Source organism: Lissotriton helveticus, assembly GCF_964261635.1.
Source record: "Lissotriton helveticus chromosome 1_1 unlocalized genomic scaffold, aLisHel1.1 SUPER_1_unloc_80, whole genome shotgun sequence".
Taxonomy (NCBI): Eukaryota; Metazoa; Chordata; class Amphibia; order Caudata; family Salamandridae; genus Lissotriton; species Lissotriton helveticus.
Window position 1 is genome coordinate 458,552 of NW_027611726.1, and position 72,089 is coordinate 530,640.

The window sequence follows — 72,089 nt, forward strand, 5'->3', positions numbered from 1 at the left end:
GCGTCCAAGGTAAAAGTGTTCACCTGGGGGGCAAAGAAAGAGGTAACCAATTTGGGAAAATTCACAGAGGAACTGAGGTCTGAGGACAAAGTAAAGAAAGAGGACATTCATGTTCTGAAAGGCGATGCCCCTGGACCATGCCTGATGAGCAACAGCACCGCTAAAACGATGGGCCTTATAACGATGACATATGAAAAAGAGAAAGGACATGCCGATAGCAAGCGAAGAGAAGAGGTAGGGACCAAAAAAGGAGGAAGAGAAGAAAAAAGAATGAGCGAAAGGAAAAACACAACAAAGGGCGGCCGTAGAAAGAGAGGAGCAAGAAGCAAAGTGGAGGGCGGAGAACAACGATCAACACGAGGAGAGGCTGAGAGAAAGAGAGCAGACGGAGGACAACTGAAAGGCAGAAGAAAGGATGATGGCAGGAAACGACGACCAAGGAAGGGGTGCAAGGGGACAAGGAGAATACGTAGGAAAAAGTAGGAAACAGAGACTGGGGAGAAGGGTCGACGAGACTGACTCTCTCTCTCTCTCTCTCTCTCTCTCTCTCTCTCTCACTATCTTTCTTTTTCTCTTCTCACCATGCAACAAGGGGGGAGATGTAGTGACCTGACGAATAGGGACCGAGGACACAAGGACCCTGTGGGTCATGAGGGAGGTGACCAGTTCACCGGACACCACATCCGGTCAGGGGACAGGAAGAGGGCAGACCAGACTAGAATGAGCAGGGGGACGGACGTGTGTAACCAGCAGCATGAAAATGAACAATAAAGAGTTGTAACTGCACCCACCTGTGTCCGGCGTGTGATTGTCCTCCAAGGTGCCTGCAGCAAGGACGTGACAATCTCCAGTGTGGAACCTACACAATGTTCTTACTAGGCTCATGGGTCCCCCGTTTGAGCCTTTACACAAATGCGAATTACAATTCCTTACATGGAAAGTAGCTTTCCTTGTCGCAATCACCTCTCTCAGGAGAGTAAGTGAGATTCAGGCTTTAACCGTGCAAGAACCATTTTTACAAATATATCGCAACAAAGTGGTTCTTAAAACAAACCCAACATTTCTTCCAAAGGTGATTTCTCCATTCCATCTTAATCAATCAGTAGAGTTACCAGTATTTTTCCAAAACCCTGATTCTATAGCGAAAAGAGGTCTTTACACGCTTGATGTCAAAAGAGCTTTACTTTATTACATAGACAGGATTAAAGCCTTTGGGAAAATAAAACAACTTTTTGTGGCTTTCTCACCACCTCACAAAGGCAACCAAATTTTCAATACTGGAATTGCCAGGTGGATAGTAAAATGTATTCAAATATGCTATCAGAAAGCAAAATGCATGTTAACAATTCCCCCTAGAGTGCACTCAACACGCCAACTAGGGGCTTCCATGGCATTCTAAGGTAACATTCCCCAAGAAGATATTTGTACAGCAGCAACATGTTCTACTACATACACCTTCACCAAACACTATTGTGTAGATGTGCAGGCAAACACTTTTTCAAACCACTGCAACAGATACAGGCAACCACCGCTAGGGGAGACACGGCTGCACAGTCTATGCACAGAGTGTGAATTCTGCGACTCCTATGCCTCGAACAGAAAATGCTACTTACCAGTATTCATCTGTTCTTGGCATGTATAGCTGCAGTGATTCAAGCGCCCCCCCCACCTCCCCGGAACCTGTATCTGTTCCAGTGTTATCTTACATACATTCTCATGGACCTCTCTGTTTCTTACAAACTCCATCATTTCCCTTCATGGCGAAAAACAATCTGAGGATGGAGTCGATGCCCACGTGCACTATCGTCCAAGGGAGAAGTCACCTATCTTGTGACTACAAAAGACTTCTTCAAGACAACAACAAGGTGCAAGCATCCGAGCCCCACACCAGATGGCGATCTATGAACAGAGTGTAAATCTCTGCAGCTCTACATGCCAAGAACAGATGCGTGGCTGGACGGTGCTGAGGGTCTGTCCTGGGCAATAGGTGCCGTTGTATCTCCTACCATGTGACTAGGCTTCTTCGTGATAGACAATGCTCTGTCTCCTGCTCCTGTGCCATTACTACTGGGACTGGAAATGGTGGTCGAGATCATAGGCCTTGTAGGAGGGATACTTGTGGAGACAAGGACACGGTCCCTTTGCAAGTGGCTATCGGTGCAGACAGTTTGCTTTCCAGTGTAGAAAGTCGGAGTAGGATGGGGTCCAATTTAGTTCCAAGTGCTGACAGCAAGACTGTTTTGAGCATGTCTAACGAAATAGCATCCAGGTTAGGCACTTCTGGGTGGACTGCTGAAGATGACTGTGATCCAATGTTCTTTTTGCGTTTAAAAGGGCCCCCAACTGATGGGCGCTTCCTCTTAGCACCTCCTGGGCCCCACCCATTGCCAGGGGTCATGTCAGGGGCTGACCTAAAATTTGACGACTGGGCACCGACCCGTGTGACAACAACTGGTGTAAGGGGGGGGGCAATACCCCTAGCCTGGTTTTGAGGCATATCTTGAGGTATGTCCACCAAGCCTACTTGAGGGGACTGAGGCTGAGGAAGAGTGGAAAGGTGAGCGAGATAATTGTCTAATAGCCAATTCAATCTCCTTGTCCAGAACCCCAGCAGCATGCTGCAAAAAAGCATCCTATCTATGACTTTTATGTTTTTTTTCCATTTATAAAACCGAATAAAGTTTTGTTGAATCCCCTTGTGTTTAGAAGAAACAAAGATTAGACAGTACTGGACCTTAAAGTAAGCCTTTTCTGCCTGCTATTGCTGCATTTGGTGATCCAAGTCTACACAGGAAGTAACTTGATTGCTATCAAATAAAATCTTAGGCATCGATATCTCCTTATTATACCTTTAGGGCCCGATGTAGGTAATCTCAATTTACCGATTCTTATATACCGAATTTTACCGGTTCGGTATTTAAGAATCGGTAAATATGATGTAGGTAAAAAATAGGTAAAATTTACCGATTCGGTAATATTCCTTATTACCGAATCAGTAATACCAATTTGGTAATGGGGAATACCTTCCCATTTATTCCTATCGCCCTGGAATGAATAGGAAGCCATTCACTATTACTGATTCGGTGAATACCGAATCGGTAATAGCGGGAGCATATTCAAGGGTGGCAGGGTGTCACATTGACACCCTGTTACACCCCTGAATCGTGCATGTGTGCACATGTGGCGCACATACATGCCCTAAGGTCATGTATGTCTGCCACATGGCACTTTGAAAAAAGCAAATAATTGCTTTTTAAAGGTATTCGGTATTTACCACCAACTTGTAGTTGGTGGTAAATAGAGAATCCTTAAAGCAAAAATGCACTCACTTAAGTGCTTCCTACATAGGTTTTAAGGATTCGCCAATTTACTGATTCCTTAAAATAAGGAATCAGTATTTTGCCGATTCCTTAAAATAACAAATCGGTAAATTACCGAATCCTTATTTACAGCCTCCTACATTGGAAAGGGCTAAATACCGGTCTGTAACGGAAAATTAACAGATTTTTTGCCATTATCGACCGGTATTTAGCTACCTACATCTGGCCCTTAGTCTCTTATCGGTAAACACTTTGAGCGCTTGGTAACTGGCTCTGTTAAAGTAGCGAGTGCTTTAAAAAAATCCTTGTGAATCTCCCCCCCCAACAAGGTGTTCACTGATTTGGGCAGCCACAAACCTCACTCATTTATTTGTGGCTTCACCTCTTTGCCAAAATATTGTGGTTCAGAACTCTCTATTCAAGGTCTGGGCAGTTTGCACCCAGTGGCATTTCCATGATAAGAACAGTCCCGGTCTCACCATCACAGACAGTGACATCCACTAAAAATAAAGATGGCATCTAATAAAACCAGGAGATTTGTAGTTCTTCTTAATTCTCAGCCTACCCTTGTGACAGATTGTGTTCTCAAGATCAATCTCTTTGTTTTGAACAGTTACAGGAATAACTTAAATCAAACAAAACATTTGAAGTAAGCTTGTGATAGAAAAACAAGACTGTAACCTTGGGTAGTCTTAGATGCATACTTCGAATAGTCACACTTGTACCATACAGCAAACGGCAGCTAAACCGCCACTCAACAGATCGGCCATCTTACACGAGGCCTTTGACAACTGCATGTACACGCTGCGATGCCAGCTGCTTCCCATTTATGTTCTCTGCCGTGTTTTGTTAACCAGAAGCGCGGAGAGAAGCCACAATAATTTATTTGTTCTTCAGAAATCGAACGTGGAGCATTTAAATTTCAAATGAATATATGAATCTTTTACTTATACTTTAAGTTCTTTGACTCTAAGTTCCCTGACTGATTGTAACAAAATGTAAATTTGAGCTAGGACAAGTGGATACTGTCCTTATAGAATCCCTTTCTGCAAATTAGTTTTTCTACTGCCCTGCACTGAAAAACTAGGAAAGAGTACATCAAAGATGGCATTATGAACTTTGGCACTGTATCTTATATAGCAATCCTAATTTAACTAATGTTCTTATTTATGTCACTTTCCCCAGTGGACAAAACATTGATCCACAGTTTTCATCTCATCCCGGCTGGTAAGTGAGTCTTAACATGCTTTCTAGTGTTGCGAGTGTTGAGATTAATGCAATCTAAGGTAGTTGGGTTCTTTCCTGGCATGAGGGTTGGCGGGCCGGATGCTGGTGAAGCTGCAGTTCCGGCAGGAGAAGGGTCCTTGGGTGCGTTTCGGGGCAGCAAGGCAGCAGGTGCATGATTGTCTGGCGTTGAGTGTGTGGAGGGAGCTGAAGTAGTAGCGGAGACGGGCGTCATGGCGTTCACGGGGGCCAGGTGTTCTGGCTCTGGGTACGGTCCAGGCGCGGACGCCATAAGAAGGGGAGGTGGAAGGGAGGAGCAGTTGGGTGGTGGGGGCAGACGAATGGGTGAGCGGGGGTGCGGGGGCGCAGCGGCGGGAAAACGGGGGAGAAACGGCGAGGGTACAGAAAGCAGAAAGGGCACAGAAATGGCACAAGAGGAAAAGGAGGAATGGAAAGGAAAACAACTAACAATCCAACAAAATGCAATACAAAATACACTAAGGCAAAGTGTAGCAAGTGGAGGGGCGGTACCGGAGGGGACGAAGCGGCGGAGAAACCATGGGAAGAACGGCGAGAAGGCAGAAGGGCACTGGGCACAGAAGTAGCGCAAGAGGCAACAGGGGGAATGAAACAAACAAAATAAACCATACAGCAAGGAATACAATTACACAAAGCAACCTACCACTGGCCCCCAGGGATGAGGCACAGGTGGTAGCCTGCGGGTGGAGGAGGGCCTTGAACTCGTGCCCGAGGCAACAGCAGCGAGCTGGGAGACACGGGCAGACAGGTGGTGCTGTTGCAGTGTGGGGAGCGACCTCCCTGTGACAGGAAACCTATTGTACTACCTTCTCCTGCTCGGCCATGGCCCAGCAGCAGGTGGGCAGAATTGTGTCTGGCATCGACAGCAGACCTAGGTTGCTGTTAGGCTCTGTAACGTCGGTCTCGGAAGCACGGAGGGTTCCCCGGATGAGCTCTCCTGTGATTGGAATCATACCTTCAACACCGGATATGGAGTTGGGGTATGATTCCAACAGGTTTGATACCAAACATGCCCAGGTTCGTTCCAGTCAGTTTCGAGATGGTCATCGCGTGATGACTCTTGGCCTCTCTATTTCAGGATGGCCGTTCCACTTACAAAGCCTGGAGAATGGACTCCAGGGTGTGTAGGGTTGTCCTGCTCATGCGGGGGCACCCTCACACTTAAAACCGAGCTCCCTGCCTCTGGGGCTGAAAAGGCCTGCCAGAGGGGTGACTTATAGGGTCTAAGTGCAGTGGAGAGAGATATAAGGAGCTTATATCTCTCCTGAAAGGTGCAAGCACCAACTCACACAGTCTCCAATGGCAGGCCTGTAGTCAGGATTTAGAGTGACACTCATGGGTGGCATAATACATGCTTCAGCCCAGGGAGGAGCCCTGGTGCACCTATGCCCCAGGTACTTCAGTACCATATACTAGGGGCTTACAAGGGTGCACCAGTAGCCAAACAGGAATGTACCAAGGTACTTGCCATAGCCAATTTAGGGAAGAAAGAACAGAGGCTAGGGTACTGGTTAGCAGGATCCCAGCCAGACTAATCAGAAACATTATAACACCGGGCAAAAAGGGAAGGGAGCCTTAGAAGCAGATCCTACTTTGCTACACCGCTGCAGACAGCCTTTTTTCGAGCGTCACCTTCCAAAATTTATGGTGTTTGTTGGAGCAGAGGCTGTGCCTCTCACTCTCTGAGGAGGACTCCCATGAACTTTGGAAAGGCCATGGCAGTTCCCGACAAGAGGTCAGGTTGAATGATACGCACTTGTATAGCGCATGGCTACCCAAGGGCATCCCAGCGCTTCTTGTGACACCTTATCATTCACCACTGCTCAAGGAAAGAGAAACGTCTTCAACTTCTTCCTGAACCTAAGATAGTTATGTTTAAGATGAATATGGTCCGGAAGCTGGTTCCAAAACTTGGCCGCGTTGTAGGGGAACCGTCGACCTCCCGCCCGTGACTGTTTAATCCTAGGGACTGCAAGAAGTTGTTTATTGTTAGATCCAAGAGTCAGATTGGTGCGATATAATTACACCAAGGACTTAATCAAAAAGGTTGAAATTCAGTTATTTCAAGGTCCTACACCACTGGCACTGGGCGCCGGAGTGGGTCTATAAAGCACATAGAGGATTCCAAGTGCTGGAGGTGCTGAAGGTGTGGTTCACTGGCCTGTGACATTTTGCATTTCTGTGGGACTGTATAGTACTTTTGTGCCACTAGGGCTCAGTTTGGGATACCTTGATGACCAACCTAGGGGTGACACCACAATTAACGACCCGCTGACCTTGCTTCACAAAAAAAAACCACCATGGTAAGAGTTGGCTGGCTACGGCCTTCGTAGAGGCAAAGGTGGAATGTTATGCCATTGGTCATCCACCACACTACCGTCTCATAGTACATGGCTCTTTGACATGAACAGCATGGCCACTTACAAAAGACCTATGTGTAAGCCGAAAGACCAACTGCAGTAGTTTGGGGACCCTTCCTACATCGGTAGCAGTATACGCTGACACCAATCGGCCTGGTTCCGTCCTTAGTGCCTGCCCTTTGATTACTTTGGGGGTGGAAGTTGACTTCTTGAGGGGATGCCAGGTGGCCTGACTCCCTGACTTATCACTCCTGTTCCCATGTCCCTTCCCCTCGTGTTCCCCCTCGTCCTCCTTCCCTAATCATCTGCGGGATCTTCTGGGCCGTATCACCTCTATCTCGAAGGGTTATGCTATTTGTTTTTCCTGTTCTCAATGCATTCTCACAAGTTCCAATTTACACAGTATCTTGGACTCTGCTTAATAGATGATCTTTCATGCCTGTTGATTGTATATGGAAAATCAATTAAGAATTGAGATATTTAAAAAAGGCCTCTCGAGTTTTTGAAAACTAATTGGCATACTGATGACTTTACAGGGAGTGATGTCACTTAACATTTGACTTTGACTATGTAAAAGGAAGAGACATTACTGAATTTACAGATATGATGAGAACACGTGTAAAGTGGTACAAGTAACAACCAAGTCTCACTAAAATAGACATTCACATCAGCATTCTATTGAACTGTAACATGTGCAGTGCTCAAGGTGAAATATGAGAAAGGTTTTGCCACCAAAATGTGGACGGGGAGTCTGCTCTGTACAGAAAGTTAGGGCGATGCTACTCAGCACACAGCAGATGTCATGTGTGAAGTTCTAGTTCATCTCCATAGTTTTGAAGAATGAGGCAGGTTTGAGTCAGACTTCAGCACAACCTCTAAATGTGTGAGTGTCACTCGTGATGAGTGAGGCTTGAGGGCTCTGATGTATGCACGTCTGAACTAATGTCATTGTTGTGTCACCAAAGACTGCTTGCATGACAATGCTGCAAAGAGTTGACGTACCCACTAATAAACGGTGTATTGATGATGAGTGTACTGTGATATAGGGGCCTATGTGAAGGAGAACAATATTTTCGAGTAGTGAAATGCCCCTCCCCTGTTCTTCAGACCAGAAACACCCACACATTTTTATGATTCAATGCACGCTGTGAGAAATCTTTGGATCATTATTGATTGCTCTATGATCTTAGGAGTTAATTGTTTCAAAGACATATTGCTTTATTTTTTTGTGATTGAATCTCTGTTGAAAGATGGAGGTAGTTACTGTAAAAACAACAAAGCCTAGAAGAGGCCGCTATCTTAATATTTTAGGAGACAGTTGTGCTCTTAAATCAGAAACTCAAAACCTAATTAGAACCTACATTTCAGTCTTGTTCGAGGCTATAAAACAGTATCAAATATCAGCAATATGCCACAGACCGAGGAAAATGAGAAATAAGCTGTTCCTTTAATTGTTGCTTTGACACATGACCTATGCCGCATTGTCACTGATCTGGTGTTTAAAACTCCATGGTATTTTCCTCTGTTTACTTTCCTATGTACCACACTGGAATTTGAAAAATCTGCAGATAAATTATTTAAATAAATAAATAAGCTGTCCAGTTCAATTGTAAAACTGACCGATATACTCATATATTCATTGAAATACAGATATATTCATTGAAATACAGACTGTCACTTCCAGTTGTCACCTTTCTGTAAATACTCTTCAGTCATTTACATAAGTGTTTGGAAGATGTTCATCTGAAGAGAAGCTATAAATACTTTTACACAGCAGTAGCCAAGTGTGAGGCCCTGCACTTTAACTGTATGACCCTTAAAAACATTCACGTCTGTGACATCTCAAATCCCAGGTCTTTACAGGTATAAGTGCTTGTTTGTGTGAAATGTATTAACTCCTGGAGGCGGCGGTTCCGTCAGCAGCCACCAGAGGGCGCTCCTCGCCTGCTGATGAAACCCACTGAGCTGCACATTGTATGAAACGGAGATCGGTTTCCTCTTCCGGGTCAGCGGCGGCAGAGACAGCACGAGCAGCGGATGTTGACATAACTTCTGCTGCAGAGGAGGAAGGAGCCCTGTCTGGTGGGCAGTTACCTTCATCTTCAGAACCTCCCAGACTCCAGATCTGACCCACCCTCAGACCCCAGATCTGCCCCCTCAGACCCAAAATCTGCACCTATTTCCTCCTCACCACCCTCCAGATCTGAATATCAGATATGATATGAATTTGGGTTTTAATTCAAGTAATCAAACAGTGTAAATGCATCAACTGGAGGGATCCATGTATTTTCTTGCGGGTTATCAATTTCAACTCTAGTGAGATAGCTAAGGGGTCCCAGGTTCCAACCGCTGTCCTGTACAAGAGAGTTAATGCTACAGCGCTGGGATGCTTCCGGGCAAACATGCGCTTTACAAATGACAAATACAATACAAATACGATACAATACTGCACAGATCTGTTACCTTTGCATCACAAGTACCAATACTAATAAATTCCTAATAAAAATTAAATTAAAAAGTACCCCACTAGTTTTGCACCCAAGCCCCCCTCAAGCTGTCCTAACTCTAGACATGTATTTACTATTAAAAAATAGCTATACATGTTTCTTATGGTCCAGCTAATATTTAGGTAGTAAGTTGGACAAGTGGATTTCTTTAAAGGGCAAGCTGCTTCCTGTATCAATCTGCCCTCAAAACAAGCAGATTTAAAAAATAATTCCACACCCCTGTAAGGGGTATTTACAGACCTGTAAAGTGCACTGAATATCACTCACAGTAAGAGGGTGTTTGGCCCCCCTCCCTGCCCTGCCCCCAACCGGGGCCCCCTCATGTCCAGCCAGAGTCTACATCACCCATCTACGATCTCACCCGCCTTCCCAGCAGTCACTCGTGGTAACTTCAGGCCGTAACAGCCTGCAGCGCCGCCGCCCTCTCTTTCTCCGTTTGTGTCTCTGTCGGCCTCTGGGCTGCTGGCTGACGTCTTTGATTACACCTCATTCTACGAGGACGAGGTCCTTCCATCCCATCTCTCATGCCGCTTCCTGGTCCTCCGATACCCGCTTTGTCCAACTCTATCCAGTCCCAGGCTCCCTCCGGGCTGTCATGAAAGGACATCTTGCCATCCACCATGCTCTTCAAGAGTGCTGGGTACATCAGAGAGTATTGAATGCCTTCATCACATAACGCTCTCCTAACTGCCACAAACGACACCCTTTAGAGCTGAACTTTGAGCGTGTAGCCCGGGAACAGTGTCACCTTGCCATTGTCCACTTTGTAGGGGCCTGCCATCCTTGCTCTGTTCAGTAGGAGATCCCTGTCTTTATAATGGAGCAGTCTGGCCACCACCGGCCTCGGCAGTCTCCCGGGGTTCAAGGCTTGGCCGTCACTATATGAGCCCTCTCCAGTATAAAGAAAGATGAAAGACCCTCTGGCGCAACTGTTCCCTTTAGCCACTCCTCCAGGAAGTCTACCATGTTGGTTCCCTTCTCCCTCAGGCAGCCCCACCACATGGATATTATTTCTCTGGTTCCGTCCTACCGCATCCTCTGCCCGCCTCTCCAGCGCCTGCAGCCGGGTTTGAATGTCCGACATCTTCGCCTCCATTGACTTCTGAGCTGGACCCAGGTTTTCAATGGCTGTTTCCGTTTGATTTACACCATCTGCCAGTTTGGCATGGTCCGCCCGAAGCAGCCCCAATCCCTGTGTCACATGCGCAATGTCCAACTGTAAAACCTCCCTGGTATCCGCTATGGCCTTTAGTATTTGATCGACCTGCTGCTGGAGCATCCCCTCTGGCTGCACCTGCATTCCCTTGGATGCCTCCCCAGAGACTGTCTCCTCTTCCTGCTCCGTTGGCGCTCCCATCTGCTTCTCTCTCGGCTTACCCATGTTCTCACAGGCTGTTAGTCCTGCACGTCCCTGGGGGAGTTGGGGGGGGTCCACTCCAAGTTGCGATCTTTCAGCGGGTCCCTGCTCCTCAGCCAAGTCAAGCGTGGCAGCCCGCCTGACCCTTGACGCTCAACGCCCCCTTCCAGGGGCACACCCCAATCGCAGTCACACTCTCTGCTCTCTGCCGGTCTCCGTCACTGCCCCCGATCCAGCTCTCAGCTCAGGCCGGTGTTCAGCCGGGCCTCCGAGGCCCCCGCCCAGAAGAGCAGCTCACTCATGGCTTACCGTCCATAGCCACAGCGTCCCCCTCGTTGTATGGTCCCGCAAGGTTACACCTCATATATCGACGGTGGTCCAACAAAATGCAATACAAAATACACTAAGGCGAAGTGTAGCGAGCGGGGGGCAGGGCCGTAGGGGACGCAGCGGCGGGGAAACCACAGGAGGAACGGCGAGAAGGCAGAAGGACACGAGGCACAGAAATAGCGCAAGAGGCAACAGGGGGAATGAAGCAAAAAAAATAAACAATACAACAAACAATACAATTACACAAAGCAACCTACTACTGGCCACCATGGATGAGGCACAGGTGGTAGCCTGCGGGTGGAGGAGGGCCTTGAACTCGTGTCCGAGGCAACAGCAGCAAGCTGGGAGACACGGGCAGACAGGTGGTGCTGTTGCAGTGTGGGGAGCGACCTCCCTGTGACAGGAAACCTATTGTCTTACCTTCCCCTGTCGGCCATTGCCCAGCAGCAGGAGGGCAGAATTGTGTCTGGCATCGACAGCAGACCTAGGTTGCTGTTAGGCTCTGTAACGTCGGTCCCGGGAGCAGGGAGGGTTCCCCGGAAGAGCTCTCCTGTGATTGGAATCATACCTTCAACACCGGATATGGAGTTGGGGTATGATTCCAACAGGTTTGATACCAAACATGCCCAGGTTCGTTACAGTCAGTTTCGAGATGGTCATCGCGTGATGACTCTTGGCCTCTCTATTTCAGGATGGCTGTTCCACTTACAAAGCCTGGAGAATGGACTCCTGGGTTTGTAGGGTTGTCCTGCTCATGCGGGGGCACCCTCACACTTAAAACCGAGCTCCCTGCCTCTGGGGCTGAAAAGGCCTGCCAGAGGGGTGACTTATAGGGTCTAAGTGCAGTGGAGAGAGATATAAGGAACTTACATCTCTCCTGAAAGGTGCAGGCATCAACTCACACAGTCTGCAATGGCAGGCCTGTAGTCAGGATTTAGAGGGACCCTCATGGGTGGCATAATACATGCTTCAGCCCAGGGAGGAACCCTGGTGCACCTATGCCCAAGGTACTTCAGTACCATATACAAGGGGCTTACAAGAGTGCACCAGTAGCCAAACAGGAGTGTACCAAGGTACTTGCCATAGCCAATTTAGGGAAGAAAGAACAGAGGCTAAGGTCCTGGTTAGCAGGATCCCAGCCAGACTAGTCAGAAACAGTATAACAGCGGGCAAAAAGGGAAGGGAGCCATAGAAGCAGATCCTACTTTGCTACACCACTGCAGACAGCCTTTTTTCGAGCGTCACCACCCACAATTTATGGTGTTTGTTGGAGCAGAGGCTGTGCCTCTCACTCTCTGAGGAGGACTCCCATGAACTTTGGAAAGACCATGGCAGTTCCCTCCAAGAGGCCAGATTGAATGAATGAATGAATACGCACTTGTATTGCGCATGGCTACCCAAGGGCATCCCAGCGCTTCTTGTGACACCTTATCATTCACCACTGCTCAAGGAAAGAGAAACGTCTTCAACTGCTTCCTGAACTTAAGATAGTTATGTTCAAGATGAATATGGTCCAGAAGCTGGTTCCAAAACTTGGCATCGTTGTAGGGGAACCGTCGACCTCCCGTCCGTGACTGTTTAATCCTAGGGACTGCAAGAAGTTGTTTATTGTTAGATCTAAGAGTCCGATTGGTGCGATATAATTGCACCAAGGACTGAATCAAAAAGGTTGAAATTCAGTTATTTCAAGTTCCTACACCACTGGCACTGGACGCCGGAGTGGGTCTATAAAGCACATATGGCAGAGGATTCCAAGTCCTGGAGGTGCTGAAGGTGTGCTGCACCGGCCTGTGACATTTTGCATTTCCTGTGGGACTGTATAGTACTTTTGTGCTACTGGGGCTCAGTTTGGGATACCTTGATGACCAACCTAGGGGTGACACCACAATTAACGACCCGTCTGACCTTGCTTCACAAAATGTCAATATTCCCAGATTAACCCACCATGGTAAGAGATGGCTGGTTACGGCCTTCGTAGAGGCAAAGGTGGAATTTTACACCATTGGTCACCCACCACGCTACCGTCTCATAGTACATGGCTCTTTGACATGCACAGCATGGCCACTTACAAAAGACCTATGTGTAAGCCGAAAGACCAACTGCAGAAGTTTGGGGACCCTTCCTACATCGGTAGCAGTATACGCTGACACCAATCGGCCTGGTTCCGTCCTTAGTGCCTGCCCTTTGATTACTTTGGGGGTGGGAGTTGGCTTCTTGAGGGGCTGCCAGGTGGCCTGGCTCCCTGACTTTTCACTCCTGTTCCCATGTCCCTTCCCCTCGTGTTCCCCCTCGTCCTCCTTCCCTAATCATCTGCGGGATCTTCTGGGCCGTTCACCTCTATCTCGAAGGGTTATGCTATTTGTTTTTCCTGTTCTCAATGCATTCTCACAAGTTCCAATTTACACAGTATCTTGGACTCTGCTTCATAGATGATCTTTCATACCTGTTGATTGTATATGGAAAATCAATAAAGAATTGAGATATTTAAAAAAGGCCTCTCAAGTTTTTGAAAACTAATTGGCATACTGATGACCTTACAGGGAGTGATGTCACTTAACATTTGACTTTGACTATGCAAAAGGAAAAGACATTACTGAATTTATAGATATGATGAGAACAAGTGTAAAATGATACAAGTAACAACCAAGTCTCACTAAAATAGACATTCACATCAGCATTCTATTGAACTGTAACATGTGCAGTGCTCAAGGTGAAATATGAGAAAGGTTTTGCCACCAAAATGTGGACGGGGAGTCTGCTCTGTGCAGAAAGTTAGGGCGATGCTACTCAGCACACAGCAGATGTCATGTGTGAAGTTCTAGTTCATCTCCATAGTTTTGAAGAATGAGCCAGGTTTGAGTCAGACTTCAGCACAACCTCTAAATGTGTGAGTGTCACTCGTGATGAGTGAGGCTTGAGGGCTCTGATGTATGCACGTCTGAACTAATGTCATTGTTGTGTCACCAAAGACTGCTTGCATGACAATGCTGCAAAGAGTTGACGTACCCACTAATAAACGGTGTATTGATGATGAGTGTACTGTGATATAGGGGCCTATGTGAAGGAGAACAATATTTTCGAGTAGTGAAATGCCCCTCCCCTGTTCTTCAGACCAGAAACACCCACACATTTTTATGATTCAATGCACGCTGTGAGAAATCTTTGGATCATTATTGATTGCTCTATGATCTAAGGAGTAAATTGTTTCAAAGACATATTGCTTTTTTTTTTGTGATTAAATCTCTGTTGAAAGATGGAGGTGGTTACTGTAAAAACAACAAAGCCTGGAAGAGGCCGCTATCTTAATATTTTAGGAAACAGTTGGCCTCTTAAATCAGAAACTCAAAACCTAATTGGGGCCTACATTTCAGTCTTGTTCGAGGATATAAAACCGTATCAAATATCAGCAATCAGCGACAGACACAGGAAAATTAGAAATAAGCTGTTCCTTTAATTGTCGCTTTGACTCATGGCCTATGCCGCATTGTCACTGATCTGGTGTTTAAAACTCCATGGTATTTTCCTCTGTTTACTTTCCTGTGTACCACACTATGGATTTGAAAAACCTGCAAATAAATTATTTAAATAAATAAATAAGCTGTCCAGTTTAATTGCAAAACTGACCGAAATATTCATATATTCTTTAAAATAACGATATATTAATTGAAATACAGATATATTCATTGAAATACAGACTGTCGCTTCCAGTTGTCACCTTTCTGTAAATACTCTTTTATCCTTTACGTCAGTGTTTGGAAGATGCTCATCAGAAGTGAAGCTATAAATGCTTTTTTACAGCAGCAACCAAGTGTGAGGCCCTGTACTTGAACTGTCTGACCCTTAAAAACATTCACGTCTGTGACATCTGAAATCCCAGGTTTTACAAATATAAATGTTTGTTTGTGTGAAATGTAGTCACTGCTGGAGCCTGGAGGCAGCGGTTCCATCAGCGGCCACCAGAGGGCGCTCCAAGCCTGCTGATGAAACCCACTGAGCTGCACATTGTATGAAAGGGAGAAGGGTTTCCTGTTCCGGGTCGCGGCGGCAGAGACAGCATCAGCAGCGGTGGTGACATCACTTCCGGCCTCTTCGGGTGTGTCCAGCCTGCAGCAGAGGAGGCAGGAGCCCTGTCTGGTGAGCAGTTACTTTCATCTTCAGACCCTCAAAGACCCCCCTCACACCCCAGATCTGCCCCCCTCCGACCCCAGATCTGCCCCAGGAGGAGGAGAGAGCCTGGACAGGTTTCTGCTCAGGTAGGAGAGCTGCCAACTCACTTGGCTGCAATTTGTAATCCATGGATCAGTTTCCCCCCTTTCCCCCCCCACCCCCCTGGCATTCACGGTGACGTCAGGAGAGCTCAGCTCTTCCTCCTGCTGAGCCTGAGTGGGGTGCGGAGGAGGAGAGGCCTGTCCTGGGGTGCAGATGAGGTGAGGCCTGTCCAGGGGTGCAGAGGAGGAGAGGACTGTCCAGGGGTGCAGAGGAGGTGAGGCCTGTCCAGGAGTGCAGAGGAGGTCAGGCCTGTCCAGGAGCAGAGGAGATCAGGCCTGTCCAGATGTGCAGAGGATCTGAGGCCTGTCCAGGGGGTTGCAGTGGAGGGGAGGCCTGTCCAGGGGGCAGAGGAGGTGAGGCCTGTCCAGGGGTGCAGAGGAGGTGAGGCCTGCCCAGAGGTGCAGAGAAGGTGAGGCCTGTCCAGGGGTGCAGAGAAGGAGAGGCCTGTCCAGGGGTGCGGAGGAGGTGAGGCCTGTCCAGGGGTGCAGATGAGGAGAGGCCTGTCCAGAGGAGTGCAGAGGAGGCGAGGCCAGTCCAGGGAGGCAGTGGAGGTGAGGCCTGTCCAGGGGTGTATAGGACGCAAGGCCTGTCCAGGGGTGCAGAGGAGGCGAGGCCTGTCCAGGGGTGCAGAGGAGAAGATGCCTGTCCAGGGGTGCAGAGGAGGAAAGGCCTGTCCAGGGGTACAGAGGAGGAGAGGCCTGTCCAGGGGTGTAGAGGAGGTGAGGCCTCTCCAGGGATGCAGAGGAGGTGAGGCCTGTCCAGGGGGTGCAGAGGAGGTGAGGCCTGTCCAGGGGGTGCAGAGGAGGAGAGGCGTGTCCAGAGGAGTGCAGAGGAGGCGAGGCCAGTCCATAGGTGCAGAGGAGGTGAGGCCTGTCCAGGGGTACAGAGGACATGATGCCAGTCCAGGGGTGCAGAGGAGGCGAGGCCTGTCCAGGGGTGAAGAGGAGGAGAGGCCTGTCCAGGGGTGCAGAAGAGGCGAGGCCTGTCCAGGGGTGCAGAGGAGGTGAGGCCTGTCCAGGGGTGCAGAGGAGGTGAAAACCCAAGACTGGTTTCAGCCTATCTGGGCCTTGGTCATAGGGTGCGGCTTCATTCCTGTGGTGCAGCAAACACGGGACCCACATCTGGGCCTTGACTGTAGGGTGCGACTTGATTCCAGCGGTGCAGCGAGCAAGGGACCCACACATGGGCACACCTGGCGTATTTATGAATATGCAAAATGATGGGTGGTATGTTTGAGTTCATCCCAGGCTCTGGTAATTACTCTGGGACACATCCAAGCCCAACCTTCTTGTTCTTGCCCTCCGTTGCACACCAGCCTGCAGCCAATCAGAGTGTTTTAGACAACATTACTTCCAGATGTCTGCTTCAGTAGTCACAGCAGTTCTAACTCTAAGGATCTGCCTGTCTCTCTGTTCCTGATGTTCACCAAACTAACTGAGGCCTCGGTGAACAAGCAGCTCACCAAATACCTTGAGTCCCACCAACTTCTGCACAAAGTCCATCCAGGGCTCCAACAGAGCTAAATACACGTGGAATATTAGAGACATTATGTATGGAGGTGGGGAGGGGGGACGATGATCTGATTAGATCTATCAGAAGCCTTTGACACCATCTCCCACTCCACTTTACTACAGAGATTGCAGATGGTGGGTCTTGGGGGAAAGTGCCTGCTCGGTTCTTATCCTTTTTGAAAGATCCGACCCAAGTGGTGGCCTCAGCTAACTTCAGATCAACCCCTAAGACAATTCCCCCTCCCCCGGCTGGTTTTGAACCCCAATCTTTTCAATCTTTACACCTGATCGATTAATTCGATAATCAATATCACCTCTACTCGAATGTACACAAATCATTGGTTTAGAATTAAATACAGATAAAATGCCCACTAATTTCAGGAGCTGCCGCCTGGAAGTCACTGATTGGATGAGCTCAAACTGCCTGGCGCTAAACAGTGGAAAAAACGGAAATAGTGGTATTTGGGACCGGAGCCTCATGTCACAAGGGTGGCGGCCGGTGTCTTTGGGAGCTCTGTCCACCCCATTCCATCAGGTCAGCAAACTGGGAGTTTGGGTGGACTTGCATCTGTCCCTAAAAGGATACATTAAAATCACCTGCTCTACAGGCTTCTGACTGCTGAAAGTTGTCAGAAAAATACTTCCATTAATCCCTGCTTTATCTAGGAAGGACCTGGTACTGGTTCTGATTCTATCGAGAATGGATTCCTGCATCACCTTATACGTAGGTGTTGGACTTGGCCCTTCTGGCAGGTTCACCCCTAAACTTTTTGCTTTTTGAATGTGAATTGGTGGTAGTGATTTTTGGTTTCTGCGCACTTTCACTGTGTCCCAGTGAAAAGTGCGTGCGCACTCTGAGTGCGTGGAGTAAGGTTGGCCTGCCCTCCCATAGGAATGCATGGGGAATAATGTGTCCCTGGTAGTTCCTGATGCGTGAGGTGTGCAGGCTCGGGTTTGGTATGTGCGGACTCGTGTGATTGAATGCTGTGCAATGATGTGTGCGGCGTGATTGTGTCTAGTGTGGAAGTGCCACTTCTAGACATGGGTGTGCGTATGTAGTGAGTGTGCTGGCAAGTGATTGGCTGGAGCTGGCTGGTGAGCCTGGCTCCAGGAGTCTGGATGGGTCTGCCCCGGTGGTGAGTGTGAAGATTAGCGTACTGATGGCTGGGGAGGAGTGCACCTGGGTCCTGAATAGGGCTGGGCTTTCGCCACACAATGCTGGCTCTGCCCCCTGTGGGGCGTCTAATGTCCCTAGCCCTGCCAGTGAATAGAGTGAGGGGCTGAGCACATCAAGAGTGTTCACAAACCAGCTGCGACTGGTTTTTCCCCTCACCCTGAACAAAGACAAACGAATGCTGCGTATAAAAAGGGGCTGTGAACCCTTACAATCTGTTCTCTTCCTGGATCCTTTTTCTGAGGGGGGCTGTTGCTGCTGGGCGCCAGGAGGACCGCCACTAGGGATTGCCTCCCTACCTAGGAGGACCCTGGAGCTGGCTCTGGGCCCAGCCTTGCCCCCCCACCTCCTGAAGGACTTTGTGCTGTGCTTGTCCCTGGACTTTGGGGACATTAGCGCTGGGAGTGCTTCTACTTTTGAGCCACTAGCGCCTGGGAGCGCTTTATTCTGCCCCTAGCGCTCCGAGCGCTTTATTTTCACGTTGGCAGCTGCCCACGCCGCTTATTGCCGTGTTCCGGCCTCTTAAGTCCCCTGGCAGGTGCCCACCCCGCCAGGGACCTTGCCGCTAATGTGTAATTCCTTTAAGAAGGGTGCTCACCCCTTGTGTTGCCCTGAAGGCTGCACCGCCGTGGCCCGAGCCGCTAGATCATCCCCTTCCGGGCCGCTGCCCAACACGACCCGGAAGTCAGGCGAGGTAGTGTGCAGGGAAGCGGGGCTTCCAAGATGGAAGGAGGAAGCCCCCCCAAGAGGAAGACTGCCTTGCGGAGAGGACGAGAGCCCACCCCGCCTACCGCGAGTTCAGTTCCAGCTCCGGGCCTAACCAGGCGGGTCCGGCAGCGTCACTTCTGCCCCCCTCCCCCGCGCTCGCACTGCCTAGGAAGGAGGCGAGGGGAGAAGCCTGCAGGAGCCGCTGCCCTGCCGGAGGTGACCCGGAAGTGGACGGGGCCTCGGCAGAAACAGAGGAAGTACAGCTGCTTGACCCGCGGGACTCCTGGGCAAGGGAAGAGCCCCGCAGGTCTGAGCCTCGTCCCGACGTGGAGGAAGCTGGCCCGGCATCGCAGCCCGGGAAGTGCAGGGTGCTGAGGCGGGGGCTCCGTGAGTGCGAGTGCTCCGGGGGCATTTGTCCAGGTCGAGTCTCCCGAGAGTGACTCCCACAAAGGAGGGCCATAATTGTTTAAGAGCCCTCAAGGCTCAGGGGGCATATTGGCATATTTTGAGTCCCCCGAGCGGGACTCCAACGACGGGCCGCATTTTGCTTTAAGGGCCCACGAGGGCCCCGGGGGCTCAGGAAGGATTCCGAGTCCCCAGAGAGGGACTCCCCCTTCCAGACGGCATATTTGTTGTTTAGAGCCTGCTAGGCTCAGGGGACATCAGTAGTTCGAGCCCTGAGAGGCTCCAAGGCCCCACAGCTGTTGCTAAGCCCACGAGGGCTCCCACGGGGCACCGTTGTTTTTGGGCACCGAGCCTGCAAGGGTCACACAAGGTTTTTGCCCCATTGCTGTTCAAAGCCCTACCTAGAGCCAGGAGGCACAGTAGTGCCAGGCTCCCTGCCACAGCTGCCCAGCACTTAGTGGGCAGCTGCCACGTTTAGGCCCCCCTGACATTGGGACACAGGGCGTCCTAGCCCCAACAAGGCCAGTTGGCCTGGGTACAGTCACAGGTGGTGACTTATGTGAGTGCTGCGCAATTGTTCTTACACCTCTGAATGTTTTTAGGCATCAGGTGTTTTCCTTCCCTGCACCTCTGAATGTGTTTTGATGCGTCATGTGCCTTGTTCTTACACCGCTAAATGTATGTTTATGCATCATGTGTTTTCCTTCCCTACACCTCTGAATGTTGTGATGCATCATGTATAATGTGTTCTTGCTTATACCCCTAAATGTATGGTGATACTTAGGAGGTTGTTCTTGCTAGTACAGGAGTTGCTAGTGAGGTCCTGATTCCCTGCGTGATATTTTCCTAAGGTGGTTAGGGTTGCGTAGGTGGTACTTACCTGGTACCAGTGATTACTGGTTGTTTGCTACAGTTGCTATTTTGTGCTACAGTGATTTTATATTCTATGTTCTAAGTGCTAATCCTAACAAGTATCCTAGTGCTAAAAGTGTCTATTCCTGACAGTGGTCCAGGTGGCCCTGTCTTGTACATATCCCCTGTAAATTCTGCCCGTGCCTTTTGGCACATTGTAAAGTGTGTGTTTTTATCTAATGTGTTTTGCTATAATACAAAGGCTATTTTTTATGTAACCTTGTGTGGAGTTTCCTTTGTGGTGGGCCTTGGGTGTTGTTGCTGGGTGCGCGCGCAAACACTAAACCTACATAGCCTCCAAGATTAGCCTTGCTGCTCGCATCACGTTACCTACAGGGTGAGCAGGGGTTATCTTTGGCGTGTAACTCCCTTGCCCTGACTTAGAGTGGTGGTCTCTGACGGACTTTGGCGCAAGCCTTGACCAGCCAGAGATCCCATTTCTAACATTGGTGGCAATCGGTGAGGATCCAGATTTATGTTTGCGCTGTAGCGCAGTGGCAACTGGACGCACTACAAATCTCTGCATTTTAGATGACCACATTTTGGGGATTATTGTTTTTTTGAAGTTCCATATTTCTTCTCCTAAAGGTATCATTGTGTAATTGTGTCCAGTACATTTGTTCCCCGCCCTGCGCCCAGAGTTGGTACCTGTGTCACGTGTGGTCAGGTTGAGAAATCAGGGGTGGTAGAAACTGCCTTACCAGTCCGAGGGGGGGGTTGTGTGTGGATGAATGGTGTATGGCACTAGACAAGTGAGTGTGAGTTCTCTGGGATAGGGAACTTGCTGAATACCTTTGTGAATTGTGTACTCCTGTGTTAAGCTCAGACCCCTAGGTTCCCTGTGTAATCTTTTCTCAAGAAGGTCCGCCAAAATGGAGCCTGCTTTAGATTTCTGTGATCTGTATAGATACAGTATGGGAGAGTTGGTAAGGTTCTGTGAAAAGAGAGACATAGGGGTGGATTAGTCAGACACTCAGTCCGAACTTAGGAACAGCCTGATCCTATGGCAAAAGGGTCAATGGGATCTTGAGCTCAGTGAGGAAAGGGCCCGGGCCTCACGCCATGAGGGTGGTGGGTCTGTGGGGAGCCCTGAAGAGTCTGAAGAAAAGGGAGAAGATGACACTGCATGGATACCAGCAGATAGTGAAGACCCCATAGAGAGGGAGTCCCTTGCTGGGTCCAGTAGCGGAGGCAGCGCCTCATCCCTTTCCCTGTCCCCAGAGGAGTGCGAAGATAGGAAGAAAGAAAGGGAGCACCAGCTGGCTTTAGAAAAGCTCAGGCTAGAGCATGCCCAGGCTATGGCACAGCTGGGTGTTAGAAAGCAACAGCTAGAGACTCAGAGGGTCTTAGCGCAGGAGAGTATAGAGGAGGCTGAGAGGGCCTTCACCAGAGAGAGAGTACCTCTGGAGGGTAGACTATCCCCTGCGCGCAGTTTTAATTTTCTGGACTCCCCAGGGAGGGTTGAGTCCAGTGGTGGCAGCTATATAGATTTCAGTGCAGAAAGTCCCAGTTCCCAGAGTATGGTACCTCTTTCCCAAGAGGAGGAGTTAAGGTTGAAGTTCAGGGACAGTAAGAAACTGTCTCACCAGTCTTGGGAGGAGTTTGAGGATGAATGTTGTGGAGCACTGTGGGCTTGGGTAGAGGTTCACACTGACTCTGATTTTGACAAACTGCTTAATATGGTTCTCAAATAGCAGGTGCTCAGTTGTTGTTTGTCAGGGTTGCGCCAACACCTGTGGGGTGTGGATTGTCTGAGGCATGTGAGCTTGCAGATGAAGCAGACCGCTGGGAAAGTGCTAGGGGTTCTGAGGAGTCATTAGTGAGTGATTCCGAAAGTAGTGGTTTAGGTATCTTCCAGCCCAGCGTGGTGGAAGAGGCTCAGTGTAGCCCAGCTAGGCAGTTGGGCTTGTTCTGAGGTTAATAGAATCAAGGTTGATCTCCAACAAACTGGTCAAATTGCACCGGCTTCCTGTCCTGAAAAGATGTCAATATAAAGCACTTTATGTCATAAACGCTCTGCAATCAGGGGGTTCATTCTTATATGTCCTAGCTTTTTGCCTGGTATCAGCTGGCCAAGTGGTGAGAACCCATCATGCTTTGCGGCGTAAAGTCTCTAAGTTTATAAAAATCAAAATAGATGGCCTCTCCCTGCCTGTGGTGACTGCAGGTACCTGGAATGGAATGCCCTCCCACCTGCCCTGTGCACCCAAGAAAACATGAGTTCTTTCAGGAAAAAAATGAAAACCTTTCTGTTCATGTTCAGGGGCTGTGGGATTTTGATACTTATGTGCTTATACTAGCGCCAGGACACTTCTTTCCCGAACTAGATATTCAGTGCTATATTAATTTGCTCTCACATCCAGTCATATGCGATCGATCTCTGGGCAACAGATCGTTGCAGCTATAGACGACCTAGGAGGAGGAAAGGCTCCGGGATCTGAAAGTCAGGTGTAGAGTTTTACAAAGCTTAGAAATAAATTCCTGCCTGAGGTGATGCGACTCGGCTATCCCTCCTACGAGAGAGAATAGTCTCCCTGGTACAGTTGGGATTTGTCCCACATGAAACCACAGCGGTTCATCTAAGGACGGTATTCGCAGTGCTGCATCAGGAAAGCACACACATGAAGGTTGGTGATGCCGATAAGGCGTTTGACTCCCTGGAACAGTCTTTTATGATGGAGACGTTGAGGCGCCTTGGTATGTCAGGGAGTTTGAGATCACGTAGGAAGCTGCTGGACACACAGCCTATGGCCTGAGTTTACGCCATTCAGATCGCCTGGGGCACTGGGCGGGGACGCCCTCTGTCATCCGTTATTTATACCAGGAACGAACCCTTAGGCCTGTGAACTCCAGAGAGGCATACCATAGTGGGCTGACACCTTTTAGACACTGAAACCAAGAAGAAAACACATCTTTATAAATTGACAGATTTATAATCACGGTGGCCAGGCCTGGAGGTGCGTTGAGAGTTGAGAAGGGCAGACAACGGAACTTCAGAGCTCAATTGTTCGAAATTGTTGAAGTTAGAGGTTTCCTGCACAGATCCGCTGTCCTCTGGAGATCTGGTCTTTGTTGAAGAGTAGAAATCAAAATATCCGATTGGAATCAAAAGTATCACCAAGTAGGTATAGCCACCATACAATCCACTCTACTCAATCACATCTACACAAGATCCGTTAATTATACATATATACCACCAAGAAAGAAATTCCACATAATAGCTTTAATATAGAAAAATACAACTCATGTTATTTCCTTTGTACGTAAAAAGGAGATTATGTATGTGACTCCCTATAAACAGTTCTAATTTTAATCCCTCAGTACAAAATATAATTTGGCGCACTAAAACACTTCAGATAAAAATACATGAGGTACTGGCATCAGTGTGTGTTTAATGTGCTGAGAAGTTTGATACCAAACTTCCCAGGTTTCAGTGTAGCCATTATGGTGTGGAGTTCGTAATGACAAACTCCCAGCACCATATACTCTTAATGGCAGGACTGCAATTACAATGCCCAAGAATGGACTTGGGCACTGTAGGGGTACAGGGCTTATTCACCTGTACCCTCACCACGGGTATAGTGTACCCAGCTGGAGGGGTGGCTGATCTAAGCCAGGGCAGTGGGTTGTAGGCATGGCTCACAGGGATATGTGCCATGTCGACTCTTCACTTTGTTCTGCATCAAAACACGCAGCCTGCAAAGGCAGTGTGTGTGTGTGTAGAGGTAGAGGGCCTCAAAGGGTGGCACAATAAGTGCTGCAGCCCTTAGAGGCCTTCTCTGGTCACAGTGCCCTGGGTACCTGTGGTACCATTTACCAGGGGATGACCAGTGGCCAGATAGGCCAATTGGGTTAGATTTGGGGAAAGAACACAGGCCCTGGGAACCTGATTGGCAGGGTACCAGGGCACATCAAGTCAAAATGCATCAGTGGTCTGGAAAAAAGTGGGGGGGTTACTATAACAGAAACCCACTTTCCTACAGGTAGTCTTGGAACAAAACAAAATGTGGAGATGCATACCAGGCTTTCTAACTTGTGATTTGCTGGTCTATTTTCCAGAAGGGTCTCTCTTGGAGTCCACCAAGCACGTTTCATCGTATTTTCAGTAACTTGTTTGGGTATCCGCGTTCCTTTAATTTGTGCACAAGAATTTCTGCATTCATGAAATAATCACTTTTACCTGAGCAATTCCGTCTTATCCGGAAAAATTGGCCCGAAGGCAAATTGTCATAGAAACTGTGTGGATGATGTCTAGTATAACGCATGGCATTGTTCCTAACCCTTGATTTGGTAAAAAATGAATTCATTTATAAAGATTTACATAGCGCGAACTTGATCCCGAAGGATATCAGAGCGCTTTAAAGTTAGAGGGAGAGGAAGGAACAAGATCACAACAAGACTAAAATGGTGAAACTAATATGCATAAAATCATATAGTGCAAACATAACAGATCCTATCTAATTCAGGGTTAACGTAGAGTGGGCCAGTCAATGATAAAATGACATCAAGGGAGTGATGATACATAATGATGTAAGCGGGGCGAAAACAATTGTAACAAACAGAATTAATAATGCGGATAGCAAGCTTTTTTCAAAAATATTGGCTAACAGATTGAATGACTTAATGCCAAGTCTAATTTCAATAAGGCAGCATGGATTTATCTTAAATCAAGATACAACAGGCCACAAGAAAAGGATTATCTCTCTTCTGGATTGGGCACAAGCTTCAGGATCTCCTGTTTCGGTAGCACTGTTAGATGCTGAAAAAGCATTTGACAGGGTTTCCTGGAGGTTTCTTTGGTCTACTTTAGTTTGGAAGGGATTCCCTAAAGAACTTATAAACGCAATACAGGCATTATACAGTCACCCGAAGGCAGCAATCCGTATTTCTGGGGATCTTTCAGACAATTTGGCAATAACAAGGGGGACCAGACAAGGTTGTCCTTGTTCCCCCTTGTTATTTGCCTTGTACATTGACCCATTTTTAAGTAGACTGGAAAAAACAAGAGTTATCATTCCGGTTAGGATACACCAGGCTGCATATAAAGTGTTTGCCTATGCAGACGATGTCACTATCGTAACTTCGGATATTAAGAGTGCTTTACCGAAGATAGTGGAATTGGCGAAACAGTTCGGGGGATGTTATGTTACGTTATGTTATGTTAAGTATGTTTGTATAGTGCATGGCTGCCCCAGCAACAGGGTGTCCCAGCGCTTGCAGAATAGTCAACCAGAGGAGTGAGCAGGATAGGTAAGTTGAGCTAGAGAAGCTCATGCTAAGTGGAGGCTAACAGCCAGGTTTTTATTTTTTTCCAGAAGAGCCAGTGGTCTTGCGTGCCTCAAGGGGGATGGAATTCCATAGAGCAGGGGCCAGGGATTTGAAGGAACATCCGCCTGCTCTGCTCTTGCGTACCCTAAGGTGCGGGCACGGTGAAGGTCCGCAGAACGAAGGGCACGTGTGGGGACGTAGAAAGAGCAGACACCCCGTAGTATTTGGGAGGCCTGGCCATGTAGGATTTTGTGGGTTAGACAGAGTGTTTTAAATTGAATTCTCTGTTTCACCGGCAGCCAGTGAAGACGGCGAAGGATGTGTGCTGTGTGGTAGCGTTTGGGTAGGGCAAAAAGAGTACGAGTTGCTGCATTTTGAGCCCTTTGATGTCTATTCGTGGTCGTAAGGTTAGCACAAGGCAATAGGCCGTTGCAGTAGTCCAAGTGGGATAGGACCAAGGACTGGACTATTACTTGTCTGCTGGGCGGCTCAAAGAAGCCCAAAATGGGCTTAAGGGTGCGTAGGCGACCAAAACAGGTACCAGCCACCTTTTTTGTATGTGACTCAAAGGAGAGAGAGTTGTCCATTGGGACTCCCAGATTCTTAACTTCCTTCTTGGGAATCAGGGGAGGGCCCATCGTCGGGGGACACCACTGGTCGTCCCATTTCTGTGAGTCTCGACCAATCAGGAGCACCTCAGTTTTTGAGGAGTTAAGTTGGAGGCAGTTCTCCGTCATCCAGCGTGAGATGGCTGTGATATCTTCCTGAAATTGTACCTGATCCGATATAGTGTTATTGGAAAAGGTGAAAATAAGCTGCGTGTCGTCAGCATACGAGATCAACTTGATCCCGCGTTCTTTTGCTAGCAGGGCCAAGGGGCGAACATACACGTTAAACAGCGTAGGGCTGAGGGCAGAGCCCTGGGGAACGCCGCATTTGAGAGGGAATTTGCTGGATGAATAAGGTGGGGCGTGAATCTGGAAGGAACGATCAGACAGAAAGGATGCGAACCATGCCACAGCCTTGCCCCAGACCCCGATCTCCCTGAGACGTTTGAGTAAAATCTCGTGGGAGACCGTGTCGAACGCCGCACTTAGGTCGAGCAGGATCAAAGCTGAGGTGTGTCCAAGGTCCTGTGACGGCCTTAGTTGCTCCATGACTGCCAGGAGCGCAGACCCTGTGCTATGGTTTGTCCGGAAACCGTTCTGTGACTCATCAGGATCCCATGTGCTTCCAGATATTTGGTCAGGGTGGAGTTCACATGGGCCTCCATCACCTTGGCCAGGTACGGTAGGAGGGAGATGCGTCTGAAGTTTTCTGGCAGGGAGGGGTCCAGGGTGGGTTTTTTTAACAGGGGGATGACTTTGGCATGTTTCCAGGATCTGGGGACTGTGGAGGACTGGAGGGATCTGTTAATCAGTTCCCCGCCTACGAGCAGAATGGAGTCCTGGAATTGCCTGAAGGTATCAGGTTTGACAGGGTCATCGGGTGACCCAGACTTTACCTTTATGGCCAGGAGCTCGAGGTCTTTATTGGTCATGAGCGGGAGAGTTGGGAGGGAGTAACGGGAGCCAGCTGGTCAGGGGGGTCGGGGGGTCGGCCGGGTAACGGGGAGGGTCCACTAGTATTCAGCAGGCTATAGATCCCCTCTACCTTATTAATAAAGAAGCACACCAGATCTGCACATTGGGAGTTGGAAACTATTGTACTGTTGGTTCCCTCTGTTACTTTAGTCATATCTTTAATTAGTGAGAAGATAGTTTTGGATGGGTTGGGACTGATTTTAATCATGTTCGTATAGAAAGCAGCTTTCGTTTTTAGGTCTCGCACCTGCGACGCATCGCGAAGCGATGTCGCAGCGAGACCTATTGTTGTCAGCTCTGCTTACAAGGAGCTAAAGGGCGACAAGAGATGGGCACGCGCAGCCTCAGGAACCGGATCAGGTAGCGCGCGCGTTCACCATCTCCTGTCTCCCCTTTAGCTCCATGTAAGCAGACACACACGAGCGCACGCACAGAGACACACACACGCACACACACAAGCATACATACACGCACGCAGACATAGAGACACCCCCCCGCCGCCGCGCGCACACACACACACATGAGCGCACACACACACATACACAAGCGTACAGAGACACCCCCCTGCCCCCTACAACTAAGCCCCACTCACCTCATCGGCGCCACTCCGGACTTCTTCAGCCTCCGCGGGGCTCTCCCTCGTGCATGGAAACCCCGCGTCTCCACTGCTTCTCTGGCCAGGCACTCCGTGGGCGCGGGCTTCTCGTAGAAGACGGAAGTCCCGCCCCACCAAAGGTTTCGTTTTTGCCAGTGCACGCGCACGTCTTGTTGTTGCGCTGTGTGTGACATGCACACCACTGTGTCTCAGAGGAAGCTGGATTGCCTTAAGAAGCCCTCGGACCCAATTCCACAGTAGAGTAACTACTTTCTTTTCACAATGTTTAATAAACGTTCTAATGTTTCTAACTCCACACCGCTACTTTAAAGCCGAGCCTGCTCCCACGTCTTTTTCCGCTTTAATTTAACAGAATGTGCTCTCACAGCGTCAAAGCGTAACGGTCTCCGGATTTGCGTCTGGAAGGGGGCGCGCGGGCAAAGCCGCCTTCTTGGAAAAACAAGCCTCTGACGGCACAGGTGTTACTGTTCTCACAGGTGGACACAACAGCAGTTCTAAGTGCTGCTTTTAGCGGAACCGTCGTAGACATCGCCTAGAGTGAGCGGCTTCGTGGCGCTGGCCGGTCGTCAGGGAACGGGAGGACAGGAGCGTCTCAGAAGTATCCTGTTCGGCAGACCTGACCCCGGCGGCACCGGAATCAGAATCCCCAGGTTTAAAAGGTGAACTTGCAGTAAACCTGCCCCCTCCAAGGCCGGGCATTAAATATTCAAGGCCATCTGAGCGGGAGGCTGTCTCGGAGCTGGAGGCTGTCTCGGAGCGGCGCTTTCTCCTGCCAGACCCGGTCTCGGCCACTCTCCGTTTCACCGATGCCCTGCCAAAAACCCCATTTAACGCCTTCACTCCTTGCCAAGCACAACAGCTCTTGGTTGATGCTCGGTGGGTCAATGCACCGGGTACTGCCAGTGTAACCTCCACGGGAAACCACCCCATCCCGGCAATTTGTGTGCTTGGGCGGAACAATCTATTTCGGGAGCTCCTCTGAAAATAGTTAGCAGCACTTTCTTCAAAGCGCTGGACAGAACGCTCTCACTCTTTCCTGGAGCGGGCCTATGTTGATGGGTGGACAGGGTCAACGACCTGGGGATTTATTTTCACCCATAGCGCCCCCCACCCCCCTCTCCTTGGGCTGTGGGAATCTGCGAACAGGTAGTTGGGTTAAGTGGGGTTTGGTGGCCCCGAGCTGTCCTCATGAGGGTGTACGTCACTCGGTGTCAGCGGCACTGACTGGGCAGGCGATTCATACACGTTTTGGAGACTGTAGTTTCAGTTCAGAACCTGCCGGGTACCAGGCACACAGACACACCCCATACCACACAGAAACACACATGCACCAAACATTTGACAGACACAAGGATACGAATGAGCACAAACATGCAACAAAGTCAGGCATGCACACCCACACACAGGCGCACCCCACATAAAACACCCAAGCACAGACATGGACACACACCACACACAAATACACCCCATCCATTGACAACAAATTAAAGTGCCACGCACAACACAGGTGCACGCAGTTACACCACAAAGGCACACACACATACACACGGACAAATACATACCGTCACAAACCATGCCGAATCACCTACGCAGACAGACATCCCTCATAGAAACACACCGCAAACATTGACAACTGCTTAAATACACAGAGCTACAACAGGTGCACATATATATCACAAAGACAAACGAACAACAACATTTGGCGCACACCTCACCAGATCTAAACACGCACACACACACCAGGTACAGACACACGTAGCCAGGCGTGACAAAGGCATGCACCATAGCGTGCTCACGCACTTCCAACATGTCCACGTAGACTCACCAGATGGTCTTCGTACACCTGCCGACACATCATACACACACACATATCACACACTGAATGAAAACACACAAGTACCTTGGCGCAGATCCGTGTCTAAACATGCAACCAACGTGCACGCACCCATGTGCAGGGTCTTAAAAACACGGTCACTAATAATAAAATATAAGTTGTGTTTAGTTATACATTGAAGAACACACGAGCACCTATAACCATATAGTCACTTCCTTATATTAAGGGCAGACGCATGCATCCCTATAATTTTTATGAGGCAAACACGTACATTAATAGACAACGATGCAGAGCCACAGGCATGCATACGCAATCACGTTGACTCATGGACAGACACTGTTGGACTTGGCCCTTCTGGCGGGTTCACCCCTAAACTTTTTGCTTTTAGTATGTGACCTGTGTTAGTGATTTTTGGATCTCTGCGCACTTTTCCCTGTGTCCCAGAGTAAGAGTGCGTGCGTGTAGTATGGCTGGCCTGCCCTCCCATAGGAATGGGGAATGTGTGTGTCCATGTTAGTTCCTGATGTGTGGGGAGTGCAGGCTCGAGTTTGGTATGTGTGAACTCGGGAGAATGAATGCTGCGCAATGGTATGTGCGGCTTGTATGTGTCTAGTGGGGAAGTGCCACTTCTAGACATTGATATGTGTGTGCAGTAAGGGTGCTGGAGCGTGATTGGCTGGAGCTGGCTGGCAAGCCTGGCTCCAGGAAGTCTGGATGGGTCTGCCCAGGAGTGAGTGGAGAGATCAGCATGAGTGATGTGTGGGAGGGCTGCACCTGGTTCCTGAGGGGCAGGGCTTTTCCCACACAATGCTGGCTCCGCCCCCCTGTGGTGCGTCTAACGACCCTAGCCTCCCCAGTGAATGAAAGGGTGGTTGGGCCATCAAGGGTGCTCCAAGACCAGCTGAGACTGGTCTCCCCCAACCCTGCACCTACAAACAAAGGTTTTATGAGTATAAGAAGGGGCTGTGTCCCCATGAAAGTTGTTCCTGTTCTGTTATGTTCCAGGATCCTGCCAGAGGGGGCTGCTGCTGTTGCTGGTGCCAGGAGGACCGCCACTTGGATTGTCTCCCTGCCTGGAGACCCAGTGAGCTGGCTCTGGGCCCAGCCTTGCCCCCTGCCTGCCTCCAGACCCTGCTGGAGCTTTTGCTGTGCCTGTAGCGCTGAGAGCGCTGTTTTCTTGTCCTTCAGCGCTGGGGAGCGCTGAAATCCCTTGCCTAGCGCTTGAGAGCGCTTTATTTGGCCCCTAGCGCTGTGAGCGCTTTATTTTGTCCTCCAGCGCTTGAGAGCGCTTTCTCCTCGCTGCTAGCGCTTGGTGTACTTTGGCCGGTGCCCACCCGGCATCCTTTCACCCTGTGTGGTGACCGAGCGGCGCGGGTGCCACCCCGCTCATTTGCCGCCTTTATTTGTCCGTGGTTGCGGGTGCCGACTCCGTTTGGATATTTTAACTTATCACGAGGGAGCCCACTCCTCGGATAGTGAGACCCCGCCTGCCTGCCTGAAACGAGCTGCCGCGCTGCCCGCGGCGACCCGGAAGTGTTAGGCCGACCGGCCAATTGCAGCATGGCCCCCAGAAGGCCAACCAGAAGTCCCGCCCTCGGCGCCGCAGCGAGACGAGAGGAGAGCCCCGGGGAGAAGCAGCGCGAGGAGACGCATCCGCCCCAGGAGTACCGGTGAGTGCTGCTCCGGTTCTCCAGTACCAGGGCCATTGCTGCATACCGAGCCAGAGAGGCTCCAACGAGTGGGGCCATATCTTTGTTCGCGAGCCCCCGAGCGGGGCTCCTACGTTGCCAGGCAGCAGCTCTTTGTGTAGAGCCGGTTGAGGCTCTTCGGGGCATTTTGCATTTGCCTATGAGTCCCCCGTGAGGGACTCCAACAAGCCCGCATTTTGATTAGGAGCCCCGAGGCTCCTCGGGGAAATTTGTGTATTTCGAGCCCTGAGAGGCTCACCGCCCCTATTTGTCTGTGAGCCCCCAGAGGCTCCAGCCCACAGTTGTTCCAGAGCCCTGAGAGGCTCCACCGCCCAGTGAGGGTGTTTTCCTTTATTTTGCGAGCCCTGAGAGGCTCGAGTGCCAATTCCTGTTTGAGAGCCTGAGAGAGGCTCAGGAGGGCCAGTTCTTGCCCAGAGCCTAGAGAGGCTCATCGCCCGCATTTGTCCACGAGCCCAGAGAGGTTCAGCAGTGCCACAGTTGTGGTTCTTGAGCCCACGAGGCTCCAACGTTGCCCTATCATTGTCTACACCAGTTGCCCAGCACTTTGTGGGCAACTGCCACGTTTAGGCTTGTGTTCTTGGCTGCCTGCGCAGCCTGCCTGACATTCGGACTCAGGACATTTCAGCCCTTGTGGGGCCAGTTTGCCTGAAGGACAGTTCTAGTGTTGTGCCAGGTGATTCTGGTGCATTTATGATTTACGTGCTAAATGTGATTTCTGCGCAATTGTTATTGCTACACCTCTGAATGTGTTGATGCATCATGTGTCTTGCTCTTCTTTCCCTTTGCTATGTGTTGATGCTTAGGTGATTGCTTTTTCCTTCTATAGGTCCTGATATTAGGGTCCTAGTTCCCTGCGTGATTTTCCTAGAGTGATTAGGGTTACGTAGGAGGTATTTACCCTTTACCTGGAAGTCCTGGTTGTGTGCTACATGTGCTATTTTGATGCTAAAGTCATTATATGATTTATGTGCTGAGTATTATTTCTACAGAGTTATTATTTCTACAAGTGCTAAGTTCTAAAAGTGCATACCCCTGACAGTGATCCAGGTGGCCCTGTCCTGTACATAATCCCTTGTAAATTCTGCCCGTGCCTGTTGGCACACTGTAACAGTATGTGTTTTATCTAATGTGTTTTTATTATAATACAAAGGCTATTTTTATATAACCTGGTGTGGAGTTTCCTTTGTGGTGGGCCTTGGGAGTTGTTGCTGGGGGTGCGCGCGCAGATACTTAACTCACGTCGCCTCCAAGTTTAGCCTTGCTGCTCGCGCCACGTTACCTAGAGGGTGAGCAGGGGTTATCTTGGCGTGTAACTCCCTTGCCCTGACCTTGGAAATAGTGGTCTCTGACTGACTTTGGCGCAAGCCCTGGCCAGCCAGGGATCCCGTTTCCAACAGACACACAGACATCACACTGACAGACACGCACACACACGCATCCCTGCAAAAGACACACAGCCTCCTGGTAAATGCCCCCTGCCGCTCCCCCTTTGAGGACCTCACTGTTCTGGGGGGGGGAGGGGCGGTGCAGAGACACACAGCCCCTCCCAGACAGGCAGAACTGTGTCGGGGACCCCCGAGCGGAGGCGGTTAATAAAGTGACCCCGCACCTGGGCCACTGCTGTAACCCGCAGAAGTGACAGTCGAAACACAGCGGGCGTAACACGCATGCTCTCTCCTCGCGGGGGTGCTGAGAGGGGAGGATTGTTAAGCTCGAATCGTTCCTTTAGTGCCACAAATCATTAGTTAAGGAAGGTGGGTTCTGTTAAGTTAAAAACAAAAAACTCCGGCACCTGGGAGAGGAAAAATTAAAGAACCTCATAAAGCTTTTTTTGCGTTTTCTTTTGTCCCATGAAAGTGCTCCAGTGACAAGTGGGCTCGTGGCAAGAAACTCCGGGGGAACTTTTTAACGCTTCGCAATATCATCCATAACTAAGTACACTACATTCGTGGCCTTACAAAGGTTTCATTTGCCCTGAGAGAAGTAAGTCAAAGGAGGCCCTGCCCCTCGCTAGATAGTTAAAGGCAGCTGTAATTGGGGTGTGGTGAGCTTCTTACACGTAGCCAACACTGCTTCTGCTGCCGCAATTACAACTATGCCACTGCACTACACAGTTCATTTTCCCGCCCAAAATGTACTTTTTAGTCACCGTCATCTGGTCAAAAAATTACGTACCCAATTGTTTAATTGAAATTATTAGATGCTCTAAATCCTGCACAATTTGAAACGACATGCCTAGTGCATACACAGTGATAAACAACACACACAACCACACACACACAACCACACACACACACACACACAACCACATACAAAACAACACACACAACCACACATACAACCACACATACCACACACACAACCACACTATCAGTGCACACTTTCAGCAGACACAGACACCATCAGTTGTCAGTGCACACTTTCACCGGGCACAAACACCACCAGCCTTCAGTGCCCGCTTTCACCAGGCACAAACACCAACAGCTGTCAGTGCACGCTTCCGCCAGGCACACAGACCACCAGCCGTCAGTGAACGCTTTCACCAGGCACATACACACCAACAGCCGTCAGTGCACGCTTTCACCAGGCACACACACCGCCAGCCTTCAGTACACGCTTTCACCAGGTACACACACCACCAGCCGCCAGTGAACGCTTTCACCAGGCACACACACACCACCAGCCATCAGTGCACGCTTTCACCAGGCACACACACCGCCATCCTTCAGTACACACTTTCACCAGGCACACACACACCACCAGCCGTCAGTGCACGCTTTCACCCGGTACACACACCACCAGCCGTCAGTGCATGCTTCCACGAGGCACACACACCACCAGCCGGCAGTGCACACTTCCACCAGGCACACACACCACCAGCCATCAGTACACAATTTTTACAGGCACACACACCACCAGCCATCAGTGCACACATCAATTGTTAACACATCCACAATTAACTATTGTAGCAATCCCAGTATGGCACACTTTACTTTTAAACATATTCATCTAAAGCGCAGCATGCCACCATTGCTACAAAAATAAATAAAAAATGTTTTGCCTACAATTTAAAGACTTTTGTTGCAATTGGTGTTGCAATATTTAGCAATGCCAAAAGCTCAAACTTAATTATTGCGAGACCTATTTTGCAAATGCTTGTTTTTATGAGTTTGCGGTATGCTTTAGTAGCAGATCTGTAGGTATTCTTTTGACCAAGTGCGGGCTCTCATAAAGTACCCTGAGACCTGCAAATTGGCAGGATGTTTCTGCCAATTTAGACTCCGTTCTCTTTTCAGATGTTGTGGTTATGAATGTAATGAGGGTATGATTGTGTGTGACTGTTGAAATAGATTGTGAATTACCAGGGGTATGAGGATTGGGATGAATTGTTTTTATTGTCGTATTTATTTTATTATCTGTTATCTCTTTTTTGTATGAACCATGAAACTATTTATGAAATATACATTGTAAAAATGTTTTTTATGAACTAAGTAATTATGAAAAAAGATAAAAAATAAATAAGCAATAATAAAATGAAAATAAAAAATTCTATATCTTTTGAAGAAAATAAATAAGACTTTTTTTGCATTTGTCACCTGTACCATATTGGGAATGTGATATATATTGACACTGTAATACTGTGGCCATTGAGGGAACATTGTTCTCGTTGTTGTACCATTCTTTGCCAACGGGTCATAAGAACGCCTCCAGGCATGCTCGAGGGTTTTGCAGTGCTTTTTTTCTGCTGCTAGCGTCTCTGAGTACCACGGATGTGACGGCTCGCGTTTGGGCCGGGACATTTTTTTAGGGATGAGATGGTCGAGAGAGTTGTTGACCCACCCTCTGTAGGCTTTATCTGCTTCCTCCAGATTGCTGGGCCAGACTGGGCGCGAGGCTTTGAGTCTGGATTCCAGACAGGTAGCATTTAATTTGTGCCAAGGGCGCCTCCAGAGGGGGAGGGAGGAGGTCTGCTGTACAGTGGCTCTTATGCTGATGCAGAAGTGAATGAGAAAATGGTCTGTTCATATAAGCGGAAGAGGGGCATGAACTTTAATTCCCTCTATATTGGAGAATACAGGGTCTAGCATATGCCCTGCTCGGTGTGAGGGGTCTTCGACTAGCTGGGTTAGCTGACAGGCTTCCAGGTCGTCCATAAAGTTAGAGATGACAGGGGAGTCGAGACGCTCTAGATGAAGATTAAGGTCACCCAATATGCTAAAATTGGCTGTCTGAAGTGCAAGAGTGGGAATGGTCAGCGTTAGGGATTCTTTAAAAGAGCTCGCCGGTCCGGGAGGTCGGTAGGTGAGAAGCCCCGAAAAAGTAAAGTTGTCTGATATTCTGATCTTAAATAGGGTGCATTCACAGTCTGATATAGTAACGGGGGGAGAGTGCAGGAGTAAGTTGTTTTAAATATCACAGCTAACCCACCTCACCTACCTATGGGTCTGTTCTGAGAGGACATCGAAAATCCTGACGGAAGGGCCAGGGCTGGAATGGCCGTCGAGTCACTGGTTAACCAGGTCTCGGTTAGAAAGAGTAGATCTTGTGACTGGTCCATAAGGAGGTCAAATACCTCTTCGTGGTGTTTTACCAGAGACCTACAGTTCAGACTGTATACGTTCAGTTTGGTGGTTATCGGGGGCTTTGATGGAATCTGGGGAGTCTCCGTGGCCCTGAACCCACATTTATACTCGGGGTATAAACTGAATGTCTCCAAAACTCAATAGATTCATTCTGAAGTGGGTCGACCAAAAGATATACATTTTTCTCCAGATGCTCTCTATTTGGGTATTAAAATATCAGCAAAAATAGATGACATAGTGCGGCTGAATGTAGATCCTATTCTAGATTCAGTAAATAGAACGCTGGAAAGGCTAAATAATCTTCATTTATCTTTATACGGTCGTAGCAATGTTTAAAAAATGTTAATTTTTCAGAAATTTTCGTATTTATTTCGTACTATCCCTCTGCTTTTTCCAACTTCTATTTTTTCTTAGAATTGATAGACTTTGTTCTAGGTTTCTTTTGAGCTATCATAGGTCTAGGAGAGCAATGAAATGGTGTATACTCCGTAGAGCTAGGGGAGGTTGGGGGATCCCAAATTTTTGGTTGCATTATTGGGCGGTAATGTTGAAATGTTACCTTCAAGATGTAAATATTGAAGAATCCGTTAGCCCCTCAATCTATGAAATGGTATTGGGTAAGGAGGCCAGCCAATGCTTAGTGAGAATAATTGAGCTAAGTTATTACAAAAAAACAAAATTTAAAATTTTGATGACGGCTCTTCGAATCTGGAAACAAATAAAAAAAAAAGGTGTAGTCGCAGCAGGGAATGTACGAAAGCAGTGGGAATAGTGAAGGTTAGTCATGAATATGAGTGTTTTTCACTCCCCATCTTGTGCAAAGTGCCAGTGGGTGGGTCAGTTCAAGACTAAGGGCCAGATGTAGGTAATCCAGATTTACTGATTCTAAAATATTGAATTTTACCGATTCGGTATTTTAGAATCGGTAAATGGGATGTTGGTATTCATTCGGTAAGTATTACTGGATCGGTAAGATTCTGTAAATACAATACTGATTCGGTAAAAGGGGAACACATTGAAGGGTGGCACTGTAATAATTTGCAAAAAATTGCTTCTTTTGGGGTTGTTGATATTTACCACCAACTTGTAGTTGGTGGTAAATAACAAATCCTCATTTGAGTGCTCCCTACATTAAGGTTTCGGTAATTTACAGAATCGGTATTTAAGAATTCGGTAATTTACCGATTCCTTAAATTACCGATTCGGTAAATTATCGAATCCTTAAATTAGGCCCCTACATCTGAAAAGCCTAATACCGGTCGGTAACGGCCAAAATCCTGTCATTTCGGCCATTACCGACCGGTATTAGGCTACCTACATCTGGCCCTTAGTTATTTTTTTTTAACCTAGCTACCTCATTACTCTTGGCATTCGCCCTTCTTTAAACAGACATGTATTGGAGCTGGCTGCGTGCTTAAGAATCACACCACAGGCTGCGTATGTACATAAGAATCATAAGTGTTTGTTTTATTAAACATCTTTTTCATTTTGTTTCCTCACACCGAGGCTCATCTAAAAGGTGAGTGAATGTAAACTGTCAGGCCTCGTTTTTTAAAAATCATGTTTTTATAATATTTTCTTCTGTTTGATATGGCTCTGTCTTTGAATTTGCCCCCATGCTTGTCTATGCACGCAGGAAGCCATTGAACATGGACTCTACGGGTATCACTTGTTGTGATGTAGTATGTGGGATCTGTCTCTGTGTAGCGTGTGGTAGTAGCGGAAGGCCTTATCTTAATGTAGAGTAGGTGTGGTCTGTCTGTGTTTTGGTGCAAGGCATCAGTAGGAATGACGAATATGAGGCAGGAGTCCAAATAGTGGGATTACACTCTCAAATTTGCTTGAAAATGCACCATTTGCACCCTCCGTAGGTGGTTCAGTTTCGCTCGCTCGCCACAGTGAAGTACAACAATTGTTTTATGCCTCACCACTTTCAAATGTCACCAGCCGCCACTGGGAGAAAGCCCAGGTACCTCTAGTTTTGAAAAGCTTCCTGCACAGGATGTTCAGAGTCAGTGGTTGAATTAAACCTTGGAACAGCACTTGTAGTGTTGACTTCTGGAGTCTTGTAGTGTGTGCTGAATGCGGTAGGACTGTCTCAATGCTCTACGGAGCTCATAAAATCCAGACTCTCCTTCATCTCAGAGCTCGAGCTCTGTGGCATGACCAGTAGAACTGCAATAAAGAAGATGACCTAGACCAGTCTACATCTCCCGACCTCTCCCGACCTCTGAACTGATCATTGAGGTAGGAAGATCTGCACAGGGCACAGCTGATAGATGACCAGCCTGGGAGGAAGATCTCCACAAGGCGCAGCTGGCAGAAGTCCACCCTGGAAGGAAGATCTGCACAAGGCGCAGCTGACAGAAGTGCGGCCTGGGAGGAAGATCTCCACAAGGCGCAGCTGGCAGAAGTCCACCCTGGAAGGAAGATCTGCACAAGGCGCAGCTGACAGAAGTGCGGCCTGGGAGGAAGATCTCCACAAGGCGCAGCTGGCAGAAGTCCACCCTGGGAGGAAGATCTGCAAAAGGTGCAGCTGACAGAAGTCCTGCCTGGAAAGAAGATCTGCACAAGGCGCAGCTGACAGAAGTCCTGCCTGGAAGTAATATCTGCACAAGGCGCAGCTGACAGAAGTGCGGCCTGGGAGGAAGATCTGCAAAAGGTGCAGCTGACAGAAGTCCTGCCTGGAAGTAAGATCTGCACAAGGCGCAGCTGACAGAAGTCCTGCATGGAAGGAAGATCTGCACAGGGCGCAGCTGACAGAAGTCCTGCCTGGAAGGAAGATCTGCACAGAGCACAGCTGACAGAAGTCCTGCCTGGAAGGAAGATCTGCACATGGCTCAGCTGACAGAAGTAAATTATTGGCTGTGATGGATTCTCTATAAGTACTAAATGACTGATATTGTTGAATATGAAATTATATGAATCAACGTTTGTTTGCCTTTTCTGCGCTTATAATGTAAAGGACAGGCCTTACAGTGAACCCCTCGCTCTGTTTTACACAAAAGCCCCGGAAGGAGCTGCATCTTACAGAACTTTATCTACTTTAGGAAGAAATAAAGACTTTTTAAAGTTGTCTTCCAGGGCCAGAACCAGGCTCTGTAAGCTGCACTAGTTTCAGGGAGATGGACAGATGTTATGGCAATAGGAAACCCCCCTCAAACCACAATAATGTTCCAATCTTCCAGGTTAAAAGAAACCAAAATGCTTGAACCAAGGGAGCTGTTGAAAGTGTCAAAGGTGACTTATGAACAGCGGGTAAAGACAGGAGTTGGTATTTGAGATGATCTTAAGTGAATCGGAAAGAAGAAGAAGAAGTGTGTAAATGGAGTTGCTTTTGTTGTATACTTCATGAAGAGTTACTGGAAATTCTGCAGCCCAGCCCGATCCAGCTCTTTTTCTAAAATCTATTGTTGTTTCAATGAAATCTTGACCATATGCGTCTTTCTTAAGCAAAATCTCAAGCACTTGGGTGCCCCGTGAGCGCCTTTACTTTGCTCAGTTACTCTGTGAACACTGGTAAATCACCTCCTTTTCAGACATTAATAAGATATCACCTGATCAACAGAACCTTTAGTTAAATATTTGTGTATGATGAAATATTTCTTGCTAATTTTTAAATGCGGTAAAATAGAAGAGGGAGATTTACTAATATTTTGCGCCGTATTTGCATCACAAAAGTGGCACAAAACAGCGCAAAATCTTTTTTCCTAATTTACTTTCCAGCGTTAAACTTTTTAAGCGCTGGAAATAATGTAAAAGTAATGTGAAGCAGCGCATAGCACTGCTTCGCATTACTTCACACTTTGGTACCTGCCAAGGGGGGTGCTTGGGGGTTCCCGTGCTACCACCCAAGATTTCTCATGCTAAACCCATATGACCAAAATCAGTAGATTGGGTTTAGCGTGAGAAAACTGCACCCTTTTAAACAAGACACAAGGAAGGAGAAATGAATTAATTTCTCCTTCGTTTTCTGACTTTGCATGCGTGGTGCACTGCGCAACATGCATACAAAGTGGGAAAAGCCTTCCCTCGTGTCTGACATAGTATTTTGTACAGGAACGGTGTCCTTCCTGTACAAAACCGATGCTGGACTCACACACACACACCCTAGTGCTCTGGTGCTAAGGTGTGTGCTTGATGCAGGGCCGCTGTAATCAGTGCCGACGCAAGGGAAAGGGAAGGAGAGAGCCATATCTTTGAAAATATGGTGCTCTCCTGTTTCCTTCCTGTCGCGCAACGCAGCGGAGCCTCTGGGGGGGACTGCGCTGCATTGCATGGAGATTTGGTAAATCTCCCCCGAAATCTCTTTTACAACTAGTTAAACATTGGAAATTCTCATTACTTTATGTTTCAATTCAGTAATTTTAAATATCTTTACATCCAACAGAAAACAAGCCTTAAATGTATGAAATGACCATCAATAATGAAGAGAATGCTGTAAATCTTCAATCATAGCAGAAATAATGAGCTACGGTATTCAGGAAAACATCAGTGCAGTCGGCGACAGGGGAACCTGCACACAAACTGACAGATCCCGGATGAAGTATCAAGGGCAGTTCAGTGATTGCAAGAGTCGGAGCTGTGTACCTCCACACCACAAGACGAAGAAATGACCTTAGGAAACTTAAGGCAACAACGATAACAAATCACCTCCTACATAAACAAGTGCCTAACACCAGCTTTGATCATGGGATCGGTTTGATGTGATTACCACAGTGCTCTGTTTTCTAAAATGATGACAAGCCATCATTCCGTGCTCTAGGAGAATTGTAAACTCTTTCTGGCCAAACCACAGTAACCAGAGAAGAGCACAACAGAGCAGAGCCAGACAACTGACAGGTAAAGGAAAGAGGAGGTCTTGGATCTACAATACAACAGACTGTTCCGATTTGCACCGGCCAGAAGGAAGATACAACTTTACCCGCAAGCGTGCATTGCCATAATCCAATCTAAAGGCACAATCGCCTATAAAGACAGGTTCTACATATTAGGAGTGTGGCAAATATTTGGTGGCTATTGCATTTTATTGTTAAAACAGAAATCAAACGTGCAAAATACTGCACACATATAAAGTGTGTGAGAAAAACACAAGTGCTTTATCAGCCATGTCGGCCCATCAGGAAATGCAGTCATGGGATGTAGACAAATATATACCCGACCCACAGACACTAACCAAGAAAGAAGAATCATACACATGCAGCACGAGCTTTAGTTTGACATCACTACTCAAGCTTCATCAGCACATATACACAGGGGAAAAGCCATTCAAGTGCAGTGAATGTGTCAAGAGCTTTATTAGGTTATGGGAACTACAAATACACCAGCGAACACACACAGGGGAAAAGCCATTCATGTGCATTGAATGTGGGAAGAGATTTAGTCAGTTATCAGTCCTAAAACGTCATCAGCGAACACACACGGGGGAAAAACCTTATCATTGTGGTGAATGTGACTGTAGTTTTCATGACTCTTCAGCATTAAGGGTTCATCAGCGAACTCACACAGGAGAAAAGCCATTCAAGTGCAGTGAATGTGCAAAGTGCTTTAGTCGGTTATCACACCTTCAAATACATCAGCGAACACACACAGGGGAAAAACCATTCAAGTGCAGTGAATGTGTAAAGAGCTTTAGTCAGTTATCAGATCTTGAAAGACATCAGCGAACACACACAGGGGAAAAACCATTCAAGTGCAGTGAATGTGCAAAGTGCTTTAGTCACTTATCAAGCCTCCAAAAACATAATGGAACACACACAGGAGAAAAACCATTCAAGTGCACTGAATGTGAAAAGTGCTTTAGTCTGTTATCACACCTTCAAAGACATCAGCGAACACACACAGGGGAAAAACCATTCAAGTGCAGTGAATGTGCAAAGTGCTTTAGTCGGTTATCACACCTTCAAAGACATCAGCGAACACACACAGGGGAAAAACCATTCAAGTGCAGTGAATGTGCAAAGTGCTTTAGTCACTTATCAAATCTTCAAAAACATCAGGGAACACACACAGGGGAAAAACCATTCAAGTGCACTGAATGTGCAAAGTGCTTTAGTCGGTTATCACACCTTCAAATACATCAGCGAACACACACAGGGGAAAAACCATTCAAGTGCAGTGAATGTGCAAAGTGCTTTAGTCAATTATCAAACCTCCAAAAACATCAGCGAATACACACAGGGGAAAAACCATTCAAGTGAAATGAATGTGGGAAGAGATTTAGTCAGTTATCAGTCCTAAAACGTCATCAGTGAACACACACAGGGAAAAACCTTATCATTGTAGTATCACACCTACAAAAACATCAACAAACACACACAGGGGAAAAACAATTCAAGTGCAGTAAATGTGCAAAGTGCTTTAGTCAGTTATCAAACCTTCAACGTCATAATCTAACACACACAGGGGGAAAACCATTCAAGTGCAGTGAATGTGCAAAGTGCTTTAGTCGGTTATCACACCTTCAAAGACATCAGCGAACACACACAGGGAAAAACCTTATCATTGTAGTATCACACCTACAAAAACATCAACAAACACACACAGGGGAAAAACAATTCAAGTGCAGTAAATGTGCAAAGTGCTTTAGTCAGTTATCAAACCTTCAACGTCATAATCTAACACACACAGGGGGAAAACCATTCAAGTGCAATTAATGTGTAAAGAGCTTTAGTCAGTTATCAGACCTGAAAAGTCAGCAGTGAACATACACTGGGGAAAACCCTATCATTGTAGTGAATGTGACAGTAGTTTTTGCAGCTCTTCAGCATTAAGGTATCATCAGCGAACACACACAGTAGAAAAACCATTTAAGTGCAATGATTATGGGAAGAGCATTAGTCAATCATCAGAACTACAAAGACATCAGCGAACACACAGGGGAAAAACTATATGATTGCTGTGAATGTTTGAAGAGCTTTAGTCAGTTATCAATCCTACGAAAACATCAACAAACACACACAGGGGGAAAGCCACTCAAGTGCAATGAATGTGGGAAGAGCTTTAGTCGATTATCAAACCTCCAAACACATCAGCGAACACACAGAGGGGAAAAACCCTATCATTGTGGTGCTTGTGACAGTAGTTTTCGCTTCTCTTCAGTATTAAGGTATCATCAGCGAACTCACACAGGAGAAAAACCATTCAAGTGCAATGAATGTGGGAAGAGCTTTAGTCAATTATCAGACCTACAAACACATCAGCGAATACACACAGGGGAAAACTATATTATTGCTGTGAATGTTTGAAGAGCTTTAGTCAGTTATCAACCCTACGAAAACATCAACAAACACACTCAGGGGTCGTGGACTTGGGTCAGCGGACTCGATAATTCTCGCTTCGGTGCCTGCTCTAATCAGGGGTCCCACTCGGCAACTCTGGGCATTAGCTTGCCTAATCTCCGCAACGGCCCCATCAACGCCGGGGATGCCTGGCTCCACCTTGGGGACTCCCAGCAGGGACCATCCATGTTTTAAACTGGCAAGAATAGGTGCTCGTTCTTTCTCCTGTCTTGCCCCTAAACTGTGGAATTCTCCTCCTGCCCCACTAAAACTCGAGCCTTCCCTTTCGTAAAAAGCTTAAAACTTTGCTTTTCCCTCAGTGATGATTGCCTGACCCTACCACTACTACCTTTTTGCTGGCGCCGGGAGACCCCATGTGGGTAGCTGTGCGCATTACAAATTTAGTTACAATACAATACAATACATCCCACAGGGAAAGCCAGGACGGGTTCCCCAGCGCTTTATACAGCGCCAGGAAACCGACGGGTACCAGTGCGCTTTACAAGCTCAAATAAATTTACATTTACAAAGCCACTCAAGTGCAATGAATTTGGGAAGAGCTTTAGTCGACTATTTGAGCTACAAAGTCATCAGCGAACACACAGGGGGAAACATAGAAGGGCACTGAAAGTGAGAAAGGCTTTTGTCAATTTTCGATCCCACACAGCCCTCAGTGAATACACTCCTTCATTTAACTCACATGGAAATAATTCTAGATATGCAGAGATTCCGGAAAGAAGTTAAGAACATCAAAAATAATATTGACCCATCTGAGGACATAGACAAGAGCTGAACAGTGCATTTATTGTGAGAGGAATGAATTACGGAAAAAGATAAAATTCAAATTGTGTAGGACATTGAAATACCAGGTGATAGATGACCCGAATAGCAGTAAAGAAGAAAAACAGATAACAGTATTTGCAGAATTATAAAAGTGTTTGTTTCCAGTGATTGTTCACTTCCGTACACATAGCAAAGTGACATTATGTACCAGGATACACAGTGGGAGCAGAGCACAATGTGGATTAAAAGAAAAGAAACATAGTTGATTTTTATTTGGTGAAGAAGAGATACAAAGAAAAACATTCAATCGCACCTGACCACACTACCTGTAAAAGCAACACTGAACAATACTGGGACTAACAGTGGTCTTTCCAGCTAACTTGTCGGATTAGTGATAGAACCTATAAACCCAACACACCCAGAGTGGACATGTTGTCAGGGCTCTGGAGATGGAAGCTTCATTGGTAAAATGCATGTATTACTATTAACAAATGCCACTGCAGTATATGTAATGAAATAAGCACAGGTATAAAAGAGCATATACCTTGTTTTTAGGTAACGTTTGCTGCATCTTATACAAACTGTTTCAGTTGATGGGTCAGCTCGTGCCTCGCGCCTTATTACTAAGTGCGACCCGTGTCTCCTCTCTGACTTGGCTCTCTCTATTCATTTTGTGACTTGCCAAACTCTACTTTTTACCAGAATTGAGCCATTGTCAGCATTAGACTCTGTTTGAAGAATGTGGTGAAATAGCGAAATCCCACATCGAAAGCATATATGTGTCACGACAATCAGTTGCACTGCCAGCAACTCATCTTCCACACTTGATTGTCCCTTGTCCTCAAATCTTCTGAAGGATTTGTCGTATGCATGCCAGAAGTGGCAGGGACATTCATGAAGCTAACGCTAACAGGAGTGTGTGGGAGATAGAGAGGGAGAGAGATCCAGAGAGCGAGAGAGACAAAGAAAGGGGGAGAAAAAGAGAGAAATGGAAGGAGGGGGAACGGCACGTTATTTGTACTCACCTAAAAATAGAAGAAGCAGCCGAACACATGTCAATATGTGACATCACCAGAGAAACGGTCTGAACACCTGTGAATTTATATGTTTATTTTTAATACCTATAGACCCATGTCCTGCCAATAAACAGGGCACAAGTAAGGAAAATAGGTGAAGGAGCCCATTATCATATGCAAATCACAGTGACGTCACATGTAGTGACATCACAAGAAGTGATGTCAGGCCCTTATAATAATGTTTACGTGAAAGGTCGACGGCCTGTTTTAAAAACAAGAAACAAGAAACATAAAATAATGTAAAAATATGTTTTTGGTTTCAGTGTTTTTCCCACTATCAGTTTGTAATTAAACTCGGAAATGACTGAAAGTATAAATATTTTTAAACAGATATGTGGAACTTGGAAATTAAATTTTTAAACAGTTTTTAGCGAATAAATAAAATGTGCTTTTAATTTGCGCTTGTTTCCTGACGGTATTCTTTATCCAGCCCCTAAGCCCCAAAGTGTTTCACATTTACAATGTATTAAGCAATAGAAGGGCTAGTTTTGGCAAGTTCTCTGTTTCTCTCTTGCGCCACTCACACAAACAAACACTCAGAGGCATGTGTCTGCAGTGCTGGGGCACAAAGTAACAATCACCAGTTGCAGGCTAAGGAGCTAGGTGTAACTGAGTCCCGTTTCTAGATAATAGTAGGGGGACCCCTTCAAACTGTGACTACCCCCCGACTTGTGCCGTGCTGGTAAAGCAATAGTGAAATTGAGTAATTTATGATGAATTGAAATGAGAGAAAGAGAAGAAGAGAGCGAGATGCAGGATGTATTAAAGAAAATGAAAAAAAGAGACACAAGACTTTACCCTGTTCTGTGTACTAGCACTTTACGTAAACAAGTTGTGTTGTGCGTTGTGAACAGGCTGTCACCCCCTTTGTATGTAAATGAGCTTCTGTGATCAGACACCCCAGGCTCCCATCTCTTCTAGCGTGGATGATAATGTGAGCACTGTAAGGTAATCACAAACTAGGGCTTTATTGAGACACAATCGGCTTCCAGGTGTCACAGCTGTGGTTAGGTAGTTCTGTACTAGTTTTTTTATTTACTTTAATTTGCAGCAATTCTCCAGGTTACTTTTTCTCAGTATCACGCTTCAAGTCGCTCATAGCTCTCCATCAGTTAAACGTGAGGTTTGATGTAGGATTTGTTGTAAGTGTTCCTAGACCATGTTCCAATCCCTTTGTCCTCGATTTGTCGGCATGGGTTTTGTCCACACACTGGTCTCGGATGGGCCTTCTCAAGGTAGAAGGCGCTGTAATAGGAATAATAAATCAGACATACATGAAATTTTATGTACACAAATGTGTGCCTTTCAGTTATCAGGCACCACCAGACTCACATATACACATGTAATTGAGCACCAGACTAAAGTGACTCCTCCCTGTATAAATATGTGCCATCAGTAATCGGGCTGATCGTTCTTCTGATGCTCACAGCAAATACAGTTTCTGGCATTGTGCGCATTGCCCTAAATTTTAATTGCTGAAGTTTCACGCAGTTCCACGGATGCGCACAGCTTATAAGGTTTGTGGATATTGTGCACTGGACGCAGATCACTGAAGATCACCCTTAAGTAGTAACTAGGTCAAAACATCGTACATCATGCAAAATGTCACTGCCCCTCCCTTCTTGTTGACATCTCCAGGAGTTCCTCCTCTCTCGTGGCTGAAGTGGAAGAAGGTTTCCACACATTATGCTCGTGTCTGTGGCACTTCCTTAAGTGCAGAGAGGAAAGCCTCATTGTTAATGCATTGTTTGGGCTCTGAGGGACAAGAATTCTTTGAACACCTTCCTGAACTCTCTGATAGTGACTCCGACACTCTTAATGAATACGAGATCTGCTTCAAAAAGTTGGACTTGCACCACCTCCCCAAAGTGAGTACTGTCCTTGAACGATATCACTTCGGGAGAAGGATGCAAAGGCAGGATAAGTCGGTCGAACAGTACATAACTACCTTGCGCAAATTGGCTTCCACGTGCAATTTTGGTGCTGCTTTAGAGGATTGCTTAAGAGATTAGTTTATGTTAGGATGCGCCCTCGACAAAACGAGACATGCCCTGTGGCAAAAAGACACACCATCGCATCAAGAAGTGCTGACCATAGCCAAAAGTCACGAGCATTCAAAAGTCTGTGTTGATATTATACGCAAAGACAGTTCAGGTGATAAAAAGGAGAACATTAATGTCAAGGTATTGATGGATAGATTTGTTAAACAATAATTGAGCACCACTTCAAAGCCCTTTCACACAAAGAATTTTCAGAGGAAGTGCTTCAGGTGTGGCAACTCTGGCCATATGGCCAACTTTCACCCGTTGCGTGCGTCGGACGGCCCCCTAACGTCACAGTGGGCATGTGCGGAGGACGACTAGGGGCTGTCCGAACTGCACCCACTCATTATTATGCCTGCACAGCGGTGAAATTCGCACCACAGTCAACGGGTTAAGGACTGCCCAGGCTGGAAGGCCATGTGCAAAACTTGTGAGAGAAAAGGTCACATCTCAAAGAGCTACAGAACGGGCCACGGGCATAAAAAAGTCAGGGAAGTTTATCTTTATGAAGAAGATTTGGAAGGAATCAATGTTATCCCTGTCACAGGGAATGCTAGAGATGGCCCTCAGGAGCTAGTTTTGATCAATGATGCTCCAGTGAGCATGCTCTTCGACTTTGGGGCCAAGATACCGCTAGTCCCCAAAACATTTTATGAGTGTAATCTGCTGGGCAAACTCACCCTGTTGAAGCCAGACATTAGACCAAAAGGTTAAGGTATGGTGACTATTGAGTTGCTGGGTTATTTCTGGGGCACAATTGACTTCAAAGGCAGAGTCATTCCTGGTAAAATCTATGTCTCGATGAAGCGGGACTCGATCATAAGTTGCTTCGATCAACGTGATCTACATATCTGCCTTTATCCCAATGAGATCTGTCTGCCTAAAAGAATTACCACCAGTTAGGATTGTTAGTAATGCTAATCAAGACTGGATCAAGGAATTCCTTGAGGTCTTTGCTGGTGGACTGTTTTTGTTTCAAAAACTATGTACATTGGATAAAAGTCAAATCTAACTCTGTTCCAAAAACAGCTAAGGTCAGAAATGCACCTCTGTAAGTAAGGGAGAGCATGAAAGTTGAATTAGGCAATCTCTTAGCCAAGTTTATCATTCAAGAAGTTGAAGCAACGGAGTGGGTCTCTCCTGTTGTTATGGTCCGCAAAGCCAATGGGGAGGCTAGGCTCTGTGTCAGCTTGAGGGAGCTCAACAAGGCAGTTATTGTTGATCATTATGATTTCACCCACATAACTAAAATGCTGTGTTCTCTTGAGTGGGCAAGGCATTTTTCTTCCTTGGACTTGACCTCCGCCTATCACCAGGCCTGTTTTCAGTCCTCTTCAGAACATTCAGAGCATTCACTCCTCTTCCCAGGACCTTACCTCGAGGGTAACACCCTTTGGTACCTTTAGGTTTCTAAGAATGCCTTTCGACTGATTTCTGCAGCCTCAGTTTTTCAGAGGCGATGGAGGGCATTCTTGGAAGCCTTCAGGATGTCAAGGTGTACCCAGATGATATGCTCATCTTTGGTGTTGATCTTGAGGAACATAATGGGAGGCTGAGGTCAGTATTGAAGAAGTTATGTGATGCTGACCTCACCCTTATTGCTGACCAGTGCAAATTTGATGTCAAAGAAATAGAGTACTTAGGGCATTTTGTGTCCGCTGCAGGCATCAAACCCAAAGACTCATTAGTAAACACCCTTTGTAATTTGCACACCCCTTTGAACAAAGAAGAGTTTGTAAAGTTTCTAAGCATGGTTGAATTTTATCACAAGTTTGTTCCAAACTTTGCAGGGAAAACCTCTTGTTTGAGGTCTCTCCTCAAGAAGGGAGGCCATTTGTTTGGTCCAAGGGCTGTGGGGAAGAGTTTGAGTGCATTAAGAAACATCTGAATGAAACACCTTGTCTAGGAAGTTTTGACCCCACAAAGGAATCTTATCTCATCATTGATGCCAGCTCAAAGTTGTTAGGAGCAGTTCTTTTGAAAAAGGTTGATGGGGAGGTTAAAATGATTATTTTCCTCTCTAGGCCCTTGAGGAGTGCTGAATGAAACTGTTCTTTTGTGGAGAAAGAAGCTCTGGGTTTTTCCTGGGCAGTGCGCAAGCTGAGAAAGGATTTGTGGGGGAAAAGGTTCAGAATTCGTACTGACCACAAACCTCTTAGGGAGGTCTTCTCCAAGAAAGGCATTGACTCTGTCTCCCATGGGATATGGAAGTGGGTTGTGGCTCTACAGTTCTGGCACACTGTCTGTCAAGACTCGTGGTGTCGAGTATGAAATGACAGATGATGTTGAGAGGTTTGGAGGTGAATAATTGGAGGAAGGAATTAATTTGTGTGTGATTAGCGAAGGGTTGATTTCAGAGAGAGAATGGAGGGAACATCACATGATCGATTTAGACTTGCAGAAAGTCCTCACCATGGTCAAAGGTGGTTAGTGTGAGAAGAAGGACTGTGAGGAGGTCCTCGAAGGCTTCTGGCAAGTTAGGGATGATCTGGCGGGGGAGGATGGTCTCCTCGTGTGTGGTAGTAAGTTGGTTGCACCCCTTGCACTAAGGGATAAGCTAGTAAAGAGTACTCGCACCTCGCACATAGGCATTGCCATGACAAAGCAAAGTATCAGGTAAGAATATTGGTGGCCTGCCATGGATGTACATGTAGAGAGGTTGGTGCGTGAATGTGCTGAATGTGCGTGTTTTGACAGGATATTGAAGTGCAGGACGCAACCCATGGTTATTAGGGAACAGGCTACTGGTCCGTGGTGGACACTTCTATAGATATTTTGGGACCTGTGAAGTTGAAGACTCAGGATCTCTATTTGATCGTGTGTATTGATATGTTTTCCCATTGGCCTGATATCAAAGGTGGTTTACTCCGTTGAGTCTGGTGAAGTGATTGAGTTTCTAGAAGAGTTATTTGAACGTGAGGGTTTCCAGTTAACACTCTTGTCAGACAATGGTGTTCAGTTCACAACCTTAGTCATGGAAGAGTTTCTGAGTTCCAGGGGGATCAAGCATAAGAAGGCGTCCCTGTACCATCCACAAAGCAATGGTGTGGTGGAAAGGTTTGTCAAGGTTGTTAAAGAGACTCTGCAACAAGCTGTTGTCTGTGGTGAAAGTCGGGAGTTGGCCATGAGGAAGTAGGTTAGCGAGTATAGGTTCACTTCTTGTTCGTCCACTGGTGAAACTCCCTTTCGTTTATTTAAAGGATGGGTCCCCAACATGGAGGTCACTCCGTTGTGGGTAACGGCCAAAAGAACCTTAGTGGATGAAAAGGTGGGTTTTAGAACTGGGGGTCTCTAAACGGCAATGGCTTGCACCTTTGTCCAAATAGGGACCCTTGATTCTAGTCAGAGTAAGGGGGTGACACTCCTAAAATAACCCCTGCTCAACCCTGTGGTAGTTGGCATGAGCAGGAAGGTTTATCTCAGAGGCACTGTGTGAAGCATTTGTGAACACATACAGTAATACAGGGAAAACACTACAGGTGTACACTACACAGGTTTTATAAAAATAAGTATTCTTAATATAGACTTAACACAAGACTCAAACGACAAAAATCCACAATACTGTAAGCAGAAATAAGATGGTGGAAGTAGCTCAAAAATAGGTTATTCACTTAAACGCAGTTTTTAGCAACAGATAACCCCAACTGGAGTTATCACGACGTCGAGGTCAAAGAAATCCCAAAGTACGGCGCCGACCGTGAGGTGCGCGGCTTCGAGCGCGTAGTCAAAACAGACCCATAAAGAACAGTACCTTGGGAAAAGTGAAAATAAAGACAGCTCGCAGCATAGTTGGTGCTGTGCTGCGTCGGTTCCTTGCTTCAGGGGAGGCGACGTGTCAGGTCCTCAATGCTTGCACAAAGCAGGGAAGGCGTTGGTTCCTTACGATAGCGCCGAAACCACGGTTCCGTACAATGTCACGCTGTCGATGGATTCTTGACCACCCACGTCGAGGATCGGCTCCACAATGATGTCGGCTTTGGAGGCGATGCAGCATAGCAGCTGGCATCGGGCCTATGTCACAAAGTTGGAGCAGCACTCAGGGCTTGTGGCAGGTTACGATGTCACTTGTTGGTGTCGATATGGCACGGCGGCGGGTCTACGTTGTAAGTCAGAGCAGCGCTCACGGCTTCAATGCAGATTATGGCTTTGCTCGCCGGCGTCGGTTTTGCAATTTCCTTCTGTAGCAGCCAGAAAAGCAAGTTCCAGATGCAGGCAAGCAGATGGGGGTGAAGTCTTTGTATCCCTGAGACTTCAGACAGGAGGAAAGCTTAAATTCTAGCCCTTGGAGATTTTCTGTAAGATGATGAAAAATTCAATAAAAGTCTTTTCTCCTTTCCTTGGCAATAAAGAAACCACTGCAGGCCATCCCCAGCAAACAACACAATGGTATAGAGGTAGTCAAAAACTCCTGCTGATTCTCTTGTTCTTCTCCTTGATTCCCAGAAGTGATCTAAAGTTCTGGGGTCTGGGTCCTCCTTTTTATACACACAAAACCTCTGTCTCTGAAAGCAGAGAGTGTCTGTACCTAGTCTAAACCAGTTCTTGGTGCATCCTGCCAGTGCACAACTTCTTCCTTTGTCAGGGTGGGCCAGGGTCAACAGACACACCACAGGAGGTGGAGCCAGCATTGTGGAAGGCAGACACAGCCCTATTCAGGCCCATGTGCTACTCCCCCCACCACTCTACATGCAGATAGGTCTATTCAGCCCAGTGCTGACTCACCCTGTCTCCTGGAGCCCCCTCAGCCCCTGTCACTCACAAACCAGACATGGAATACACAGCCTTGCAGAAGCAGGCTTGGATGGTTAGGCAAGAAAATACCTATTTCTAAAAGAGGTAGTTTCAAACACAGAATGTTTAAAACCAACTTCACTAAAAGATGTATTTTATCATTCTGAATTCAGGCATATTAAATTCGTTTTTCTACCATGTTCCCTGGGATAGTTAAGATTATAAGGTGTTATAACCAAACTGTCATTCTGGCCTATGGGGACAGGTAGCCTTGCAGTAGTGAAAAAAGAAAATTGGCTGTAATTCACTACCAGGACATGCTACACACATCAGTGCATGTCCTACCTTTCACATACAATGCACCCTGCCCTAGGGCCTACCTTAGGGGTGGCTAACATGTAGAAAAGGGAAGGTTTAGGGACTGGTCAGTGGGTGCACTTACCAAGTCGACATGGCAGTACTAGAAGTGGAAGAGAGTCTCATGCCAATGCTACCAGGTCTAACAGTGGGCAGTATTGAGGACTGGAAAGAGAGAAAGAGGTGATAAAAAAATACAGATCTTGTATGATAAAAGGAGGGCTGTAAAGAGAACAGTGGTCGACGTGGGAGACTGGGTCAAGATGAAGTCTCCCAGATCCAAATGCAGTCTTCCGTTTAAGGTTATCAAGGTTTTCAAAAATGCAATAAAGACGAGTGACCATAGAATTTGGAATCTAAGTCGAGTGGCGAAGTGCCAGGTGAGCACTAGTTTTAATACCAGCACCGCAACTGGTGGGCCTGATTCGGGCTCTGAGGTGAAAGAGCCTGTTGCACGAGAAAGGGGCTCTGGGACACTTCGCTTGAAATGTATTTCCCGACGTTTGCACGATTGTGTTTCTTAAAGTGAGCTCTTTCCCATTTCCCATGCACCCCAGTTTTCTCTTTGCCTATAAAAACGCTTTGTTGAGTTCTTCAAAGATCGTAACTGCATTCTCTATTATGTTCTTTTGTATGCTTGGCATTCATAGTTAAGTTTCCTTTTATTTTCTTTAAGTTTAGAATGTGTGAGGGGGAGAAGGTGTGATGTCCTGTGTCATGATACTCTGGAATGTGGGGATGGTTGCTAGGCGGTGGGCTGGAATAGAGACATTTGTGATTCGGTCTTAGCTTGATGATGGATGGGGTCTCTGTAGCTGTGATACCTAAATAAACCTTTCTTGCCCCCCGTATGATCTACTCTGCTTTCTGGAGGGACACACTTCCACAGACGTCCATGTTAAATCTAGCAGCGCACAACCCACTGAGCATTCCTGCATGTGTGGTACTTGATGGCAAAGGTTTATTGTCAGTGGTTTATGCCATAACGCCTAAAACATTGATATTTACAGCACGTAATAAAACAATCACAATTCTTGTTAATTTAAAACGACTTAAGCACAGATCATATAAATACTACACTTTGCGCATAATCCATGATCTGACGTGAAGTGCAAGTGCCAACGGATGACGTACATCACTATTAAAACCAATCAATTAGATAGAGCGGTCATTAGATCTTACAAAGCGTCCTAAGTAACATGCGCATACCGAGGTGCAGACACTGGCCTCTCCGTCTGCTTGTTGCCCACTCAGAGCAATTAAACCTAATAGGAAGCCTGAAAGCTGTCTTATAAACAACAGAAATAAAACAAGAGCACAAGCCTGCTGCGCAAACGTTATCTATTATGTTACAAAAACGAGGATTTGACCAAATAATTACAGTTTTGCTGACATCCCTATGGAAATTAATCCTTAGATATGGGCCAATAGACGTCCAACACCTAAGCGAGCATTTTATAAAGTGCAGGTGCAAGTAGAAATGTGCAACAATACCTCTCGATGCTCTGTCCAGTCAATAAGGGGCTCCTGGTCGTCCATTTTGCCCTAGTGCCTTTAATACCGGAGTTGAGCCACACTCCAGTTTATGAGGGCAGATCTGTCAAAGGACAACCACAGCCCCCAGAGACAACTCGGAAAATGGCAAAACCATCACTACAGTTGGTTTATGGTTTGCACCCACTTTCTTCGCTGCTGTTTGTAGTAGGTCTGCATATACGAAGCAACTGCCTGGCAAATCTCCATACGATCAGTTCTATAACATAAGAAACGTGCTGCACTGCAGCATCTCAGATTACGTTTTAGAAAAAGAGGACGCAGGTAGTACCTTTGGATTTTAAGCGACATATCACACAGCAGCATAAAACACACAAATGACTCAGGGCCCCCTTATGTACTGGGACACATGTTAGATCCGCCTCCAGGGGCTTTACCCATGATTTAGCAAAGGCCCCCACCTGAAGAGTTCCTATTCTGAACATGAAATATAAAGCCATTTTCTCAGGAGGGAACAGCAAGTCCTTGAACTGCTCCCAGCGCGGTTCACATTTTACTTTCTGGTAATTAGTCGCAAGGATTCCTTTCCTGGCTTCTCGCTTGCGCCACATGAATGGCCAACATTTCTTTTTAACCAGTTCTCTGGTTGCCTTTTTCATCAGTTCCAGGTTATTCTATTGCTCTACTCAACTAGTGTATGTTAGAATGTTCGTAACGTACTTGAACCAGGGTAAACTATTGTAATCCTGCATCGTCGCAGTTCCTTCAGGACCATTCTATATGAGGGAAGAGCTGGAGTCAACCACACTCGCACCCGGTGTCTTACGGAATGAGATCCTCCGGTGAACCCCAGCTCAGCTCTTAATACTGTCATTGGGGTGCCAGGACCCAGGATCAGTACACGTTACAAGAACATTTTCCCAGAATTTGAACAGCGTGAACCTTCGTAAAATCCCACAGTTAGCACCAAAAGAGCAGGCCACCCATGCATCTGTCTTGAATGTGTCAGTGCTAGTTTTATTGGTCGCTTGCCGCTTGAGTTAGCAAAATGTAGAATCGTGGCGACAAGTTTGTTTCCGCCTTCGCCAGATGAGCTTTCCAATATAAATGGTCATCCATTCATATGCCGAGGTAGCCATGTTTTAATTAGCTTAGTTGGTTTACTATCAATCCTGAATGTCAACAATAACTTTGATTTAGGATTAATTATCATATATTTTTCTCTTTATTGATTATTAACTTCTGTACTTTAGAGAATAGCTCGAAGCCTTCCAAAAGTTGATGCATTGATTTTTCAGTATGCGCTAATATTACTGTATCATCTGCAACCAGCGGGATCGGAATATTCTCCTTCTCCAATATCGGAACATGGAGACCAACATTCCTGAGAGAATCAGTTCCATTGATGTGAATGTTGAATAAAGCTGGGGCAAGTACGCAACCCTGCCCAACGCCAATGTTTGTTTCAAACTTCTCTGTGCATTCTCCTTTTACACTGAATCTTACTTTGGAATGATTGCCGCGGGGCAGATCCTTTTGTATACTCAAACAGTTGCTTGGGAACTTCCTTCCTCCAAAAGACTGCTAAGGACGGAGCGGCAACAGAACAGAATCCTGTTTTTAGGTCTCTAAAGACCACGAAGAGCGAGGAGTTTCCAGGGACACGTACTTCATACAGATCATGTGCAACCTCGGAGCCGGGTCGATTCTACTTTGGCATTTTCAGGATCCGGCCTGAAGGTTAGAGAGAATATAGTTCTCCTCTGTCCAGGTCTCGAGTCGTGACTGTAAGAGTTTCTCAAAGATTTTCCTGATGTTGTCAAGGAAGGAAATAAGCTGATAGTTGGAGGGGTCATCTCGCCCCCCCTTTCTTGTGAATCACCATAGATATGGAAGACTTACATGATTCTGGAATCACACCAAGAGTCATTACGGTGCTAAATAAAGCTGTTAAAGACCTGAAGCACTGAACGTCTGAACTGGCCATCCCTCCTTTCCTCTGATATTTGGATATTTGGAGGGGTATTTATAAAGCGCTGCGTTCGCTCCGAAGGGAGCATCATGGTGCTGAGTGATCCTTGAGTCCAAGTCGCAGAGGGTAAGGGGGAGGCTAAATGGAAGCTTTGGCCCATTCGTCGGGGAGATTGAAAATCCATGTTTTGAGAAGTTTTCTGAACGGTTTCTCAAGAGTCTGATGTCTTAGGTGTCTGGGCATGCTGTTCCAGGCTTTGATAGCCAGGGAGTTTAGGGTTTTACCTCCTTTAGACTTCAGGTTGAACCTGGTAGAGACCATTAGATTTTCTTGGGCAGAGCGGAGGGGACGACTAGGGTTGTAATGTTGGAAGCGTCTATTGAGGTAAACAGGGCCTGTTTTGTTGAAGGCCCGAAAGGCAATGATGAGAATTTTGAAGAGTATTCTCTTGTGCAGGGGGAGCCAATGTAAGGTCTTTAGGGCTGCAGAGATTGAGGATTTGCGAGGTAGTTTTAAGACCAGACGGGCAGCAGAATGCAGAACACTTTGGAGTTTGGAGAGGGTGGACTTCTTGGTCCCTGCCAGGAGGCCGTTGCAGTAGTCCATGCGCGAGAGAATGAGGGCTGGTGCTACCGTCTTTCTAGAATCTAAGGGGAGAAAGTCAAAAAACTTTCTGAGGGATTTAATTATGCCGAAGCATCTGCCGGCCGTGGTCGTGGCATGATGGTCAAAAGAGAGATCAGAGTCGAAGAGTACCCCGAGGTTTCTAGCGGTGGAGATGGTCTGGGGGGGGTGGCAGAATTTTCAGGCCACCAGAGAGCAGGATTGAAAGAGGCGTTCTTTCCGATGGGAAGGATCTCTGTTTTGTTTGAAGTACAGCGGAGGTGGTTGGAGTCCATCCAATGGAATACAGCAGTTAAGCAATGTTTGAGATTGAGCTCAGCATTGTTGGAGTTATCGTCTAGGGGGATGATCAACTGAGTATCATCGGCGTATGAGGTGACAGTTATGCCGAATGATTCAATCAGGGTGAGGAGAGGGATGAGATAAACATTAAAAAGAAGGGGACTAAGGATGGACCCCTGGGGCACTCCGGAGGAGACTGTTTTTACTTTAGATTGAAAGGGGCCCAGGGCGACAATTTTGGACCTGTCATTGAGAAAGGATCTGATCCATGATAGTACTGAGCCCGAGATTCCGATATCCATTAATCTGTTCATCAGAGTGGAGTGGGAGATGGTGTCGAATGCTGCCGTGAGGTCGAGAAGGATCAGAATGGCCTTCTTCCTTTGATCTTGCAGCGTTTTGATGGAGTCGGTCAGTTCAATTAAAGCAGTTTCGGTTGAATGTTTGGGCCGAAAACCGGATTGTTGAGGGTGAAGTAGGTTGTGGGTTTCCAGGAAGGATTTGAGTTCATTATGTACTAACTGTTCTGTTATTTTTCCCAGAGCTGGGAGAAGGGTGATAGGACAGAGATTGGTCAAGTCCACTGGGGATTTGTTAGCTTTTTTCATAAGCGGTTTGACAACACCCCTTTTCCATAGGCGAGGAACAGATCCAGAACTGAGAGACAGGTTGATAATGTCATTGATGATGGGGTTTATCTCATCAATGATTTGGTGGAGGATCTTGGGGGGGCACGGGTCAGATGGGGAGCCAGATTTGCACAAAAAAATGGCATCTCTGGTTTGGGCCAAGGTGACTGGGGTGAAGTTTTTAAGGCTGCCAGCTGTCGATCAAGGATGATCTGGATTGGAAAGTCCATCGGGCGTTTGAGGAGGGGGGAAGCTCTTTTGGATAGTGGTAATTTTTTCATCAAAATATTCGGAGATCTTGTCGCATAACTCTTGGGAGGGGGGAATTTCAGGTTGGAGGGTTTTGGGATGGGTGAAGGTTTTTACTATCGTGAAGAGTGTTTTTTGTTTTTGGCTGGCTTCATTGATGGCTTTTACGAAGAACGCCCTCTTGGCCGATTTAATGGCAGAGAGATAGTTTTTCCTCTGGAGGATATAATCGCGGCGGTCTTCGTTGCCATAGGTTTGACGCCATTTACGCTCGGCTTTCCTGCAGATTAAATGTGCGGAGGCTAAGTCAGGTGTGAACCAGGGAGCGTTGTTTTTAGGTTTTTTCTGTATTCTGTCATGGCGGTTAGTAGGGCTCCGTTTAGTAATTTCTTGTGAGAGCCAGGTATGGAAAAGGTCAGCATCACTTTCGATGTTACCAGATAGAGGAGGGAAGTGGGCTTGGGAAATGGGATTAATAATGAGATTTTGTTGGACGGTTTTCCAGTTGGCAGAGTAACCGCAATGCGAATTGGATTTATTGCCAGGTGGAGGGTGGCTGCTGGAGATGTGGAAAGGGATCAGGCTGTGATCAGTCCATATCTGGGGCAAGGGAGGCAGGATGGTGAAGAAAGGGAGATTAGTGCAGACACCATCTAAGGTATGACCTAGTGAGTGGGTAGGCAACGTGACATTTTGTTGAAGTTGGAAAATTTCAAGTGTTTGAAGAAAATTTCTCGTTTGCGGATCGAGGGGGGACTCAAGAGGTAGATTAAAGTCTCCTAGAAGGGTGAAGTGTGGGTAACGAAGTAAAAAGTGGCCCAGAGCATCATTGAGGGAGTCGAGGAATTTAGATGCGTTGCCGGGAGGGCGGTAAATCAGACCTCCTGATAGGGAGAGGGATTGGCTGAGTTTGATGGAAAAGCCCATCCCCTCTGAGTCGGTAAGTGGGTCAAGTCAGAAAGTGTGGCAGTTAAAAGTGTTCTTCAAAATAATTGCGACACCTCCTCCTCTTCCTTTCAATCTGTCCTGTCTGTAGAGGGAGTAACCCTGGGGGAGAGCTACGGCTATGTCAGGGTTGCTGTCTTCTGTAAGCCAAGTTTCAGTGATCATGAGGCAGTCGAAGTCGTGTTCTATGATAAGGTCATGAATATCTTGGCTATGTTTGCACATAGACCGGGCATTTATCAGGCCGCTGATCTCTGAATCTATGCAATAACGCTTAGTGGAGGTGTGGAGGGGGGAAGCCCATGTTACCGCACAGTAAACAAAGTGATGCAATAAAGAGAACAAAGGTATGTCCAAACTAGTAGACCAGGAACCTGGAGGAACAGCAGGTAACCAGTAACAATGCTTCGCTGTAGACTGATTTCTGAAAAATACCAACTCGATGACTGTGTGGATGCTGCCGCTCTCCGCGAACGGTTCATTAACCAGAAATGTACAGTTTTGACATTTGCTGACACGACTTCGACAATTTGGAAAATACAGTTAAAAAGCAAAGATCGAACAATCACACTTGATTCAATCTATTCACAGAATTTAGCAGATTATCCCACCCACCCATAGGATCATGAGACCACCATGAGCCAGACCAGATTACCCCACCCGTAGGATCATGAGACCACCATGAGCCAGACTACCCGTAGGATCATGAGACCACCATGAGCCAGACCACCCGTAGGATCAGACCAGATTATCCCACCCATAGGATCATGAGATCACCGTGAGCCAGACCAGATTACCCCACCCGTAGGATCATGGGACCACCATGAGCCAGACCACCCGAAGGATCCTGAGACCACCATGAGCCAGACCACCCATGGGATCATGAGACCACCATGAGCCAGACCACCCATAGGATCATGAGACCACCATGAGCCAGACCACCCGTAGGATCATGAGACCACCATGAGCCAGACCACCCGTAGGATCATGAGACCACCATAAGCCAGACCAGATTACCCCCCACCCGTAGGATCATGAGACCACCATGACCCAGACCAGATTACCGCCCCATCGTAGGATCATGAGACCACCATAACGTTTGAGCAAGAAGCAACAGCTAAGACGCAGACATTCGCTGTATCTGAAGTCCACAGAGACGGGTCGAGGAGTTGCGGTCATGGAGTGACTCGCGCGTATTCTCTTCCTCAGCATTCTCTTTTTTGTGTTTTCTTTCCTTTCATTCTTCTCCTTCCTGCCTGTTTTTCTTCTTCCCCTCACCCCGCCCGATTGCCCTAAATTCTTTCATTTATCAAAGAAGGGGTAAGATGTTGATTAAAGCTTAATTTGAGCCGGTGGTCGCAGGTGGGGCCCAGAGGAAGAGAAAGATGAAAAAAGTGCCAAAGCGAGAATGCAGGGACGTACAGGAGTGAGATAAAGATGCAGAGAGTGTCAGGGGGTGGATTAAAGAGTATTTCAATACCATAGAATACACCGATGGTCTCCTATATGTGTTTATTAGCAACAAGGTTGTGCCTCTCTCAAAACAATAAATCAGAAAACCTAACTGGGGGAGACATCCCTTAAGGATAAGAACCCTCACTCACCCAAGGGTGACATGCTTCATCATATAGGTCCTCCTTACCAGTGATGAAACCCTAGTCAAACACTGGGAGCTACTACTTCGGTGTTTAAAAAAGGAGCTCAGAGATGTTTTGAAGGATGGCTAACCCATTAAAGAGTCATGAGGTGGAATCAAGATGAGATAAAGGAGCCGTGAGTATCTGGGGGTGGATTAAAGAGCCACGAGGTGGAATCAAGAGTGAGATAAAGGAGCCGAGAGTGGCTGGTGGTGGATTAAAGAGCCATGAATCAAGAGTGAGATAAAGGAGCGACCCTTGACCCTGATCCAGGCAGGTCGCTCCCCACGCCGCACAACTCTACCTGTCTGTGCCCATGTCCCTGATCTCGCTCCTGCTGCGAGTTCAAGATCCTCCTCCACCCGCAGGCTCCCTCCTGCGCCTCATCCCTGTTGGCCCAGTGGTGAGCCGTAAGTATCTGTGTGTTCACTCTGTTCCTTTCTCCCTGTTATTTGTTTGCTGTTGTATTACTTTTTGCGGTATCTGTTACCCACTGTTGTATTACTTTTCTGTATTCTGCTGCTGTATTATTTTGTGCCCACTGTTGTATTCCTTTTCTTTGTATTCCTTGCTTCTGTCCCCATTTTTCGCTCTGTAGCTCTCCAGCATTCCAGCCTTCCTCTCCCCTTCCCGCCGATGTGTCCCCTGCTCCTCCCTCCCACCTCCCCTTCTAATGACGGCCGTACCGAAAGCACGCCAAATGCAAACCTGCCTGCACTCGTCTGCGCCTGAACCGCACCCAGCGCCAGACCACCTGGCCACCCTGAACGCCACTACAACGCCAGCACCCTCCACGCACTCAACACTGGCCGATTATACACCTGCTTCCTGGCCACCCCAAAGCGCACCCAAGGATCCTTCTCCTGCCGGAGCTGCAGCTTCCCCAGCCTTCAATACGTCACCACCTCAGATGCATACTACTCAACACCCGCTCTGCCCGCAAGCACGCCATTGAACTCTGGGACCTACCCGACTCATTCTCTCCGGACAATACCTTCCTGACGGAGACCTGGATGAACCCCTCCCTTTCACCCGACATCGCCATAGCCATCCCGGATGGCTACAAGATCACCCGCAGGGACCGTACCAACAGAGAAGGAGGAGGAATCACCATCATCCACAGGAACACCCTCAGAATCTTGACCAGCACCGACGACACTCTCAGTGCCGCCAAACACCAGCACTTCCAGATCCACATCGACCCCAATACCACCATCAGAGGAACCCTCGTCTACAGACCCCCCGGCCACAGTGCAGCGACTTCGTCAGCACGCACGCCCATGCATTCACGGACTACATCCGCCTCGAAGACCTGAACTTCCACCTCAACAGCAGCTCTACCACCCTGCTCGACAACCTCGGACTCAAACAGCTAGTCACGACTCCCACCCACTCTGCCGGACACATGCTCAACAGCATCTTCTCCGCCAGCAACTATGTCACCTTCAACCACACCACCAAACTCCACTGGACCGACCACCTCTGCATCCACTTCACCTTCAAGAAACCCACCATGCACCACCACACACAACGGACCCCATGCTGCAGCTGGAGCAAAAGTCACCAAAGACCAGCTAATCGCCACCCTTGCCCAAAACCCACCAACTGACACCACCGACACCAATACTGCTACCCGCAACCTCAGGCAATGGATCGACGACTGTGCCAACACTCTCGCCCCGATCAAGAAACCCTCAAACATATGCACCAACACAAAAGCCATCTAGTTCACCGCCGACCTCCATGCATCCAAGCAGACCTGTTGAAGGGTCGAGATGAAGTGGCACCTCGAACAGACACCGGACAGCAATGCAGCCCAATAGATTGCCATCCGCAGACACCACCAACTCATTTGAACTGCCAAAAGGACTTCTTTCAAGGAACGCTTTACAACAACGCACACAACAGCAAAGAGCTCTTCAACATCATGAAGGAACTCTCCAACCCCAGCTCCAACTCCAACAACATCCTGACAACATCGTGCCATCGCAAGACCTATGCGACTCCCTAGCCACTTTCTTCCACTGTAAGATCGCAGCCATCCACAACAGCTTCAACAACCAGGCCCCCTCAACAGTCACCGACATGTGGTAAATAAATAAATAAATACCGGTACTATTTTTCTATGCATTAACGGAAAAGGATAGCTCAATAAATAAGAGGCAGAATCCGTGGTATCTGAGTCATACGGGCTTTAATTAGATGGCTCGAGCCAATGGACCATCGGGTTCCATCACCTGCAAAGGTTCAGGAAGGGACAGACACAGGAAAAAGAAAGGGGCAGCCTAATATCTCATTAACATCATACAGTATATATAGTAAAACAGTACAATTGCATTGAATACAGTAGGCGTAACAAGTGACAAACGGAAGATAAGAACATATGGGCGTAAAAAGAAGGCGTGCACAGGGCGTGCACGGAGACATGTGATGTAAACGTCACAGGAGTGTCATAAATGGGTGGATACATAGAGGGGGCTACCTGGGCAGCTGGAACCTTTAACCTACTGGTGCGCGCAAACGGCCATGACGTGTAACTGGGGAGAGCTGGGGGCTCTGACTTATAGCACTAGAAGAGGAGACTAAAGTCTGGGATGTCAGAACGACCTGTACCTATAGCATATCTGATATCTCGTGTTTGGAGTACATGTTGCTTGAATCTAAAAGTCATCAGAGCAAAGGCTACTTGTCACTAAGGCTAGTGCATGCATATATTTCTTTATGTATTGCGTGTGCTATGAATCTTCTATGGATATTAATTCAGTAATTCTCTTGCATGGAGACAGAAAGACTAGACTATAGATGAAGATGTTTATGCAGTTCGTTAGCTAGGAATGTGAAGCCGGGGAGCTGAACTGATAACTGTAGGCATAACATATTCTTGGCAGACAGGCAGGCAGGCCAGGCCGGGCACCGCGCTGCTTGGCAGGAAGTAAGTGAAGGGTCAGGGATGCGGGCGGGGCTGCATCTCTCCTCGGAGTGGTTCAGGAGACTTGAGGCTTGAATCTGGTGTCCGGGCCCTGTGAGGCCTAGAAACGGGTGCAACTCGATGATTTAACGTGCACAATGTAAAGACGTTGGCAACATAGGCCTAAAAGCCTAATTCACGTTGCTTTCACGAGGACTGGATAACTGGCATATTAACGTTGGACACAACTATAAATGCGTCTTTATTTGGTCAAGAGGGTAAATATGCATATTAATCATGCACATATAACATACGATGGGGAACACGTAGGGACACATGACAGGGCAAAATTCAATTTTCCTCATTCCCTCCTTGTTCCCTACGTTTCCTTCAGGAAACATCAATATTCATGAGACCATCTATCTGTTCATACAGCATCATTTGCTCGTCTCTTATCTTCTGGGAATAGGACTTTGGACGTGGAATACAAGAGGTAGCGCACAAGCCGCAAATCGCAGGGCCACATTGTAAACAGAGACAACAACTGAATATGATCATTACCACTACTCCTAGGAATGATAATACTTTCCATCCCCAGGCAGATATTATATTCCAGAGCCAACCGGACCATGTCCAGGTACCTGGATTCTGGTGTAGCTGATGGGCTATTTTATGAAGTCTAGTTATTGCTGAATATACAGACGGTGCGTTATTAGGAATGAAAACGCAACAACTAGATCCGATGACTCTACAAGCTCCGCCCCTATCGGCCAGTATGACGTCAAGAACAAGGCGGTTCTGAAGAACGACAAATCTCATAGCAGACTGTTCTTCTGTTAAGTTACCTAGAGCGGAAGTAGTCTCATTCACTACTGCTTCAAGGGTTCTGGTTAACCTACGTATTAATTTACTATTCTGGACAGGTCCTATGAAGAAAAAGAAACCTTTATTGAAATCTGTATACTGTTCTAAGGCAGTTTCAGTTTGATCGACAATTGGGGACTCGATCTCCCTTCTATGTCTGACGTGTACTAGATGTGTATTTCTGTGATAATCAGATGGGGCTAGAAAAACTGGTGGCAGTAGGAAGGCTATGTAACATGTTCCATCCCAATCTAGGGGCAGACGTACATATGCGGTCTGACCACATACAAAGTATGAATGACGTGAGGCTTTGAAAGTAGATTTCCCACTGTCACTATACTCGACCACAGTATTACAATCACTGTGTCCTAGATGTACTGAACCATTCCTTCTGACACATAATTCGCCTTTCACTGGTAGAACTGTTATAGAAGGCAAGTCTGGAGTAGTCTCGGACTGAACATTCAAAACCATGAAGTTGGAGGAAAAATTACCTAGATCATATACTTCATTTTCTAGATCTAACCCTGTCCTATGGGAAAGATCTTCCTTGTCTGGGAAACATGTTCTATTCAAAAGGGACTTATCGTCTGAGGATGATGTTAACGTAAACCATGCTCCACACGAACCATTGTGTGAAAATGGATAGGGAAAGAGTGGCAGAACTCCCTTCGGTGTCTGGAAAGGGGGGAGTCGACCACACACCCAACAATTAGTGGCATTGCTGGTCTGGTGTGAATAGTGTAACATATGTATAAAAGTATTGTTGTGCATTGCAAGTCGGTAGGATAACTCGTGAGGAGGTAGTTCACTAAAAGTGTGCTCTACTGTATCATTAGAGGAAAGATGTACATGCGAACCAAGAGGAGGAAAAAATACATGTAAAACATAACTTATACATGTGATCGTAAGACTCAGAAATAACATAGACAATAACGTAACAACACATCTGCTTCGCAGATTCTTACAGTAACGTATTTTCTTAGAGATTCGTCTAACTCTCTCACTATGGGGGTCTATCTCATACATGTCAGGAACCTGTCTAACCGCTTCACCCGAGAGGGACTTAAACAATTAAACTGTCTGACTTGCTAGACCTTAACTTGAGTTTATACTCCTGCTGCGGAGTTTTCTCTAACAGGGGGAGTTTAGAGTCAGTATCGGGGCAGTCCTTGAGAAAAGTCTTTGGACGGAGTCCATGAAAACGCTTGATGTGGCTGGAATGTAGCCAGCCCTTCCGGCCTTCCAGCTTCACGGCAGTCCTTGTGGTCATCAGAACAAGTTTCGGCTCTTTCCAGCGGGGCTCCAGCGGGCTTGAACGATCAAAATTCCTAACGAGGACTAGGTCGCCTGGAACGACCTCGTGCGGTGTCACCTGGGTGTTGTCTGGAAAGGCAGCCGCGACCTGTGAACGACAAGAGAGTAGTGCAGACATCAAGGAAGCCAGGTAATCTGTCAGCATATTACTGTCAACATCGGTAATTTTACGTGGCATAGGTGTACCCCACATGTTTGGGGGACGGCCAAATACAACTTCAAACGGTGACAGACCAGAACGGGAGTGAGCGACCATTCTCATATAGAAAAGGGCAACCGGCAGGGCTACCATCCAATCTACACCTTTCTCTGCACAAACCTTCGCTATACGTATTTTCAGAGTTTGATTGTGTCTCTCTACGAGGCCAGCTGCCTCGGGATGTCGTACACAGTGGAACTTCCACTGGTACCCTAACAGAAGGGATACTTGTTTCATGAGTTCAGATGAGAATGGCTGTCCGTTGTCTGAATACACGACCCTGGGCAAACCATAGCGTGGGAAGTACTCACGAACCAACTGCCTGGCAGTGGTCGCGGCAGTGTAATCTGGGACTGGATATGCTTCTGTCCATCTGGACAAAGCGCACACAACTACGAGGACATACTTAAAACCTCGACATCGATCCATCTGGATATAATCCATCTGGAGGACTTCAAAAGGGTGGTCAGGAGGATGGAATCCACCTTGTTCCACGGGAACACCTTTTCCTGGATTGAACTGACAACAGATCATGCAGGTACGCACTTTCTGCTTCGCTGCTGCTCGTAAATGCTTGTTAAACCAAAGGTTCTGGATGCTGTCTAACATGGCTTTTTCTCCTAAATGTGCTGGACTATGTGCTGTATTAATAATGACTTGAACCATAGAGTCGGGGAGAAACCATGTGGCTTTTCCCTTCGTCAACCATCCCTGATCTGTCTGGACCCCTCCTTGTTCAGATCATTTCTTGATTTCCTCTGGGGTAGCATGTGTCTGTATGTCTAGTACGCCTTGTGTAGGGTCCTTAACTGTCATACAAGTCGTCTGAACTGGAACATCTATCTTTGTCATGTTAACTGGAATGTCTGAAGTCTGAGCTGTAAGCTTGGCTGTTCGATCTGCTAGATCGTTACCTTGGGAAATGGTGTCAGTGGCTTTCGTATGTGCTTTGCACTTCATAATGGCAATGGCTGTCGGTAAATGTATTGCTTCTAACAGAGCTTGAATGAGGGGGCCATGCTGAATCTTGGCTCCATGAGAGGTCATGAAACCTCTTTCTTGCCAGAGGACTCCAAAGTCGTGAACGACTCCGAATGCATAACGTGAATCTGTATATATGTTTACTTTCAGGTTCTTAGCTCGTATGCAGGCTTGGGTCAGAGCGATGAGCTCTGCTGCTTGAGCAGACAAGGTGTCAATACGACGTGTTTCTATAACTTCAGTTTCAGTAGTCACTGCATACGCAGCTACTAACTCTCCTGTACTTGTTCTCATACATGAACCATCCACGTAAAGTGTCAGGTCTGGATCAGGTAATGCAATGTCTGTCAAGTCTTGTCTTGGCTTTGTCATGGTGTTAATAACTTCCACGCAGTCATGTGTGGCAGGATTAGATGTAATCGAGGGTAATAGTGTAGCAGGATTTAATATGTTGCAGCGTCTGATTTCTATGTGTGGCTGAAATAGTGTCAATTCATATCCTGTTAAACGTGCAATTGTCAAGTGCTGAGTCTGTGTTCGGTTTAAAAGAACTTCCACGGAGTGTGGAACTTGTACTGTCAGGGAGTGTCCTAACACTATGGAATCACTTTGTCTGATAGCTAGAGCTGTGGCTGCAACGGATTTCAGGCACGCAGGCAGAGCCTGGGCTACTGGATCTAATGTGCTTGAAAAATAAGCACAAGGCTTGTGTTGTCCTGCTTGATCTTGCGTGAGAACAGATAATGCTGTACCATCACGTTCAGTAACAAAAAGTGTAAAAGGCTTACTGTAGTTTGGTGTCGCTAACACAGGTGCTTTACATAAAGCTTTCTTTAACTCATTGAAAACAAGTGTATGTTCCTGGGTCCAAGGGAGGACAGTCGATGTGGCTGCCTCCTGTGTTGTCAACTGTATCAGTGGTTTGGCTAGATATGCATACTGAGGAATCCATTGTCTGCAGTAAGAAGTGAGGCCGATAAAAGCTCGTACCTCCTTCTGTGTCTTGGGCTGTGGAAGATGTGCTATTAACTGGATACGGTCAGGTGTCAACTGTCTACCCCTCTTGGACAGCAAGTGTCCAAGGTATACCACTTGCTGGACACAGAATTGCAGTTTCGAAGGGGACACCTTGTGCCCCATTTCCGCCAGGAAATACAAGACTGTCAGTGACGCACGTTCGCAGTCACGTTCTGTACGGGCTGTGATCAATAGATCATCGACATACTGGAGCAGGGCAGTGTCAGTTGGCATGTGAATACTGTCTAGTTGTCTTTTAAGTGCTTGACTGTAAATACTAGGACTTTCTGTGAAACCTTGAGGTGCACGTGTGAATTTATAGCTTCTTCCATTTAAACAGAATCCGAAAAGGAACTGGCTGTCTGGATGAATGGGGACACTAAAGAATGCGTTCTTGAGATCAATAACAGTAAAGAATGTAGCTTCAGAATCAATGGCAGTCAATAGGGAAGAGATATCTGGAACCACTGGGTACTGAGGTATGATACATTTATTGAGTTCTCGGAGGTCAATCACTAATCGATAAACTGGAGGTGCATTTGGGTCAGTACGTTTAAGAATCGGAATGATTGGAGAATTACATACATTGGAGTCAGTTTCTACAACTACTCCTTGAGCAATGAGCTCGTCAATGATTTTCGATAAGGCTGCTACAGCCTCAGGTGGCAATTTGTACTGTCGGATTCGTGGTAATACAACACCTTGTTTCAGAGTGACACGATATGGTGTAATGTGCATACAACCTACATCAGTTGGACCTTGCGCCCATAAATGCTGTGGTACATTCAGTAATCTTGGATCAAAATCACGTAACACATAATGTCCTTTAAAATCACGTAAAAACAATCTCACTCCTTCCGGAGAACAGCATATTACAGCCCCTAACTCTTTCAATGTTTTAATACCAAGTAAATTTTCAGGACATGATTTCGTAAGTAACAAGTCTGTAGTTCGGGACAACGGACCAACTGCTAGGGAAACTGGTTTCGATATTTCATTAACAATAGGCTTTCCTGAAAATCCCAGGGAAACATTTCATGAGCCTGAGAGTGGAGCCCCTGGAACCTCGTCATGACTGATGGTAGTCCTACTTGCCCCTGTATCAATCAGAAACTTTCTGTCTTTCCCTAATACTTGACTGTGTACATAGGGACCCTCTTGATCTACAGGAATCTCGATGAGAGGCAAGCCAACCTCCCTCTCTAGGCTGTTTCATGAATACTGCTGATATTCTGGATAATCTGACTGTGCGTACTGGTACATCTGCTGTGTAACGTGTTGTGTGGCAGCTATAGGCTGCTGTACTGTAACTGTCTGTTGTGCGTTCTGCGGTGGCTGCGAATTCTGCAGAACATGTTCCTGTCTAGGAGGACGCGGTCTCTCTTTCGTCTTACCTGTAGCTATGTTGTGTTTCAGAACTGCACATTCGTTTATATAATGACCTGGCTGTTTACAGTAATTGCATGTCCCTTTAACAGGAGCTGCAGAATGACTAGTCTGATTCGTACCCTTCTTCTGACTATCTGCTGGAACAGACTGTGCAACTAGTACTTTCATTTTCGTATCTTTCATACGTCTCCTTTCGTGTTCTTGCTCTTCCCTAATTCGGTTCTGGTGATACTGTAACATCTGTAGCATTTGGGACGGGGTATTAGCTTGCCATGTACTCTCGACTTTTAATACTCGATTTTTAACTTGTGGTAAAGAATTCTCAACTAGTTTAGTAACAAAAAGATGTGGATACGACTCACTACTTGTTTTCAAACCACTATTAATAATGAAACATTTCTCAAATCTGGAATAAAAATCACTAGTGTCTTCGTCTTGTTTCTGTTTACAGGCTGAGATGGCATCCCAGTCTTCCTTTTTCGTGGCTAGTAATCTTGGCAAGACTTGTATTAATAGTTCGGGCAATTCTTTAGCTTTATCCCCAAGACCAGTACCTGGGACTCGTGTATTATCTTCGTTCTCTAACGCGGTCCAGTCAATCTTTTTCTCTCCCACCTCCCATTCTTTTTCTTTAAGTTTTTCATATATGCCCGCAGGCAACAGGACCTTTAACATCTTGATGATATCGGGATACGTGTATTCTCCCATACGGAGCATGTCTTTTAACTCACGGTGGAACCCTGCTGGATCTTTATCGTGACAGGGCACTAACTTTTTCATTTCTAGTAGTTCTATTTTCGTTATAGGGGTGTAAACAAATACTCGTTCGAGGTCTCCCCCCGTTCCCTTAACAGGATGCACTTCTCGCAACGGATTCTGTCTGTCTATGTAGAATGGGGGTGAAACAGGAACAAAATGTGGAGTCAGGAACGTTCTGTATTTGTGGCGTTGTTCTAAAATGACGCTAATTAAATCGGTACCTAGACCTTTCCATCGGTTTAGGAGTAACTCGTTCAATACATTATATAATGGGCCTGGATCAGAATGCTGACTCTCGTACAGTGTAATGAGGTGCTGGATCATGTACATACCCACCAGTCGCTGTTCGGCTGGGGGCAGTTTCAGAAACATTTGAGCCACTACTTCGTCTGAATACGTGGTAGAATCACTAGTCCATCGAACTGCTGATCGGGCTAGCTCTTGTTCATGCATGGTACTAAGCTCACTGTAACCTATTCGTAGTTTCAGAACTTTATCGATAGCCTGGAATAATTGTTCAAGAGAACACTGTTCTGGTACGGGAGGAGGAAAAGCTTTCTTGTAGTCTAGGCGTGTATGTCTATCAGAAAGTCTCGTCCTACCTACATACGCTATTCTGGTGGGATTCTCGTTGTCTACATCTTCGTCTGAAGAGTCATTCTCTTTCTCGGCTATTATTCTTGCTTTCTCCCTCTCGTGTATGCCTATAATTTCTTTACGAATCTTTCTGTACATCGATTCTATACTATTCTGTGTCTTGTGTTTTCCGTCTGCTATATTGTCACTCCATCTTATCAGGACTTTCATCTCTTCTTGATCTTTATCAGGGCGATCCTGTTCTCTTATTAAACAATTTATTAAAAATTGCAAAATCATGCCTTGAATCTCGACTTTCCTGTGTGCCATAGCTTCGTGAATACTTTCTGGTTTCTCCCCTGTTCGGATGAAATGATATATTCGGTCTAAATGTTCTTTCATATCTGATATGGTAATTAAGAAGTTTGCAACTCGTCGTAAACGTACGGAATGCAATATCATGTGATCTTCACCTGGCACTGGGTCATATCTACAATCATTAAGGAACCGTTTGAGTGCTTCGTACGTAGCCACTTTTGGCGTACGCTGTAATGCTGCGTCTCTCAGTGTCAGTCGTTTTGTTTGAGGCGGGGTGATAGGAATACCTCCCCCTGCTCCTCCTGAACTAGAATCGTCGATTAATACTGAATGTGCGGCTGCTGGTAACGTGACTGGTAAAGTAGGTGTACGTAATGTGGGTTGGTCCTGGGGTACTGGCACATTAACAGGATTCCCGGGACCAACGGCTGGAGGAACAGTAATTACGTTATTAACAGGAGGTTGAACTTGAACAGGCGGAGTAGGATTCGTATTAGCATATTCTGGGACAGTGTCGTCTAAATAGGAAGAAAGGAAGATTTCAGCTGCGGTCGGTTTATGACGTAGCTTAGTCGGGACCAATGGTGGCGGTAAATTACAGGGTGTTTCCGGGGTCGCTTTAGGCAAACCCTCGGCGAGAAGAGGATACATACCTTTGATGAGGGCATTTCTTTGTCTGTCTGACTGTTCTGCTCTAACTCGTTCACCTTCTTCTAGTAATTCCCTTTCTTGGGCTTTTTCTGAGGATTCCCTACTTAATTCTGCTTTTCTGAATTCCTTTTCTGTTCTTTTATGAGATTTTTTACGCCACAATTCTATGGCATCTTTCTGGGATTGTCTGGCTTTCTTTTTCCATAATGCTTCTTCTACTCTCATGATGCACTCGGCATCCCATGTTCCTGAAACAGGCCATCTATATTTCTCTTCGAGATCTTTGGTGTAGTCCACCCATAAATCTAGATACAGTATGGCATCTAAGCCATGCTTATGATACATGAAATGTCCAGGACTGTCCCTGGGAGGGACAGGAACTGATTCTTCGAGTAACCCTTTTCTGGTTTTTATCTGACGTAACTTAGAAAACAGAGGCATATTTGAACCGTACTTGAACTTGAACACAATACACAATGAACACAGTAATGAATAGCAAACAAATCACTCATACCACGACATTAAAAACACATTAATAACAGTTCGAACAGAATAGTACCTAATACATTGAAAACACAATACTTCGAAAACATAATACTGGAACTTCTCGAGAACAGACTTACTAGAATTACTGGATGCACTGCTAAAACAGTACAGAACATACCGGTCTCCTAAAGAGACACGTCATACGGTATCCACCTAGGTGAACACGTCGGACCGGATCTGTGTACCCAAACCCGTCGGACCGGGCACAAATTAATGAACCCGTCTAGATACGTTCCCAGCAACGGTACTCACCGGGAAGCAAAACTGAAGGCCTCGGACTGGACTGGACTGCTACGACGTCTGGTTACTGCTACGCACTACGCATGCGCCTCGGGCTTCGGAAACAGGTGGGCCTCCGGATACCTCGGACCTTGCTCTCTCGGCTTGGGCTCTGGTCGGGACGATCCGCCTTCCTCACCGCCTCGTCTGGATGCCGGACCGCAGTCTCCGTCTCCTCCGTGGGCCTGAGGGAGACTTGAAGCAGAAATATCTGCACGTGCACAGTAGGGGTCCGTCACGGCTGTAGAAGGGTCAGGGGGCCTGCGTTACATCGCCGGCGCGTGGGGAAGGGGCTCGTCCCTGTTCGGGCGCCATTATGTGGTAAATAAATAAATAAATACCGGTACTATTTTTCGATGCATTAACTGAAAAGGATAGCTCAATAAATAAGAGGCAGAATCCGTGGTATCTGAGTCATACGGGCTTTAATTAGATGGCTCGAGCCAATGGACCATCGGGTTCCATCACCTGCAAA